Here is a 60948-nt window from a genome sequence, read left to right on the forward strand (position 1 = left end):
GATTCACATTCAGTTTTATATCACATGGTCAAAGGAAAATAATGTGAATCAGACTGTCCCAATCTTGGAGCATTGCCCACATTATACATCATCATAGTCACATCCTCACTCAGCAATCTAAAGTAACGTGCTAGTGTTGACATTAATAAAACAAGCTTTTCAGCTGTGTTTTTTGGGAGGAGGTCCATCTTAAAAAGTAAGAAAAAAGCGTAACATTGCAGGAACATCTTCTTAAAAGGCCCTTCAATGTTTTTTCACTGATCGATTCATTTGTTAGTTCTTTTTTTTTACAAAAAATGCTACCAGAATGTAATGATAAAAAGTAAAGCTCAAACAATACTTTTTACATGAAATTACAGTAACATTGGTACCTGTAATATGCAATTTTGGAAAGTAATAAAGATTGCAAAAGGGATGGACAACATCACCCCCTAAAAAGAAATACATTATGGGGAATATTGTTAGACAGAACTTTTGTATTTTTGAGCATAATAGTGACTACTCAACCAGTCATGAAAACACAGCCGGTGACAACCACCACTCAGAGACAATGATGGTATTGAAGCCCCTCAGGGAACCAATGGAGACAAACTTACTGGAACAGCTTTCCCACACAACACAGCACTCAGATCGCTCTTGTGGTAAGAGGCCAGCCAAAAGGACACATACTCCTGCTTGGGACAAGAGTGATGATCCACCGAGGGAAGAGAAGACACATTTGCCAAGTGAGGCATGATCGTCAGCCACGAGATAAAGCACTCACATAGCCACATATTGATAGCAGCAGCCTCTAGTAGCTCACCAAACAGGGCAAGAAGCTGGCAAAGCGAAGAGGCGAGTTGATGATGCCTTTTCACATAATGGAGGAAACCTGAAGCCAGGGATGGGAAAAATTAATATTCTGGACTATAACTGCCAGAGTACTGTACTCCATTGTCATCCTGGCATAAATATCTGGGGAGTTGTATTGCAAAAATGTATTCCTTCTATATCGTGCCTCCACTCTCCTTTAGCTGTCCTGGTCAGGAACAGACCCGTTGAAAAATAAAAGAAGTGCTGCTCCCAAGCCTCAGCCTTCACTGCAAGTATCACAAAGCAGCTCCGTACCAGAGCATGAAACAGTTACTTTTCTGGATTGCAAGTGCCAGAATCTTCCAGCTACCAGGGCTGTTTGGTCATGCTTCTTCTAAGGAACTGCTGTCCAATAAAGCAAGTCTTTTACACCCTGCTTCTATCCACTTAGCCAGAGCAGCAAAGTGAAGAGAGAGATGCCACAGGGCCTTTGTCTCCTCCCATGTGTCAGCACAAGGACACCCCCCTTTACTCTGCTAGTTTGACAGCAGAGTGTCAAACTAGCAAAGTAATAGAAGTTATAGGTGAGAAATGACTCCAGGGGCTTCAGAGTCCAAGAATGCAAATAGGGCTGCCATCTAGAAAAGAATCCCAGTGGGTAGGCTTGTTGTGCTTTCAAGCTTCTTGATCTGCAGAACTCAGCCAAACTTCCCAGACTGGGAAGTGTAGCAAAAATAAAAAGAGTTGTGGCATCTTAAAAACTAACAGATTTGTTTCAGTGTGTGTTTTCGTGGGTTACAATCTACTCCCCACCCACACATAATAAATTGTAATCTGCAAAAACTTACAGTGAAATAAGTCCATTGGCCTTTAAGGGTCTGCATCTTTTTTTTATTTTATTTTTGCTGTATGTGCTGAGACAAGTTAACGTAACCACCTCAGCTATTGAAAACAGACTGGGAAGACAACCAGTAGTACTTTCTAGCATCTGCAGAGCAAGCTAACGTGTAATATGCAATGAGAGCAGTTCTTTTAAAAAAAACAACCCTGGCAGTCCTATAAGCTGAGTCTTGAGGAATGATACCATATTTCCACGAAAATAAGACAGGGTCTTATATTAGTTTTTGCTCCAAAAATGCATTAGGGCTTTGTAGGGATACCAAAGCACTGGCACACCATGTGGAGGTAGAACCATCACCCCTGATTCATGAGCCACCCTGCATGGAGTAAGCGCGTGATCGCCACTTTACTCTAAGTGATCGTTAACAGCACTGCACCAAAACGTAACCAATCCTAGTCTTACACCTATCCTAAATTGATTATAAATAAACCTCTCCCACTATCGGGAGGCCAGAACAATTCCTTCCTCCATGCTTGTCTCTGCGTCTTTCTTCATCCCTTGACAAAGGGATCCCCACAGGGCTTATTTTCAGGGGATGTTTTTTTTTCATGTACAACAATATACATTTATTAAAATACAGTCATGTCATCTTGCTGCACAATGCTGCACAATGGTAGACGGCGAGGTTTCGCTTAACTGGGGCTTATTTTTGGGGTAGGCCTTATATTACGAGCATCCTGAAAAATCATACTACGGCTTATTTTCAGGTTAGGTCTTATTTTCGGGGAAACAGGGTAGGAGCCGCAAGTCCTGCAATGAATTTCTCATCAGACAGTGGGATGCCAGCATCTGTATTGTTGGTCAATGGCCATACCGGGGGGATATGGAAGTTACAGTCTACTTACGTAACTGTTCCAAACTCTCTGAGTCACTGTGGATATTTAGGTGAGGATCCTGCTCAGAACATAGTCATGGTGTAAAAGACTGCTGCCTGAATTTCTGCCAGTGCCAGAAATGCACTCGGTGAACCTCCCTCCCTTCTTAAGTAGTAGGATAAGGGTAGCTTTATTCAAACTCAATTTTGACAGGTGCCACGCCCCCTTTTGGGACCCTGGACCGGAAGGGGAGGGACTTCCGGCGCCTAGGCTGGACCCAGGCCCCTTCCGGCGGAAGGGGTGGTCCGAACGGTGACGTCAGGGGTTGTGGGGGTCCCCATGGGCCTATAGGGGTCTTTCCCTAGAGTCCGGGGTCCCCCGTGACCCTAGGGGTGCCTGAGGATTGGACCCCGAGGGGTTGTGCCACCCCACGACCCCGTAGGCCAATGGGGAGCGGTTGGAGGTCCTTGGCTAGAAAAGGGGTGGTCGTAGACCATGTCTCGGCTTGCCCCAGCCCCCTGCGTGACGTCAGGGATTTCGGGGGGCCCGTGAGCCTATAGGAGCCTTTTCCTAGAGGCAGGGGTCCCCCGTGACCCTGGGGTGGCCTGAGGATTGGTCCCCGAGGTTGCGTGCCACCCCACGACCCCGTAGACCAATGGGGAGCGGTTGGAGGGCCTTGGCTGGAAAAGGGGTGGTCGTAGGACATGCCCCGGCTTGTCCCTAGGCCCTGCAAGGGTGGGAAAGCCCCGGGGAGTTTGCTGAGAGGCTATAAAAACGTGGTTCGGGGACACTTCTGCGCGCTCTGTCAGCTCTTTGCAAAGGTCCTGCGGTTTTGTAGACATGGCGGAGAAGGAGAACAAAGCTCCGGAGCCCGTCCATAAGCCAGAGGAGCAAAAGGTCACGGCCTGCATGACCCTTTCCAAACCCCGAAAGCGTTACATGAGTTCAGATTCCGACAGTGAAAACGGCCCTCCAGGAGCATTAAAACGGCTTGAAGAACCTGACGGACAGTGTCATCCTAGGAAAACATCATGTTATAATGAGAAAACTTCTGAAACGCAGGTAGGTAACCCCTGGGGTAAGGTGTTGATAGAGGAGCGCTATAGATGTTTATTACGTGTGCTAAAAACCCCTTTTTGAATTTTTTTTTTTTAGGAGATGCGGTACTTCCAAGCCGGAGGCTATTCTCTGAAAAAACACAAGGACATGCAGGCCCTTACAAGGGCCTGTCTCTTCGCAATGCTAAAAGACGCTTTGTCTGAACATCTGATTCAAAGGTGCTATGGATGCCAGGAAGATCTGTGTGGGCAACAAGCGCACCCGTGCATAGGTTGGAACGATGCTGACTATTCCAAGATGTTGAACGAGATATGTTCGAAACTTTGCTATAAAAAAGTTATCCTTGTTATCACCATGACAGCTTTCCAAACTAAGAAGCTCTGCATGACAAATCGAACCTTGATCTACATACACAAGATTATTAAAAGCTTAACAGCTTCTGACGAGTCATATAACTTTTTAAAAAGACTATTGAGGTCGACAGATGAACAATATCTAGACATTGTTAAACGAACACTACAACAAGTATACGATTGTCATTTTTACTGTTGTCCAAACATGCGTGATTGAATAAAAACAAAAACAAAAAATGTATAATTTTTGTAATATACTGATTTGTTTTTAATAAAGAGCATTTATTGTACCATACATTGATCATATTAGTGCTAATGGCTGAGCAGGATGCACGGGAAAAATTACTGCACAATATCTATTACACACCCTCAGCAGCGGGGAGTTTTGGAGGTCTCAAGCCTCTCTTTAGGGAGGCCAAAAAACAGGTCAAAACCTTGAAGCTCGGAGATGTTTCACGATGGCTGTCTGATCAGGATGCCTATACGTTGCATAGACCTGCTAGAATTCATTTTAAAAGAAATAAGACCGTGGTTTCCAAAGTAGATGCTCAATGGCAGGCAGATTTGGTTGATATGCAACAATATGCCCGGCACAACAATGGTTACAAGTATATTCTGGTCTGTATAGACATTCTGTCTAAGTACGGCTGGGTAAAAGCGCTCAAAGGTAAAACAGGCAAAGAAGTGGCCAGCGCCTTTGAAGCCGTTTTCAAACAAGACGGGAGAAAACCTGACAAAATACAGACGGATCGTGGCGGTGAATTTCTAAACAAACCTGTAACCGGTTTATTCAAGAAATATGGAATACTGCATTTTGTCACCAATAATGAGGTCAAAGCGGGGGTTGTTGAGAGGTTTAACAGAACATTAAAAACAAAAATGTGGAGGTATTTCACGGCTAAAAACACCTACAGGTATGTGGATGTATTGCAGCAACTCCTTAAAAGTTACAATCATAGCATTCATAGAACTATTAAATGTAGGCCTGTAGATGTGAATCATCATAATGACCTGTTGGTCTGGAAAAGAGTCTATGAGCCCTCTGTTGGAACCAAAAAAGAAGTTTCAAAACTCAGAAAAGGGGACCTTGTGAGGGTTTCTAAAAGCAAAGGCGTATTTGATAAGGGGTATGAGCAGAATTTCACCACCGAGATATTTATCGTAGATCGTGTTGTCAAAGGTAAAGAGAGGCCTGTATACCATCTGACGGATTATGATGGGGATGCCATAATCGGTACTTTCTATCCTGAAGAATTGCAGAAGATCAATGACCGGGAAGATCGACTGTACAGAATTGAAAAGATTTTGGACACAAAAGGCCGTGGTCGAAGAAAACTCCACTTAGTGAAGTGGTTAGGTTGGCCTAGCAAGTTTAACAGCTGGGTGTCTGCCTCAGAGATTTCTAAGGTTGTTTAGGCGCTGAGAAGCAAAATGGGGGATCATGGTTTTTACATCACACTCCCAAGTAATGCCTGTAAGAAGGTTTTTCCTCAAAATACAAACGCCAGTTATACGACAATGTTGCCCAAACCCTTAGATTTGATCGGTGTTTGGGAAGTTGGTCTAGCAGAGATACAGTATCCTCGGAGTTGGTACACACTCCTTAAAAATACACCGTTTTCAATTTTTGAGGGGACAAAGAAATGGACCTTTCATTTACACAGGGGCTATTACAAGGACATTCCTGATCTTCTGAAGAACATGAATGATACGATAAAACAAGCTATAGACCTACAAGAAACGTGGTTGACCTACGACACCGTCATGGGCAAAGTTAGATTCACAGGCCCTGAAAATTACTTATTCTCGGCGGGGACGGAGTTAGCCCACATTTTGGGGGTCCCTCCGTATGTGGCTGTCAGGAAAATACCGCATGCTGCAGACATTAACGGCGGGTTCAGCTCCTTGTACGTCTATACAGATATCATCGAGCACCAAATCGTGGGAGACCACTCTGTACCTCTGTTACGCTGTATCCCCGTCAAGGGAGAAACCTACGAATGTGTTACAATTACTTACGACAAGCCGCATTACGTGCTGATGAGCAAGAACCACATCAACACAATAACCATTGAAATAAAGACGGACCAGAACCAACCCGTGCCATTCACTCTGGGGAAAGTTGTTGTGCGGTTGCATATTCGCCCCCGAAAGGGTTGTGTTTAGAAAGAGAACAGCAGAACGTTAAAATGGTGGTGCTGAAAGACTACGGAGATGTCAATGTTTATAGGGCGTACTATAAGGCCCAGGCAGGGCGGGGCATCCCTGGCTTTCACGGATCTGTAAACATGTACGGGGCGGGGCTGGGCGGCATTTTTCGTGGATTGTTCCGAAAGGCTGTTCCCCTCTTGAGGAGAGGCTTTGAGTTCATTAAGCCGCACCTTAAGACCGCCGTGCATAATATCGCCGGAGACGTCGTGGGTCATGTTATGAAAAAAGTGAGACCCCAAGAAGGCTCAGGACTCACATACCTGAAAAGAAGGGGTGGAGTTAAGCGAAAAGCGGGTCATCTACGCCTAGGTCCTCCTAAACGGTTAAACAGCGGATTACCACCCAAAAAACGTCAGAAGCTTGAGAGCAAGAAGAAGAAAGCAAGCCGTAAGATTAGGGGTCTGAAGCGCGTCCGCGGAGACATCTTTTAAAATGGCTTTCATTCACAGCTCCTCCGAAGAGTGTGCCAAATCTGAATTGGATATTTTTCAACTATCGCCTACACAAACCAGCGTGGAAAGCTGTATGTATATAGAAGTCCCCCCTCTAGCGGCCATAACCCCCAACGGTCAAATAGAATTTTATGTAACAGGCAACAGTGAAGATTATCTCGATTTAAACAATACCTTGCTCTACGTGGTGTGTAAGATCACAAAAGCAAATGGGACAAACATCGCCGCGGATGCTAAAGTGGGTTTTGTAAATTATCCCATTGCAGCGCTCTTTAGCCAACTGGACGTCACCCTTGGGGACCGGCTCATCAGTCAGAGTAACAACTGCTACCCCTATAGGGCCATGATAGAGCTGCTTATGAATTACGGCTCCGACTGCATGAGTACCCAATTCGCGGCAGGCGGGTTTTATAGAGATGGTTATACAGCCATGGAACAAACCACCGTAGCCAACAACACTGGAAACTGGGGCTTTAGAATGAGAGCAGAACACACAGGGACCAGCAAGAAATGGAATCTGATGGGGCCGTTGCATAATGAGCTATTTTTTCAGGAGAAAATGTTACTGAACGGTGTAGATGTGAAAATCAAACTTACCCGTAGCAAGGATACGTTCTGCCTGATGAGTGGTGATGATGGAGAGAGGTACAAAGTGGATATTTTAAACGCCTCTCTGTTTGTCAAAAGGGTGAAAGTGTCCCCGGGGGTTCGCATAGGACACGCAGAGGCCCTTCTTGCATCTAATGCAAAATACCCCGTTGAACGCGTGGGAATGAAAGTGTTCAGTATACCGGCAGGAAGCCTTGTGTGCAATCAAGAAAACCTTTTTCTGGGACAGTTGCCGAAACAGCTCGTCATTACTTTTGTTGACAATGATGCTTTCAGCGGAGCCTATGACAAAAACCCTTTCAATTTCCAACATTTCAATGTTAATTTTATCGCCTTGTACGTTGATGGGGTGCAAGTTCCAGCAAAGCCCCTCCAGCCGGATTATGCAAACGGCCTTTATGTCCGAGAGTACATGCAGTTGGTACAAACCTCCGGAAAAGCCATGAAGGACCAAGACATTTTCATCACCCCTAACGAATTTGGACACGGATACACCCTATATGCCTTTGATCTGACACCGGATCATGGCTGCTCGGAACATTATTCTCTGATCAAGACTGGAAATCTTCGAGCAGAGATCCGCTTTGCCCAACCCCTAGCGGCAACTATTAACATGCTCTTATACGGGGTATTTGACAACGTGATTGAAATCAACCATAGCAGAAACGTCCTCTTTGATTATATGTGAACATGAACACGCTGCAGCTATTAAGCGTATTACAACGAGATAAGACCTTTCTAGATGTCTACCCCTGCGACCTTTTACCAAGGGCCCTTGTTACCAAAAGACCTACCGGAATAGTGGTGAACACACACCCCCACACGATGCCTGGGGAACACTGGCTGGCCCTCTATCTACCCGTTAATGGTCCTGGAGAGTTTTTTGACTCATACGGCATAGACCCGGACAACCCGCGGATACCTGAAACAATTACAGCTTTTTTATGGCGTCAGGGCAATGAAATAATATTCCAGAAGAGACAGCTACAACACCCTTCGGCAGTGACCTGCGGCTATCACTGTGTGTTCTTTTTACAGAACAGAACAAAAGGCCTGAAGTTTGATCAAATTTTAAAGTTGTACTCGGATGATACTACCAAAAATGACCGCATGGTTGTAGAGTTTGTCAAGAACAGGAAAATTCAAAGAGCACCCCCCGCATGCCACCCGTTTCATCATATTCAAGCCTGCGGACCCCTGTGTAAAACATAAAAAATGTAAGCTGTGCATAAATAAAATAAAAGACAAACGTTAAATGTTTTATCTGTCATGGTTTTTATTAATGTATTTTATAAAGTGAGCCATTCAGGCTTCTTGACCACGGGTCTCACAGGGGTTGTTGGAAGCTCCTTGACGCGCAGCCATTCCGGTCTCTTGAACTGTTTCTTGGGTCGGACAACAGCGGATGTGGCAGGCGGGGAGGAAGAAGACGGCGGTGCTGTTTTCAGCGCTTCTAATTGTTCTCTAACGGCTGAATTTCCCGCGATAGATGTGGGGATGTTCAGTTCGGCCAGAGCTTTAAGAAAAACGTCCCACCCCTTGGGTTTTCTCTTACCAGAAAGGGTTGTAGACTGGGTGATGCCTCTGACCAGGTCCAGAATATTAGAGCCAGGTAAGAGCTCCCCCCGGTACCGGAAGGCCCCTTTGTCATCCCATGAAGAGATGTCTTGATGTCGCCTTAATTTACTTAGCAAAATCTCTGCATTTTTCTTGTAACGGTAGGGCAGACTGTCTAACACCTCTTGAATAACCTCGGGTAGGGCCTCTTGAGGGACCGGTGACGAGGGGGGAGGAGCGGCGGGCTGGGGGGGCGGTTGCATTGTTTTTTCCATATCCTCCTGCCTGGTCAGCGTTAAAAACCTCTGTAGAACGCCATTGTAAAGCTTAGCTTTTTCATACTCTGACAAGTCTGACCTTAAGAGAATCTCTCTCATCTCAGAATCCAAGCGTCTGACCGTGGTGGCCCTGATGTTTTCTGGTACACCCCTCAGCTCTTGTAGCTGAGCACTGGGGACCAGATACATCTTTTCAGCATAATCCATTACTTATTAGTTAAAAGACTGGTTATTAGAGGGACAGCGATACCCAATAAGGGTCCCAGGAAACCTCCAGACTGCTTCACCAGGTATTTTTTCCGCCGTAGGGGTACCCTCTTGTTACTCAAGGTTTTAATTAGTGTTCGTTTCTTCTTTAAAACACGTACCTGATTAGGCGTTAGAGCTATCTTTCCTTTTAAAGTATTCAGAGCAATCTCTGAAATGGCAGTGACCAGATCATCCGAAGCAGCACATAAAATGGCTTTTCTCTGCCGCAGGGGGGCCTTAATAAGGAGCTTCAAAAGTGGCAGGTTTCTCCTTATACGTTCAGACATGTTATCCGACTGCTGAATCGGCTTCAATGAAGAAAAGGGTTTCAAAGCAGCCGTCTTTTGTTGCCTGTAGCAGATTTCTTCAAGGTATACACAGCAGGCCAGTCCGGTGGGAAAAGGCCTGTTCTCAGTCTGTAAGGTTCAGGGGTATTGGCGTTTAAATCTACCAACAGATAACCGTGAGGAGGAGTTGTGGCATCTGCAAAAGCTTCCATGAAGAACTGTACATTTCGCGGATACATCTGACGGGCTAGTGTGGCAATTTGCTGCTTATCCCTGGGGTTTTTAAAGAGGACTAAAAACTTTGCGTTCAGACTAATGGATCGGGCAGATTTTCCCTGGGAAAAAATGTTCTGAGTAATTAAAAAAACACTTACGTTCCTGTGATGCACATATTGTGTAAATAACTTTTCCACTTCCTTATTATCAGAGGCAGACTGCATCAAATCGTCTAAAATCAAGAAGTTTATTTTAGTGGGGGGTAACAGAACATCATCATCAAACTTTTCCGGCAAGCCTTCTACAAAACGAATACAGGGATATTTACAGAGAAGAGTCTTATATACAGGTTGCCAGCATCCATAACACCAGATAATATTTTCAGGCATGTCAGAAAATACATTGCGCGCGTTGTCAAGCATATTCTTAATAAAAAATGTTTTTCCACAACCACTGGGTCCTGCTAGGATAGCTGAAAAAGGATGAACCCACAACGTATTTAGTTCAGTAGCCATAAGGTAGGGTTTTAAAGTCTTCGACAATCACTCTTTTGTCATAAACCACCTTTTGAGTTTTCCTTAAAAGCTTTGTATGAATCAACCACTGCCGCTTATCCCTGACAATGCCTGGCTGCTCTACCACTATTTCACGGAGCGAACCATCTCGGTTGTCAGAAGCGTACGTAAAAACCAAATCCTTGAGACTGTCAAAATTAATTTTTTCAGAGTTAGTCACATTCAGTGTGATCCCTTTGACCTTCATGCACGCACTACCGTCACAGATTTTATACCCGTACGTTTTTGGTCCTCCGGACACAAATTCTGTAATATGCATGCCTTCAGGAACCTCACTCGTGAGGTCCCCCAGGTAGTCCCCTAAGGAGGGTTTCCATTCACCCTCCCGTTGTACAAAAATAACAGAGTCAGTATCGTGATAAAGAACTCTATCCTGCAGTTTGTCAAGCAGGTTGTAAAGCTCAAGACGTGCATAAGCTGTGGTAAAGCAGGCTATGAATTCATTTTTCCTACCCTTGGTGGTTAATCTGTCAGTCGCATGTTTCCATGACACACAGACAGCATCATCCGCCAAAAATTCAAACATGGACACTTTGTAAGACTCTGAAAATAAGAGGTTGAAATATTCATCCGGATCTCTGACCACCTGAGTGTTAGGCAGATTCGTTCTCTGACCAAACTTACCCCACAGAGAGTTTAGAAACAGCTTGGCAATCTGTCTTTTTGCGGGGTTTACAGCAATTTTATCTTTACGTAGGGTTATACCCTCTTTCTGTTCATAATCAGCAATATATTTGTTTTTATCTGCCTCGCTGACACACCACGAGGGATAGCCTGATGCCTCCTGTTTGTGGCGAAGGTGCAGCTTCATGTAATCTGAAAACAGTTCATCCGATCTGTTTTCAAAATGCCATACCTCAAAGATTTTCACAACCTTGTACCCCTTATTTATGGCTACATTCAGTTCTATAGTACACCAGGTCCCCGTCAAAGCTCTCTCCTCATCGGTATGTTCACAAGGGGTTCTCTGGCTGCTTTCTGCACAGGCGGCACACAGCACAAACATAAGTTTTCCACCAATCCTGGCTGGCAAAACTGGAAAAAAGAGGCCTCTAGGTGGTGAGATTTTTGCCTTTACGATACCAAAGTAGGCAGTCACAGGCTCAAAATTCTCATATATGATTTTGGGGTGCCCCAGAGGGTACTCTTTAGTTTTGTTGACATAGGGGTAAAGGCTGGTAAAATCATAGTAAAGAATTTGCTCTCCCGGTTTAGCTCTGTAGTACAAACGGATCGCGTTTGTACGACCCCCAAAGAGAGCATCCCTAGGTGCTAAGGGATCTGGAAAATCAGCTGAAGCGAGGTAATTTTTGACATCGTTGTCGTTTCTCACCATCTCTTTCCATTCATGCTCCCAAATTGATCTGACTTCAAAACCCTTGCTTCTCAAAACGGCTGTCCTTTCCTGTGTAGCATTGAAAAGAGCCCCATAGGTTTTTCCTAACAGAGGATTCCAATCCTCAGAATGGTAACAGAGGGCACAGCCGTGGAAAAAACATCCCAGGAACTCTAAACATATGCCCCTGCCGTTAAGAACCATATAACCATCTACATAAAGAGAATCGATACAAATTTCTCCACCATTCAAGGCGTGCTGTACCCTGGTTTTTTCTTTATGGGCAATATAAGACAGCCACTGTATCGATGCAGATGAATAGCGTTTGCACTGGCGGTGATAGTTGTCTGGATGTGGGATTGCTATTTTATTTTTCTCCAGAAATTTGAACTTGTACATGCTAAGACACACGCCAGCTAGGGTGGGGTATTGAAGAGGGTCTATGGCAAACCATTCATATTCCCCGTCGTACCCTTTCACCCTCTTCTTTGTCAGGGTCATAATTTCATGGCGATACTTTGTGCAGGCCTGTACCAGGATGTTAACATCCTGCTGGCAGTAGGCAGCCAATTCTCGCTGCAGGTTGAAGGTTTTTGTCTTATTCTCCTCATGCCACTTTAAGAAAGCCTTCTGCTCAGAAGGCATCATGTGTTGCACTCCATAAGCTTCGGGTGGTGGTAGGGGACCCTCATACTGTTCATTTTCAGGGGTGTTGAAGTAATGAGGGAAATAACCCTTAGACTCCTGCCTGAGGCCTAGGCATTTGGGTAATTTTGATAACCCCATTGGTAAATGACATAGAGAATCCAGGAATTTTATATCAAGAGCCGGCACGGCTATTGTTATAAGTTTTCCACCTTGAGTAATAAGTTCTACCTCTAGTTTTTCTTTGACTAGCTGATTGAGAATGAAATATCCATCATAACCTTTTGAATTATGGGCTATAAACGTTGTGCCCTCAAAAACCCTCCCTTCTGTGAAAGTCCGAATAAAAGCCTCGATGCATGACTCGCCCCTAAACTCCCAGGATTTCCCATAAGGCCATGTCTTTTTCTCCTCAGCTTTTTTCTTAGTTTTCCCAGAGCCAGTCTCGCTACATGAACCGTCGTCCTCATCATATTGTTCACTATCCTCCACCCCCTCTTCCTCAGCATCCTGTTCAAGGATCTCCTTTATCCAATCGGGCATACTGCTTTTCACAGCAGCATCTTTTTTAAAATGCCGCACAGTCTCACCCCAAAAGGCTCGGGCATAACAGTAATTGGGGATGTGTAACCCCGTGTCTTGTCTTGATTCTATATCATAAAATATATAATGGGTTGAGATCTTTGGCTCTTTAAGTGGGCGCATGAAACAGAAGTGGTTTACCTCTTCTCCCCTAGGAGCCCAGCAGATATTACATACCCTGCCTATACAGTCCTTTGTGAAATGCTCTGCATTTTGAAAACGACCGCAGTCCTCACAAAACTTTCTATAAGTACAGGGTACCTTGTTCTCTGCCGCCAGCTTGGTGTGTAATTCTAAGCATTCTCTCGACCTGCATTTCATTTTGCAACACTTACACTTCTTCATGATGTTCACATTAGAAGCGCAATCTTTTCTTAGACAGAGTCTACAGAAAAATATACAGTCATGAATATGAGAGTACAATTTGTGGCAATATTGACAGTAATTACGAGCCCCAAAGAGTCCCTTTATATTAAGAACTCCATAAAAGTGATTATCATGGAGAAGCAACGTATACGTTTGTGTATACTTGTGTCCTTGTGGTTTAAACAAGCCCCAGCCTTTGTCGCCATAGTGTGCAATCTGGATATTGACCTGTAAGTGGTCCTCAAAAAGAGGGATGTCAGACAAAGAAACCTCTTTGTCTACAGGCCAGTGGACTGCCTGATACAATTGCAGAGCTCCATGTGCCAACTCTGCATCTGTTGGGACCTCTTTAGACATTACACGAACTAAGCTTGCTCCAAAGCATAGTTTACTGTTTACATCAGTGAAATCGATTAGATGTTTCCTTTTCTTATTTATAATTGCACTATAGGGGATAGAGCGTAAGGCTCTTGGGCGGCTGCCCCCCCTAGGAGGTCTCACAATGGTTACAACTAATCGTAAAACACCGTCTAAACAAAGTTCCATATTACTCTGCAAAAGATTTGCTAAGTTGGAGAGAAACTCGTCAGCGTCTAGAGCACCCTTGACCTTTTTCACTGAAAAGAGAGGCCTCTGCATGTTCCCACCCTCAAATCTCAGCTGCACACAATCCCCCGTCTCCAAGCTTTCATTAACATGATCCAGTACCTCTTGAACAGCTAAATGTAATGCTGAAACGGCTTGTGCATAGCTGGTCACATGTTCTAGATTTACGAACCGGAATTCTTGCGCTATGTGTAGGGTGCTATATCTTTCATTTTCCCACTCCCACCTATTTGTGACTTCGGCATACACCGGAGGGGTCTCTGCCTCATGTTCAGGTGTCTGCAGGGCAGCGTCTGGAGATTGCTCCTGAGACAGGGCCCAGCTAGAAGGTAAAGAGCACCCTGGTGGGTATTCCAGCGACTCTCGGCTGTTAACCCCAATCGCCCCAGAGTTCTCTGGTGTCTGCAGGGTAGCGTTTGGAGATTGTTCTTGAGACTGTGTGCAGCTAGAAGGCAAAGATAACCTTTTCCTACGTGCAAGCAGTTTCTTGGCCCCTTGTAACAATTTAACAACTCTATTGTGCCAGTACAGTTTAGCTGTGCTTGGTTTCCTTCTTTTTCTCCCCCTAGACTGACGGCCAGGGTGAGCCCTTCTCATTGTATACTTCCTGTTTGTCTGTTTAACATCAGGATAGCCTAGGCCTGTTTGAATTTTAAAGGACATTGCACAAGAAAAATGATCCATTTTTTTAATAGCATCACAAATGGCATTTATATCAGGGACATCGTCCATAATTTGGTTTAGACTTGCTCTGGCCGCATTAACCACATTGAAAATCATCATAAAATTTTTAAACCAACATTCAACTTTAGAGGTGTATACAGCTAAAGCCTTTCCATCAATTTCAACCATGCCCTCTTTTTTCCTACCCTCCACAGCTTGAGGATTTGCAAGCTTTTTGCTACCATCTCCATTAGTTGACTTGGCCTGGGGACTCCGCTGTCTGCTGCCGTCTGATCTTTCGCCATACTTTGGATCCATTGCAATCTGAGGGGCCGCTGGATTTTGGCCACCATTCCCGTCAGCAACCGGCTTGGGTCCCTTCAAGACCTGTGGGTTTGCGGATTTGATACCGGCCGGTCTTTCATGTATCTTGAGATCTGTCGTCATCTGAGGGATCGCTGGGGTTTTGCCCCTACCCCCGCTGGCAGCTTTGCCCCCCTTCAAGGCTGGGATGTTGGCTGATTTACCAGGAACCGGTCTTTCAGCTTCCTTGTATCTTTTGGGGGGGATCGTCATATTGAGGCCTAGAAAAGAAATAATGGGTCTTGTAAAGGCTGCATTTCAGCGCTCTCTCTCTCTCTGTGTCTCTCTCTCTCTCTCTCTCTAACACCCCACCCACCCACCCACCCACCCCCCCACACACACACACATTTGTTTTAAAGGGAGGACCCCCCCACCCCCACCCCCACCCCACCCGTTAAAAACGCAGGCAGATAAAAAGGTCTTCCCTGAAAATGTACAGAACTTACTCTGATCAACATTTACTCTTTTAAAAGTATAACCACGAAACTGGAACCTGTCCGTCCTTGGAATATTATAGCTGGTTGATGGTACAATAGGATCATTTTGTGCAAAATATTCATCATCCTCATAGCGAAAATATTTCTCTGAAAAAGAAACAGTATTTCTAAATCATTAGGGATTTTAAAAGTAAAAAAGTCCTCCTTAAACCCCCAATATGTTAATGAGCTTACCCAGGGAGGCATCGGATGCTGGGCTATTTTCCTTGGAATTCCCGGCTGTAGAGAACAGAAACATGTTAGGGCATGCCTGATGAACATTTGACATCCCTGTTTTTAAAAACTGCAAGATGGATGCTATTGAATCACAGCTGTATTGTCTGGTTCGAAATTATCTCAAAATTAATTGCAGAGAATCTGAAAATACAGAGGCTAAATCAGAAATGAGCCTTCAATTAAAAAATCTAGACTCTTTGATTCAAATACAATTGGAAGGAGACATAAAAGAATTTTTGGCGAAAATACAGATAAGCAGTCTGCCAGATGTTAATTCTGCAATTTTTTTAACTGGACAATACGTTTTTCAGGATAAAATTAATTATGGAAGAATTTTTACATTTTTATCTTTTGCATCATACATAATCAGATTTTTTCAGAAGAAGATACGGCTTTTGGCAGAGAATGAAATGGATTTTCTATCACGGCATATCATGACATGTATAACTCAGCGACAAGGGAATTTGAAATTCATAACCGTAAGTATTGTTCCTAAATTCAAATTTAATAACAGCTTATAAATATCTATTCTATAAAATCATAAAATGCTTCATATTTCTGTCTCCTGCAGGAAAGAAGTTTAAATACCTTTCTAAGACAAGCTTTGACCACGCCATCAAGATGGTATTATTTATTCAGCTGGCTGCTTGCAATACAAAAAAAAATATTCTCTGCCATGCAGTAAATAAAATATATATTTAAAACTCTACGCAATGTCTATAAGTTTTTTTAAAAGAACAATCTCTTACCCATCTCGGCGTGTTGAGTTATTAATGCTGAAAGCCTAGGGAAAAAAAAAAAGTCACATAATGAATACATATTTTAAAAAGGACAGGTCTATTTTTAAAAAGAATTAAATCTCATAGATGTATAAAGTTACTCACCTATTAGCTTGTCTTGGCAAGGGACAGAGAAGATCGGATAAAAGACAGCTCAAAACTCTAGTTTATATACCGTTTGAAAGGGAAGCAAAAGTTTTTCTGATCACGACTCATGCTGCTTCAGGAAACAACAGCCGATCATGATGTGGATTGAAAGATACACAATTACCGTGAAACAATGGCACCTCATTAACAACCCATTTGAAAGGAAAGGAAGAGAATACACATGCTGTCTTATCTATTCAGCTACCTGCTGAAGGATGTGACTATGTTAATCTACTCAAACAGATGCCTCCAGGCCTTTGCTTATCTAAGCCACAGATGTCCTGTTATTTTACAGGTCAGCAGGATGACCCCTATTCTTTCAGAGTTCAGTTTAGGAGTGGCATTTAGATCCAAAAAAAAGTGATTCTTTGATATTAGAACGCTAATCAGAAAGGGTAAATTAATAAAAGATCAGTGTATGGCGGATTTATGCTCTTTATTAAAAGGATGCTGTACAAATTTTTAGGAGCCTCAATATGTCTTGACAGATTTTCATTGGGAAAAAGAAATGACTTATTTTTTCACCTTACAGCCAAACGGAGTTGCTTCATTGTGATAAATAAAATGTTTTATACTATTCTAAATGTATACAAATACATAAACTGTTGCTGCTGTTTTTGAAATCTCAGTGATCCTGATGTCCACAGATTTTCATTGGGAAACAGAAATGACTTATTTTTTCACCTTACAGCCAAACTGAGTTGCTTCCTTGTGATAAATAAAAATGTTTTATACTATTCTAAAATGTATACAAATACATAAACTGTTGCTGCTGTGACTTTGAGGTTCTATAACGTCTGTTTGCCGATCCAACCGCCTAATATGGCGGGGAGTTCGTTTGGAGTCAAATGCTGTATTTTGAAATTTAGTTTCACATGTATTTTTAAAAAGGGGCAACTTGTTTATCATTTATCATAACTTTTTTTTTTTTCTTTTCTTTTAATTCTTGGTTATAAGATTTTGCGAAAATCCATGATCTTTACAGTCCATTTAAGGGTGAATTTCTGTATACTTCTAATGAAATCATCTGCTTTTTAATTCAAGCATTTTTACATTTGTGGCATAAATTTATTCTGTGACCCCTGCCTGTAAATAGCTGACCTGTGTTTCTGTGTGGTTAGCTGAGGGAAACAGCAGTCTACCCCTGCTGTTTTTCATGATTTACAGTGATTACCCATTATCTCATTGGCACCTAATTTGAAAGGGAACACGACAAAGGGAAGTGTCTACACATCCTAAGATTGTTACTATTTTTATCTACTCAAGCAGATGGGTCTGTATTTTGCAGGCCGTCAGGACTATGTTTTATCTAAGACACAGAGGTCCTGTATTTTTTACAGATCAGCAGGATGACCCCTATTCTTTCAGAGTTCAGTTTAGGAGTGGCATTTAGATCCAAAAAAAAAAAATGTGATATTTTTGATATTAGAACGCTAATCAGAAAGGGTAAATTAATAAAAGAACAGTGTATGGCGGATTTATGCTCTTTATTAAAAGGATGCTGTAACGCATACATTCTTAAATCACAGGGCTTTTAGAAATAATAATCTCAAAGAATTTTGAAAACCCCCAACACACACACACACACACACACACACACACACACACACACACACACACACACAGAGAGAGGTTCTAGGAATCTTCCTTGGGTATAAACACGTGGAAAACTTTTTTACTTTGAATGGTATTAAAGACATTTACTAAAACATGGGTTTTTTTTTACTGCTCAACTTATTGCTCTTCACTATTTCTAGCTTACTTACTAAATCTGCCTTCAAGCGTCTGAAATTTTCATTTGGGAAACAGAAATGACTTATTTTTTCACCTTACAGCCAAACTGAGTTGCTTCCTTGTGATAAATAAAATGTTTTATACTATTCTAAATGTATACAAATACATAAACTGTTGCTGCTGTGACTTTGAGGTTCTATAACGTCTGTTTGCCGATCCAACCGCCTAATATGGCGGGGAGTTCGTTTGGAGTCAAATGCTGTATTTTGAAATTTAGTTTCACATGTATTTTTAAAAAGGGGCAACTTGTTAATCATTTATCATAACTTTTTTTTTTCTTTTCTTTTAATTATTGGTTATAAAATTTTGCGAAAATCCATGATCTTTACAGTCCATTTAAGGGTGATTTTCTGTATACTTCTAATGAAATCATCTGCTTTTTAATTCAAGCATTTTTACATTTGTGGCATAAATTTATTCTGTGACCCCTGCCTGTAAATAGCTGACCTGTGTTTCTGTGTGGTTAGCTGAGGGAAACAGCAGTCTACCCCTGCTGTTTTTCATGATTTACAGTGATTACCCATTATCTCATTGGCACCTAATTTGAAAGGGAACACGACAAAGGGAAGTGTCTACACATCCTAAGATTGTTACTATTTTTATCTACTCAAACAGATGGGTCTGTATTTTGCAGGCCGTCAGAACTATGCTTATCTAAGCCACAGAGGTCCTGTTATTTTACAGGTCAGCAGGATGACCCCTGTTTTTAAAGATTTCAGTTTTTAGGAGGGTATTTAGATCCAAAAAATGTGATATTTTGATATTAGAAAGCTAATCAGAAAGGGAAAATTAATAAAAGAACAGTGTATGGCGGATTTATGCTCTTTATTAAAAGGATGCTGTAACGCATACATTTTTTTTTTAAAAAAATCACAGTGCTTGTATAAATACACAATACATGTTATGAACACAATAAAGTGAGTATTATGATATACAGTAAAGTCCATATTGTAACGCATACATCTAAATCTCAATGTTTGCAGAAAAGCACAATACAGTATATATCTTATTGGTTATTATGTTGTGAGAAATAATAATTTCCCTCCTGAAGCAGAGAAGGACATGACAGTGCATTAGATCTGCATTCTCTGATACCTGAAATCCTAAGAATGCAATAGTTACATCATTTGACTACCCCCGATGAGGGTTTACAATGCATATTTATTAAAAGCATACATCTAAATAACAGAAAATATAGGACAGGCATTTTAGTTTTTACAGAAGGTAGAAACACACAATACAGGCTTTTTAAAGGTTATATATTCATTTAGGATGGTTTCTCTCTTGAAACAATGAACCCTGATGATTCCAGATGAGCCGTGGGACCATAAATGCAATCACACTCAAGGCCATCTTCCAAGATAAATGTCTTATCCTGTGTTTGGGAATGAAACATAATTTCAGTAAGTTTTAAAAGAACTTAAAGCCACATCACTAACATAGCCATAACTACCGGTTTTAACACAACCCCCCCCCCACCCCTTATAACAGAGGTTTAAATGTCCATCTTTTAAAAAGAGAATTGTTCTTACCAGAAAGCTTGCATTTTCTTCAGCACTCTCAAAACCTTCATCAGGAGGCTGTGCCAACACTTGCTGCTCAGGACCATTGCCATGGACCGGTAAATCTCTTTTTATACCTTGTTCATCATATTCCTCATCGCCCCACAACATGGTACAGGCCAGTTTTCTTGTGTTTTTCTGCTTCGGGTTCGCCTTTGCAGAAAAAACAAAAACGTCTTCTGCAGGCTTGACTTCTCTTGTTAACTTTTCTGGGTCTTTGGGTAGGCTATTCTTTAGGCTTGCCGGATTTCCTAATGGACACAAGGGGCTAGAGAACCCCACCGGTCCGTTGTAATAAGCTTTGGGCTGCAGGCGTCTCCTGGTTTTTCCCGCAGGCTTATGGACGGGCTCCGGAGCTTTGTTCTCCTTCTCCGCCATGTCTACAAAACCGCAGGACCTTTGCAAAGAGCTGACAGAGCGCGCAGAAGTGTCCCCGAACCACGTTTTTATAGCCTCTCAGCAAACTCCCCGGGGCTTTCCCACCCTTGCAGGGCCTAGGGACAAGCCGGGGCATGTCCTACGACCACCCCTTTTCCAGCCAAGGCCCTCCAACCGCTCCCCATTGGTCTACGGGGTCGTGGGGTGGCACGCAACCTCGGGGACCAATCCTCAGGCCACCCCAGGGTCACGGGGGACCCCTGCCTCTAGGAAAAGGCTCCTATAGGCTCACGGGCCCCCCGAAATCCCTGACGTCACGCAGGGGGCTGGGGCAAGCCGAGACATGGTCTACGACCACCCCTTTTCTAGCCAAGGACCTCCAACCGCTCCCCATTGGCCTACGGGGTCGTGGGGTGGCACAACCCCTCGGGGTCCAATCCTCAGGCACCCCTAGGGTCACGGGGGACCCCGGACTCTAGGGAAAGACCCCTATAGGCCCATGGGGACCCCCACAACCCCTGACGTCACCGTTCGGACCACCCCTTCCGCCGGAAGGGGCCTGGGTCCAGCCTAGGCGCCGGAAGTCCCTCCCCTTCCGGTCCAGGGTCCCAAAAGGGGGCGTGGCACCTGTCAAAATTGAGTTTGAATAAAGCTACCCTTATCCTACTACTTTCTTATCCCTGTTGACAAGATTAATATCAGGCATTCTGTCTGAAATGGAGGCTCGGTAAAGACCCATTTATCCTCTTTCCCATTAGCAAGACATTCTGTGAGCTCTTTATCAAGGGCTGACACATGGGTCATCAGGGCTGCTCGAGAACTCAGTCAACTATGGGAAAATGGCAACCCATGTCAGACATAGGCTCAGAAAGGTAGCTGTGCTGTTTCCTCTCCTGAGGAAGTAATATACGTAAAACATTATGCCTGTTTTCATTTGTGCTGCCTCTGTATGTGTCCCAAGTCAAGCATCTGTATAGACAACCATTGTGAAAGGGACACAATCCTGGGACCCCTCCTCCCTGAACCAGAGAGAAGAGGACGCAGGCAGCACATGAGCAATCGGATGGTTTTGCCACTTGAGACTGCAGGAATAATACATGTCCTTGTGTATCCCATTTTGAAATCCTGTATTTAAAACTGACTGCACAATAGCATGCCCTCCAACTATCCACGGTTTGTCCTGGATACACTCACTTTCCTGAACCATGCTCTGGGGAAAACAGCATCCTGCTGTCACCCCACTTTCCTAGAAGTCACAACATTTCTCTCCTCTCTTGGAAGGAAATGTACATGCCTATGGCAGCTGGATCAGATATCTAACACAGACAGTACAAATCAAATGCCTAATAAAGTTGTCTCTCCCCTGCCCCATCCCTTCATTCTTAAAGGACAATCAACAACTTAGGAGGATGGTAAGCATTAGAACTGATTTCAGGCAAAGGGGAAAAATGACACATCTGGCATTAAATGTAATCTTTTGAAGGCATTTGCCAATCACACATAGACACAAGTTTCCTCCTATCCACATGCATTTTACGTATCATCTTAAATTAGGGTGGCTTTAAAATAACAATATACTACCCCTTTTGAAAAGAGATGACAGTGCAATTCCTGTATTTTCATTGTCCACATGAGGAAGGCAGTGGGATAGTGAGGGAACTGATAGTAGGGGAACATGTTTCATGGATAGATTACTCTTGCAAGGGGAAGCTCTGTTCAAAAGCAGATGTTGGATGGAGAGGAAAGAGTGAATACAGTGTCATTCTCTCATACATAAAAATAGAGAGCGTGAGAGAGAGCTGTTGCACTGTAGAGCTTTGGCACTTGTTTAGTCTACTGCATAGCGAATAGGAAGGTAATACAGAATTGTATTGATCTTGCAATGGTGTTATAGCAACCACCCTGTTTTGGCTCAGGTAGAAGATTATTGGAATGTACCAATGAGAGCTGTTGGGAGGCGGAGCCAAAGAAACTGAAAGGGAGAGGTGAGTCAGAATCTAGTGGGTTCAGTCAGAGAGAGCTAGAGAAAAAGATAATTTGGGGTTTGAGGCAGAGAGTGTGTGTAAGGAGTGATTAATCACAGTGTGACCTGTATTAAGATAGAAGAGGTTAAAGTAAAATATTTATTTATTTATTTATTTTTATTTTTTATTTATTTATTTAATTTATATGCCGCCCACACTACCCAAAGGTCTCTGGGCGGCTTACAGCATTTAAAATACAATAAAAATATGTACAATTAAAATATATATAAAATTGCCACCAGACCCACAGTTAATATTATTTCAGTTAAAAGCCTTCTGGAACAGGAAGGTTTTGACCTGGCGCCGAAATGTCATCAGTGTCGGCGCCAGACGAATCTCAGTCGGGAGGGCATTCCATAGTCTGGGGGCAGCTGCTGAGAAGGCCCTTTGTCTACAAGCCATCCCTCTTACCTCCTTGAGGGATGGCTCTTTCAAAAGGGCCCCCTGGCTAGATCTTAACTGCCGGGTAGGCTCATATGGAAGGAGGCGGTCCTTCAGGTATCCAGGGCCCAAGCCGTTTAGGGCTTTATATGTCAAAACAAGCACTTTGAATTGGGCCCGGGCAGCAACTGGTAGCCAATGTAACTTGTACAGAATCGGCTTGATATGGTCCCTGGCGGCCACACCACTCACCAGCCGCGCCGCTCGATTCTGAACCAGTTGCAGTCGCCGGACCGTCTTCAAAGGCAGCCCCACGTAAAGCGCATTGCAGTAATCTTGAAGCTTTGGGTAACTTTAAGAATGTGCTTAAGAATTATTCCTGAAACAACTTGTAATCAATAAACCTGTTTCTGTTTAAAAGTTCAGTACTGAATGGACTTCAGTCTTTCATAGGAAATATAGGTTGATAAAGAGATCAACTGGTGGCAGTGTGTTGATCTCTTTATCAACCTATATAATGAACTCTGTGTTTGGTGAAACAAACAGGGGCCACGAGGTAAACATCACAGGTGTATTAGCCAGAATCATCCCATTGTTCTCATGGGTGAGCAGAAATGTAATACTGGATTACCAAATTCCAACCCAACTTTATATTTATTGTGTGTAGGATTTATTTTCTTTGACAGCTTCTTTTAAACTATTCATTACAATGATTGTTACCAACCCAGCACAACTCTTGAGAAAAAAAATATGCCATAGTACTTTATCAAGAATGGTGTTTCTACACCTTTCCTAAGAGAGATGTTAAATTCTTTAGTACAGTGACATCATTCTCTCCTTAAGTCACTGGTCTGCTAGATTGGCACAGAATTGCTCCAACAGCTGTGACAGCATGACAACTTATGAATCTAGAAAAAAATCATGTGAGCACGATGGTCTACCAATAGATCGCTATCAGACAGCAAGGGGTGGGGGCAGACGAAATTGGAGATGTTGCGATGATGTGTGAAACAGATTTGTTAAGATTCCACTCGCTATTGAGTTAATATTCTAGAACAGAAGTCTGGGATTCCAACCTAGAGCTGGGATTCAAATCTTTAACTCTCATTTTCAATTCTACTATGGTTTCCCATTTGTATAGGCCATGCAGTACCATGGTGCCTCGCTAGACGATGATAATCCGTTCCACTGAAATCGCTGTTTAGCAAAATCATTGTATAGCAAAAAGCATTTCCCCATTGGAATGCATTGAAACCTGTTTAATGCATTCCAATGGGGAAGAATCGTCATTGTCTAGCGAAGATCGGCCATAGAAAAGTCACTTTGCGAATCACCGATCAGCTGTTTAAATCACTGTCTTGCGAAGCTTAAGTCCCGAAAACACCTGTTTGCGAGCGCGGAGGGAGCTGTCAAAATTGTCGTCTAGCGAAAATCAGTTTGCGAAGCAGGGACCAAACATTGTCCAGTGAAATTCCCCCATAGGAATCACTGTTTTGTGAATTGCTATAGTGATCTCAAAACGCCAATGTCTAGCGAAAAAACTGTCATGCAGTGTAACTGTCTAGCAAGGCACCACTGTATAATTATTAGAAAGTTGGACTAGAGCTTGAGAGATCTATGCACAAGGCCCACTGAGCCAACAAATCCCTTGCTCCAGATACTTTCTCTCACTGTAACCTGTCACACAGATTGATTGTGAGGAAAGTGCATAGAAGAGGAGCCACACACACTTTAAGCTCAGAGAAACAAATACTGAATTAAAAAAAATTCAACTAATATATATAAAAAATCATTGGAATCCATAGTCCTATATTTTCAGCTCCTTTTCTAGGAGATAGGACTGAGGTGAAGCCACTTGTTATGCTAAGCTTGCATTTTTCTACCGAGTGATAACACTGCATCTTCCTGTGTGGGGTGGTGGTGATGTGTGAGGTACTATGAGCTAGACTCTGAACAACTAGAAAGGCTGATAATGCATCTACCTGTGGCTGAGTGTTGTACAAATGATCTTGGTTCTAGGCCATAGCGGCATCTCCTACTCCTGTCTTTGTTTTCTACTGAACTACCAGCTACATCTGCTGATGTCATTCTGCATGCAAGTATTCTCATTCTCTGTAAAATCTTGCTTCCTCCCATAGACAGAGAAATGTGAACATCTTGCATGGAGTAATGGGATGCCTGTGTGGTAACACTCTTCCTGCAAGAGGTTTCAAACCCTTCTTATGAAGAGCTTAGGGGCTTTTAACACAGGCATCCCATCTCTCTACCTGGCTAAAATGGCTAAAATATACAAGATGGGTAGCTTTGCAATTAGGAGCAGAGCTGACTTAAGCAGAAAAGGGCATATGACCATTTTATAACATTGTTTTGCAGCTCTGCAAGTTGTGAATTAGCTTCCTCTTGTGATTGGGCACCAGAAGGAAACAATGGAGGTTTTGTTTGCATATTGACTGTGCAAACTGGACATATATCTGGAAGGATAGTAATTTTTGCCTCCTAATTGCAAAGCTGTTTATCTTGTGTCTTTGGCTATGCGATGGCAAATTGTACAAAGTACAGTAAAATGTGGCTATTTGTTTTGTTTGGAGCAATAACATCATTTTGCTACTGCCGTGCATCAGTTGGTGCTTTATTAAGGTATGTTACTTGCAATCAAGAGCATGCCTGGTCACTGCTTCCAGGTATGATTCTGTCTCTCTGTTACTGTGTTGGTTTTATTTCTGCAGTTATTGTCATTCTGACTCTGAGGCTGGTTGAACAAGGGAGTGCAAAGGAGCTATGCTGTTATTAAGCCTGACAGTGCTCAGCCTGCAAACCAGATCCACAGAGCATCTTTGCCCATTCATTACAAACAAATAGTTTCATGGACACTGGGTGTTTTTTTTTAAACCATTAATGCCCAAATTACTTTCCCTGACACAGTTATCTGCTGCAATGAAATGATACAATCCCAAAAACAGGGTTACAGTACTTGGATTACAATAAACACAAGATGTCACTGTTGCATTAGCTCTATAGATCTATTTCAGTTCAAGGCAGATTCGCCTATTCCTGCACAATTGCAAGGGCCACTCTGACAGAGGATTTAGAAGGATGTTGAAAGGACTATTGTATGGTTCCTCAGCAACCAAAGGCAGCCTCTTTTCAAGATTATGTAAATCTGAACAAAAGATACATTACATTTGCCATGGATGAAAATGGCCTCTTTGAAACGGCTGTTCACCCAACCCCACCATAATATTTGGAAGTATTCTTGTAAGAATCTGGGCTATCACAGCACAGCCTGGACAAATTACCTTTTGGAGTACGATTCTCACAATTCACCAGCCTGGGACCATGCTGCCTGGGAGATTGTGGTCCCAAAGTAACTTGCCCAAGCACTCCTCATGGTCATCATACACAATTTCACTAGCCCCCTTTAGAAAGAATTGGCTCATGTCATCTTAGCAACAATGCCACTGATTAGTAATTCTTTTTCACTCCCTATGGAAAAATGCTGAGGCATTACCATAGCTTAAATTGATATTTGCTGTCTCCACTACATTACAATGGATGATACAAATATCATTGTGATTTTCAGATTAAGATTATTTAAGGCAGGGGGTCTCAAACATGCGGCCCGGGGGCCAATGTGCAGCCCACTGGATGATAAGTTTGTGGCCCCTGCCTTGCCTGCTCCCCCCCCCCCCCGAAGCGCCCATGCGTCCTCTGCTGTCAAGAGTCAAAACAAGCCTCGCCTCGCTCGCCGGCTCTCTCCCAAGACAGCTCCTCTTGCACCCTCCATCCGGAACTGCAGCCTGCCAGCCAGTCCGCCTGTCTGCTGGCTGGCAGGCTGCAGTTCTGGATGGAGGGTGCAAGAGGCGCTGTCTTGGGGGAGAGCCAGCAAGCGAGGTGCACTGCCAGCCCTTTTCCCTGAGCACCCGAGCCAAGCCGCCAACAGCAGCTGCCGCCGCTGCCACCACCTCTTCCAGGGAAGTGGCTCTCTGGCTCCCTTTCTCTCTCGGCACCCCCAGCACCAGCCCGGCCAGTGGCCGTCTCAGTGCCCCACAGTGCTTCCTCCTCTTCTTTGTCCTGCTTCAACTGCCTCGGCTCTGGAGGCTGCCTGGGCTCGCCTCGGAAAGTTTGCTCCTCTGTTGTGGTGGGGGTAGCTGCTGCTGCTGAGTGCACCTTTTTTTGAATGGGGGCCCTCAGAGGAAGGTTGCTGGACCTCCATGTGTGTGTGTTTGTGTGCGTGCATGTGCACCTGTGGGGCCCCCCGCCCCATTCTGTTTAATTTCGGGGGTACTGGTGGGGGCTTTTCTTTGGCAAGGTGAATTCTGTGAGGGTTTTTTTTTTAATTTTATGTTGTGCCCTCCTCCCCCTAGCTAGGCGGTTGCCGGCACTCCCTCCCTTCTCCGCTTCTTAGTCCTGCTGCTGCTGCTGCTGCTGGTGAAGAAGGAGGGATGAGGGATCATGCGCCCATCCTCCTCCTCAGAGCCCCAGTCGGGCTAAGGAAACTCCCGGGCAGCTTCCTCGGGCTCTTGCTCCACTTGGCGGAAAATCTGATGCAGCCCAGCCTCAACCAGACTCTGCCTCTGACGGCCCCCAGGTAAATTGAGTTTGAGACCCCTGATCTAAGGCTAAATATTACAATATTTATTTGTCAAATAAAAGCAAAAATGTAACCTGCAGAGTGAGTAATCTGCAAGTGAGTAATTGTCGCTGCTGCCACTTTTACTATTTCACTTGTAGTTGGCTTCAAAAAGAATCTCTTTTGCCTTTGGAAAGTAGAGGCTTTACCAGGCAGGGCAGAATGGGTTGCAGTCTTTCTCTGATAGTATGAACCAGAGAAGTGGTATTGGCCTCTTTTCATTAGGTGAGGAATTCCTTAACCCTGTCATTTGAATGCATGCACAGATAGTGCTTGTAGCGCTATGGGGCGGTATATAAGTCCAATAAATAAATAAATAAATAAATAAATAAATAAATAAATAAATAAATAAATAAATAAATAAATATAAATTCAGTTGAGGCCATGACAGAACAGAACAAAAAAATCTGGCCCGCAGCTGTTCTAAAGGGGCTGGATTCTTCTTTTCTTGCTTCTCTTCCTGCAAACCTCAATGGCACAGAGGCACCACATTACCTCCCTTAAGGAGGTTTGTAGACAAAGGGCCTTTTCGGCAGCTGCCCCCAGACTATGGAATGCCCTCCCGACTGAGATTCGTCTGGCGCCGACGCTGATGACATTTCGGCGCCAGGTGAAAACCTTCCTGTTCCAGAAGGCTTTTAATTTAAATAATATTAGCTGTGGGTCTGATGGCAATTTTAATTGTATTTTAATTGTATTTTAATTATTTTATCTTTTACTGTATTGAATTTTAATTATTGTAAGCCGCCCAGAGACCTCTGGGTAGTGTGGGCAGCATATAAATTGAATAAATAAATAAATAATAAATAAATAAAAGATCCATTTTCCTCCCCTCTTTTGCCAGAATCTTCACCAAAAGTTGTGTCCATTTGTACAGAAAGATCTCCCCTAGTTATCTCCCCAGCCACCACCATCACAAAAAGGGGATAAGGGTGAGTACTGTGTTCTTAATGAGCAAACCACACCTGCCTTACCTTGCTCAGTTTTGTCACTGAAGCACCAGCACAGATTACAAAGCAGCCCACAACCAAATCACACTATTGCTATGGAGATGAGAAGGATTAATAGAGAAACAGCTGGCAAACAGCTGAATGAACACAAGGGACAAACAGCTGAAAGGATGGAGGGGTCTGGACAAAATGAAAGACGTTGCAGGCAGTAAGGGAATCAGTTGCCAGGATGAAGCCATTATCCTATATTCCAGTTATTCTCAAGGCCTTTGCTCTAGCTTAATGATATGTCACTTGTCCAAGTCTTACTTCAATTCTGTGTAGTCAAGGACTGATTCAGAGATCCACTGCAGCAGAGGTTCCCAACCTCTGGTTAACCCAGGTGTTCTTGAACTGCAAGTCCCCAAAAACTCAGCACAGCTGCTAGTGAAGGCTTCTGAGAATTCCAGTCCAAGAACATCTGGGTTATCCAACGTTCGGAACCACTGCACCGGAAGATAAGTCTCTTGCTCTCTACAGAGGATATACTTGATAGCAGACGATGTGACTGCAAGCCCTGGATCCTAAGTGTGGGTCAGGGGGCAGGAGGGGCAAGGTACGGCTTCAGCTCCTGGAAGATAATGAAAAATTAGAAATGGAAACTCATGGATTATTGCTCTCAACTGCTCTCAGCTACAGTTGCTTCTTCTCTGGCTTTTAAGAAAATTCAGTTCAAACTCTCAGAAGTTGGGGACTGTAGACTTTAGCCATCAACCTAAACTGACTGACTGCTCTTCAGCTGGGTGACAGACATACAGAGACAAGAACGACTACAGTGTTGCTGCTTTGTTCAAGGAGCCATAGCACCAATGTTGTAGGAGAGATGAGGAAGGCAATGGGCAAAATCCTCTTGCATAAATTTATGCTTACAGAAGTCAATGACATCATCACCCAGCACCAGTAAGTTACTTTAAATTAACTGAAAGCCTCCTATCCCCCATTTCAGGTTCCAAGGCTCCACGGACCTTCTTTTTGCCCTAAAGAAGCCTTTGGGAGCCTCAGGATGTTGGGGTAGGGAACCTTTAATAGTCAAATATCACTGCTGGTTCGGTGCCACTGGGATTGGAATCGTTGGAAGTGATTCTTCGCTATTAAAAGTCCTCCTCTGAAAATCCCAAGGTTTCCACAGGATTCTTTGGGCCAAAGGAAACCCTAGGGAGACTCAGAACCTGAAATGGAGGGATAGGAATGCTTTCAATTACTTTAAATGAAATTTTACCAGCACCAGATAATGGTGTCATTGTCTTCTGCAGCATAGCTTTTGGTCAATGTTTTGAATTATGGTGTACAGTATTTTTCTTCTGCGAGTCATTTGTCTTCTTATGAGAAGGGCTGGAGTTTCTGACCTGATGTTTCACTCTACTGATAAGCTCTGCTTGATGCCAAATAAAACTGGCATAGCTCTTCAGGTCTACTGAAAACAAAAATGGAGAGCCTCAAGGCTGCTGACCTCAAACGCTGGTTCTACTGAGAGAGATGCAGGTTACGGAAATTAATGAATGTGGTTTCAAACTTTCATTATCTTTCAGCTGTGGAAACCATGAAACCAGACAAATAAGCCAGAAGGCAATTTGACACAGCAGAAGGAGCAAAGGAATGAACTGAGACAATTTCATGCCAAAAAGAGATCCTAGATATAGTCCCTCATTAGAGCTGAAGCAGCTCTGTGCTGAGAAGTGACATGCATTAGACTTTAAAGGAAATCTGGAATCATCAAATAAAGCAAGCTAATTTGCATAATCTCTGCACTCAGATAAATTCATGTGCTCTGACACTCAGCCACTCACATTAGTGAAGAATTTCTGTCATGAGTTATCCTTAATATCTGCCTCAGGTCCCAGCCAATAAGCTTATAAGTAGCTTGTAATAACTAGAACAAGGCCGGCTTGCTGAGCAGTAATTTAATGGAAATCATCGCTTTCTACATCTGTGGCAGGTGAAGATGGTGGGAAACCATCATCTTCAAGAACAGGTAGTTCTTCTGGCATGGGAGGGGGTGGGGATGTAACCCCACCTGGCTGATTTTCCAGAGTGGCAGGAGGTGAAGACATGACTGCTTCATTGTCAGCAGGATGCTCCAGGTTAGGAGACAGTGGCACTAAAGACTCCTGTTCTTGGGAGTCGAGAATGGCAACATTCTCAGGACCATGCTCAATGGCTTCCTCAGGACTATGCTCAGTGGCTTTCTCAGGACCATGCTCAGCGGCTTCCTCAGCACAAGGTGGAAATATAACTGCTTCATTGTAAGGCTGCTCGAGGCTAGGAGGTGGCACAGGAGAATCGTATCCTTGGGAGTCCTGAAGGGCAACATCTCCAGAAAGGATTGGGGTTTCTTTTTCCTGGTCGATCTGTTCATCTTTTGCAATAAAAAAGGCAATCATCTTCCAGCGACGGCGAAAGCGATAGCAAAAGCTGCATGGGATAAGAGAAAATTTTGAAATCATGTAGGACAGCTAGCACATCTCACCATATATTTCTCTTTCTGGGATTTCCCAGAATCCCATGGACAAATATCTGTCTGTCTGTCTGTCTGTCTGTCTGTCTGTCTGTCTGTCTGTCTGTCTGTCTGTCTGTCTGTCTGTCTGTCTGTCTGTCCTTTATTTTGTTCTTATTGTTTGGTTGTTTAACTTGGGACTGTGACCACATAATAAATGATTTGATTATTTATTGACTTCCCTGCCCCCTGGCTGGAGTGGCCAGAAGAGCAGGAAGGTGGAGCAGTGGCAGCCGGGCTTCATCACAGATTGGCGCACCAAGCAGGACACTGGCCTCATGCACTGTGCCGCAACTTGTAAGTGGACAGGTTGGTTCTGGGCGGCGGGTCTGGGGATCTGGGACACCTGCACCAGGGATATTTATAATCCCATCTCTAATTATAACTACGAGCAAGAATGAGTCTTTACATTTAAAAATAATGATTTAGATCAAGTCTTATTGACTAATGATTTAAATAACTGTATTTAAATTGACTTGATTTATACCAAATCCACCTTGCTCCATACTGGATTAATGACCAGTAAACCCTTATAAATCTTTGGCTTACTAAACTTTACTACAGAAGTGAGATTAAAGAGGAACAACAATAACCCAGAACTCACAGCACAATGAGACAAAGGCAACCAAGTGGCAGTAAGACAAGTGCCATCATCAGTACAGGAAATCGGCGTGATAAAGAGGCTGCATGAAAAAGCACATGGATCATTCAGGAGCTTTGGCTCTCCATTTTATAGGACATGGCATTCACAGCCAAGTCATTCATCCAGCTGTAGCAACTACCTCTCCTAGTTTCAAGAACACACTGTTAAGTGGGGAGACTCAAGTACCACAGAAGAAAGACAAAGGGAGTTATCCAGATAGTATATATGAATTTTGGTGACAGCAGGCACCAAATCCACACACACTTATAACTATTAACCCAGTACATACTTCCTTGGTTGGGATTTGAGAGTAAGCAATGGTTCCTTGGTATGTCAGACTCATCCACTATACCTCATAACCATTCTCAGAGGTGGTGAAATGCTGGTTAAGACCTCTTCCTCTGGTTTGTGCAACTGACATCATAAGAAAAACAAGAGGCTTAGGTCCAAAGTTAATACAACAGAAATGCAACTTTAAGTGCATTTTTAAGGGCATGTAACATGCAAATTTTAAAAAAATTAAACAGTTTGGCGCTGATATGATCCCTTCTTTGAAGCTTATATTTATATTGTCAGGAAATCCTCCATTGGTGTAGCAAAGAAATTTCCTTCCCCCCCTCCTCCATTGCCCATAAACCCAACTACTGTGCCCCACAAGCTGGTGCTATTTTCATGCATTTATTTAGACTTCTTCAAACCTACACATTAAATTCAACACCACATGTCTTATCCCATCTAGTCTGGACCTCAAAATCTGCCAGCCCAAGAATTCCTATCAGGGACTTCAGAGGAGACTCTGAAGAAATAAGACCTGGTGCTTTGCAACAACAGCTCTCCAGACTAACACGTACCTCTTGAACTCATGCACTCTCCAGCTCTTCTGGCACCAGGATGTTCAGTAGGCCAGTTATGCTGGCACATTATACAGACAGATGTCCCATAGTGCAGGCTATAGGTCCCAGTTGGACAAAGAACACAGCCATCAACTGCAGCCTCACTATATGTTCCAGGAGGGCACAAGGCTGTCACACAAAATAGCAAATAAAGACAAAAAGGGTGTGGTAGAGTGAAAAGAGCAGAGTCTGGGATGTAGAAAGGGCACAGATTTCATTCCTCCAACAAGCTAAGCTGAGGGATGTGAGGATAGCATTCAACGTTGATCACTTATGATACAAGACCCATCCTGACCTCCTCAAAGAAGTTGTGGCCCATTTTTGACTCATGAGAAACACTAGCAACACGAAGTGGTTATTGGCTGGATCGTGGAGTTCTGAATGGAATCTGAAGTTGGACGATGCTATAGCTGACACAGGTGTGGAAAAGATTCTAGGGCATGAGTGAGTAAAGTGGGGGGGGGGGTTTCCTTCAAATCTAGTTGGACTGCAACGGCTGGCATTCATCCCAGTTATCTACACTGGCTAGAATTAACAGGAAGCACAATCCAACAAAATCTAGAGGGCTCCACTTTCCCTCTCCCTTCTCTAAGAAAAAAGACAAGGGAGGGAAATAACCAAAAGGGGCAGGTCTGGTGAGAAGCCTTCTAGAGGAGTAAACAGAAATCCCCTTCTATGGGGCCAAAGGCGGTGTTTATGGGGGACGAGGCAGCATCTCATGGATCACCTGCTCCACTCACTACAGCAGTCGGGACAGCGTTCCTCTAGTTCCTGTGTCTGTCCGTAACCGCTCTGGCATTTTCCACCCTCTAGGAAGTTGAAAAAGGTGTTGATAAAGGAGGCACGGGAGCCAAGGGTTTTTCCCAGGTGGAAATGTTTGTTCTCTTCAAAGAAATCAGTCAATGCATCCTTGGCCTGTGGGGAGATGGGCAGGGTGGTCAGAACAGAGAAGTAAGAAGAACCAAAAAATAAATAAAAAAAAATCCAGGGGCCAAACAGGATGATATGTGAAATGTATAATCACACTGTGTGCTCATATGTTTTGAAAAGGTAAAGAAAAACAAGAAGCACAGGAAAAACATAGGATAATTGCTTGATCACAGAATCATGCAAAGGCCATTTAAAAGTGAGTTAATAAAGTGTAGCAATTCTATTGTTAACACCATGTTAATATATCGTCTTCCCTAGTTGTTTCATAACCATGAAATTTCTGCTCCACAGTGAACACTGAAAGCCTTTTAGATCACTTACTGCTGAGTGCTGGCATATACGTTCAAAAAGCATCCAAAGTGGCAGACAGGGTGGGTGAGAGCAGTGAAGAGAGTTCAATACAGAAGCCATGCAGCCTCTATTACAGAGGAAACAGCTATACCATGCGAAGTAGATTCATAGCCTAGGAAAGTTACTGTTTTCAGACTACCAAATCTCAGAATCCATCAGCAAACATGGCATTAATCATGCTTGCTGAGGGAGTCTGAAACCTGTACTCCCAAAACACAAGTTTCTCAAAGTGTAGAAACAATGCTTGCGCATTAACCTTCTTCCAGTGCAACTGATCCAAAAGATAAAAGACCTGGTTGCTCTTAGCCTCATGAAGGACAGCTCCCCAGGAAGCATGCAGAGCAAACATGTATACCAGGTATAAATCCTTGCAAACCATTCCTGGAAGGGCAGAGATTATGTCTGATGGCTCACTTTCTGTAGATTGGTCTGGACCGCTGAGTGATAACATTCAAATTCTAGCTGATCAATCTTGGGGGAGCAGGATTCATCCCAGCCCTTGATGAAGGGAGACACTAGGAAACAAAGAAAATAAACAAATACATTACTGTCCTTATAATGAGTCCTAACCAGTAGGTTCATTCTTCCAGCAAAGCATACATGGTCCAAACTCCTGGCATCTTTCTCTTCTTACTCACTTTCGTTTATGAATGCAATATGAAATTTGTGTTTGCTCCATTTAGTAAAGCTTTTCTGTCCAGATCATGACAACATTCCAAAGCAACTGCTGTTGCTGAAGAAATGACCTTCCCACCATCCAAAGAAATATCCTTTTATCCAAAAACTGTCATTCTGGAATATTTAGGAAAGACACATGCAAGGAGAAGACCTTTGATGAATTCAGTAGGCAGCCATAGATTGTAAAATCTGACTTTCTCCACCTATCTCCACAACTCTAAATTTCATTTCTACCCCAAACTGTGATTGAACCTAACCCTCTTTGCCATTCTCTTTAATATTGCTGTATTTCTGGGTTCTGACCTTTTAGTGCTACCTGAAGGTTGAACGCATCTAAAGGCTTGTTCAAGGTTGGGAAGCAGGTGGTATCTCCAACGAGGATCTCAGTGTGGAGGCGAGACACCACTTGATTCAGCTGCTCATGCAAGTTTCTCAAGAACCCACGAGTCAAATCCTCATCACAAGAGCTGCTCTCAAATACCAGTAGGATCTCCAGCTCTCCACGTATGTGATAGCCTGGGAAAATTAAAAAAAAGGTTGAGAGGAATTATAACATAACTCTCTTTACAAACAGGTGGGCAACATTGTAGAAATCACATACTCTCCATCTGCAGTTTCCACACTGGTTCACGGGTATGGTTAGAGTGGAACTCCCAGAATCTATAGCTCGGGACCTCACACATTAGCTAGGACCTCAGAAAGATGAAGTCCAGCAACGCATACTCCCACAAGCAACACCTGGGGACTAATGTTTGGGAGCCATTGTGCATCATGTCCACCACCAATGAGTCAAAAGATTATGATGACCTGGTTCCTATGAAATACAATGATTCTCAATAAAGTAATGCTATAACTAGACACATTTGACTATAGGCTCAAGCCACAGCTAAAAGGGTTTTTCTTATTTCTCCCTACACATGTTTCTTCCATAGCTTCTACTACTCCTAGCCAGATTATGTATGGATCACAATCTTGTCCTCTTCCTTGTCACTCACACAGTCAAAATGTCCAGCTTCCTATTCTTTTTCCATCTTTCAAGACAACCGGAATATACTCACCCACCACTGTGTGGTAGAAAGTCTTGGTGTGGAGTTGACCTTGTTTAATATAGGAGATGGAGCACTCATACAGTCCACTATCCTCAGGGCGAAACATATGTAGAGTCAGGGTAGCATCACCAGGGAGAGCATGGATTTCTGGAAGAAGAGGGTAGAGTCATACAGTCTGAAGAGGGAAAAATTCCATCCCACCCAGTCAAAAATCACAGACTAGACACATGCATTAGAACAGAAAAGAATATTCCTTTTAATACTCTCTCTGGAAGTTCAACCTTCCTAGCTTTAGGCTTATTAGTCTCTGCCCAACCTTTTGCTCAGTTTGTGCAGTGTCTTCCTCCTTTGGTGCTGTGAACATCCACATAATATCTTTTCTTGGGGCTCAGGTTTACATGCTTAATTTTACAAAAACTGTGCACAAATAGCATGAACTTACAGTTAACCTAGTCAATTATGATAATTTGCAACTATTACAACAAAATCCTGTGTTAAAAATGGAAGGTTTCTTATATATTACTTCAATTATTTTTTATTAACAAGGATGATCAAGAGATTCTGAGAAGACCTGTGTCACAGTTAACATAAAAGAATAGGGAGATACAAGACAGCTAAAATCAAGGAAACATTTTTCAGAACATCTTGAATACCTATAGGGGGCACAAATTTCTGGAAGAAGAGAGTAGAGTCAAAAAATGCCACAAAATCTTAACAGAAACTGTATAGGTCTTTGAAGTTCACATTTGCCTAGGATGCAAAAAAATAACTAGGTATAGCACCGAAGCTGACCACTCTGAAGAGACACTGGCAAACCTAGCACCCCCATAAATATACCCCCACAAACCCTTTTATCAGGAATAAACAAAATACTAGAAAGGTGTTCAGGTTTCATAATCCTTGTCATCCAGCCTGATGGTGAGTTTTGGAGAGGCCAAAAGCTTGCATAGTTATGTGTCATTCTGGTTGGTCCTAACAAAGATGTTGCCCTACTGTGGATACAAGATACAGTATTCTTTTCTTATTCGACTAGCACAACTATCTTTAGTTTTAATATGTACATAGTGGCAGGGGCTTTTTCCTCTTCTCTTAATCACATACAGTATCTGTTTCTGACATCTACAGAGAAATCTCGATCCTCAAGCAAAAATGTCTAACCTCCATTATCCAGGCTCCAGTTGTAGCTGGGATTCATACCAAATACAACGTCAGTTTTTGAAGGCTTGCAAGGGAGAGTGATTTCCTTGGCACCAATATGAACATAAATGGGATCTGGAAGAATCAACAGTAACAAGTCAATTACAAAGAAAGGGAATGTGGCCTTGGCTGTGAGGGGAATAGAGATGTGATTTTTAGCTGGAGTCTGCAGTTACAGGGACATTTACCGAACATCTTTCAGTTGGCTAAGCTCATGTGCTCAAAAAAGCAAAACTGCTACCAAAGCTTCTATCTATGTGGGACAGATGTTACTTTGCAGTCTTTTCCCTCCTTTGGGGAGAGGAGTTGTAGCCACCTCAAATTCTTTTAAGGAGAAAGGCAAGGTAAATAAATATTTTTAAATAAAAATAAATGAATTAATATATCAGTGGAAAGCACTTACTTTCATTTAATAAAAATCCCATGCCATTAGGTCAGTTCTGACTTATGGTGATTCCTTTCAGGATTTTCCAGGTAGAAAATAGTCAGAAGTGGTTTATCATTCCCTCCTTCTGGGGGCACCCTGGGACTGTGCAGCTTGCCCAAGGCCACACAGTTTGGCTTCACTCAGAGGAGGCACAGTGGGGAATCCAACTCCCAACCTCTAACTGCATAGGCAGATACCTAAACCACTGAAATTTAGAAGATTCCAAATTCAGTCCTACATCTTATTACGGATAGGTTAACAGCTGTAAAAGATCCCCTCTTGATGATACCCTACAGCAGTGATGGTGAACCTTTTTGAGCCCGAGTGCCCAAACTGCTAAAAAACAAAACAAAAAACCAGCAGGCTGTGGGCGACAGCGGATACGGGAGAAGTGGCGGCGGAAGAGGGAATCCCGGGCACAGAGGTGAGTCCAGACCCCACTCCGGATCTGCCTCCAGTTGTGCCTAACCCCACCATACCTATAGCTCAGCCAGCCCACTGCCACCAGCACCAGCTGCTGGCCTGCTGCCTGTTGGGGTGCTAGCACTGTGGCTGCAGCTGCTGCCTCAGGTTTGGCTGGTGGGGGTAGTAATCCAGCAACTTATGGCTCATGTGCCCACAGAGAGGGCTCTGCATGCCAGCTGTGGCACACGTGCCATAGGTTTGCCATCACTGCCCTAGAACAAGGCTGGGTAATGCTAGAGGCCATTTTCACTTCTCCTTGCATCTCAGACGATCACACCAACTGATTTTTCATTTACAGTATTTTTTTAAAAAAAGCTTATTTCTCACTTGAAACAGTCAGGGTGGCTGATAACATCTTGCAATTGTCCTTATGTCCCCTTGAGTGTTGCTGACAAAGTGCAGTTGGACTACTTTAACACAAAGTATGTATTTTTACAGGAAGTATTGGGAGACCTTGGGAGTTGCAAGAAAGGTCTGGTGGTCACACTTTCTCACCCCTACCCTAGAAAAACAATACTAATTAGAAATACAAATAAGGCATCTTCCTGTGCTGCTAATGGGAGTAGACCTTTTATTCTTAGATGCAAGGGAGAAATAGTCCATAGTAACATAAGAACTCTTGCCAGCTAAAATGGACAACACTCGTTCTCCAACTTTCAAACAGCCACCACCCTCTTTCAGATTAATTTAATGAACCATTATAGCCACTCTCAAGGAAGCAGGACTCCCTATCTTCTATTTTGGGGTGTTGGAAACCAAGAGGAGGCAAACTGCTCTGTAAAATAGTTGATGGGGCATGACTATCACAATACAGAGGTGACTTGGAAACTTTCTTGTTTGAGAATAGGAGTCATCCAGATCTTATGAAGTTAAGCTGTAGAGATGGGAACCAGAATAAAGTTGCACAATTATTAACTTACAGCCACTGAAAAGACATGAAACAAGGTCACGTTGGATAGAACACAGCTGATTCTAAGCAGATATGATATTCTCATCTGCTGAACTGAACGTATCTTTAGTATCTTACCCATTGCTTCAGGAGGTGATGGCTCTCCCACATTTTCCAATCCTGAAGAAGTGCCATTATCAGAGTGGTGTGTATCAGGGGGAATCTCTCCACAGCCTGAAAAAATGTTAAGATATCAGTAAGCTACTATCGCTGAATAATTGCTATATTATCCAGGCTACTGAACCTGAGGGTTCCTAAAACTGCATTAAGATTCTGAAGTCCAGCATACAGACTCCATATATCTACAAAACAAGTTATCATTAAGAAAACTGGAATTTTCCAATCAAACACTGGGTGATATGGCTGCAAATAGTTTTAACTTAAATGGAAACAAATTAACATGTATTTGAGAGTGCTAACTTGATTCTCATCTCTTATCCCCTACTTTTACCATTCTTCACCAGAAAAATATGATTATGAATATGACCAAGTATTTTGGCAGCACTGCAAAACACTGAATCTTAGTGTTCTGGGTTAGAATTGCTATTATGTAGTAATTTAGATGTATTTAAATGTATTTACTATGGATATTTTAAATTCCAATATATACATTTCCAGGCCAAGTTAAAAAAAATTTCTCTGTGTAAGCTATTTCAGAGTATGGTTTATGGAATACAGTAATGTGTTTATTTAATATGTAAATGACATGTTGTCATTCTCACTACAGTATTCCCGCCAACTTTCATGTAGTGTGCCACTGTCCCATCATCCTATGTTACTTTTTTGTTCTTAAGTTGTATAGGTGAACTTAACAAACCTGAGGTCTGGAGCTTAGAAAGGATCTACGAGAAGAGTAGCCAACTTAGAGTTTAGAAATGTTGCCTTTTCCCCTTTATTCTTTTTTTGGTTCCCAGAACTCTCCAGCAAGAATGGTCACGATAACTAGGGGATTCTATGAGTTGTAGTCAAAATGAGAATTTTTGCACAATCTGTTCAAACCATTCTGAGTCTGAAATGATTATTTCTGTTCGGAATCAAATAGTTTTTAACATCTACATTTCAAGCTGAAACCCAATAGGTGAAGTACTTTTCACCATCATGCCAGCTCAGAAATGGGAAGATTGTCACTTTCTAGTTTTTGCCTGTTAAGTTACTGGCCCTTATTTCACCCACTGCTCTGCTTGCATATGCAAAGCACTATGTGCTCCACATCCTTGTGCAGAGGCTTAACGTCAAAGGAACGGGAACCACTCTAAACAACCGGGTGCCTCGCCATTACGCTTCTCCCTACCGGGCCTATCGCAGAACAACAAGGCTAGGATCCCCAAAATAACTGCGACCGCCGGGCAACACATGTAGCCAGAACGAAGGGCAATCTGTCCCACGCCAGAGGGCAGGCCCGCGCGTCCCTTTTCCTGTCACCATGGCAACGAAGATCCGGGCGCCTAACAATAAAATTCTTAACACGAAACACTCGGTTGCCACGCTACTCGGAGCCCTTTTTGACGTCACCGCAATCAAAAACCCAACCCCGCCCTTCCTAGAGCTCGACCACGAAGCATTTCCAGGCTTTTTTCCGTCTTAGCCTGTATTGGACTTCGGCAGATTGCGCTAGATGTCTACGTCATCAGTGTGCGACACGCAGGGGAAGAGTCGTTTATGTATTGCTTTTCGCCATTAAACGCTGGAAGGAGGAAAGGGTGGTTTGCTTTAAAAGTGTGGTCGGGGGATAAGCAGAGAGACACTGAGTTACAGCGTGTCCCTATGGAAGAAAGGTTTGGCCTGCAAGGGGGTTAGAGAAAGGTTCCCTGCTGAACTACAGTTACAAGCAGGAGATTTTTCCGGCGTTCCTTCTTCAGTTCTATTCTTATAAGTTGCTTGTTGTTCTTCCGTTGCAATATTATGAAGCCGCCATTGAGGCAGCGTTCAGCTCCTGCTCCCTGTGACCTGGGCTTCGTAAACCGGGTTTGGACAGATCGAGAAAAACGACGCCTTCTCCAGGGCTTGAGAGCTCAAGCTCGGGTTTCGGGACCACTACGACCAGAACTGCTGAAAAAGTATCTACCTTGGAGAGAAGAAGCCGAGGTGGGTCCGGTATGGTCTCGTGACGGAGAACAGGACTCTTAAGATGGGTGGGCTAAGGACTTCACCACCACCAGCAGTAGATCGTCAAAAGAGTAGCTGATACGCCGGGCTTGGCTTGGCCACAGCATGAGTTTGAAGGCGAATGTGAGGTGGCCTTCAGAGCCTTGCAGCAAAACGCCTGTGAGGATAGATGAACAGAGTCCTGCGGTCTGTGGAATTTCGAGGGGATTTGCATCTTGCACATAGGGGACTGGATGCAGATTGATCCTTCCAGCAGAAGGATATGGGTCATAAGCTCATGAGGTTTTTGCCCTTTGTGTGTACCTGTTGGTATCCGGAACAATTGGCTTCCATAAGCCTATGTTGGACCATAAGAAAAATGTCCAGATCTATTACCATTATTAAAACCAGCCAACAGGCATTGAGTGTTCATATTCTCTCAGGCAGAACTTTTTATAAAACTGGGTGTTTAGTTTGGGCACAGGTGAGACAGGATAGAACACCAGTTTGCTAAATAGCCATAAAGTCTGCATTAGGCTCAGGACTGCAGGCTTAGATGAAATAGGCTCACCAAGGAGCTCTGCAGATTTCGGGCTACAGCTAGGGATCTTGGGACAAAGAAATAAGAGCCACACTCCATATTTGAAAACATAAATATGGAGTGTTTTCTAGCTGTGTTTTCTAGCCTTGTTGGGTGATTGGACATTATCTTTATTCCCTATAAGTGACAGAAATAAATGGGGCAATCCTTATAAATATTGCTCTGACTTCAGCTTCACTCTTACCCAAGTGTTTGTATTGGCAGAATGATGTTCTCTGAACGTAAGCTGCCACCTTTCCTAAAGCATCCCCATGTATGATCTCCATATGTGTTGATATTGCAGATTGTGGAATTTGTGGACCTGCTAAAAGAGCGTGTGGCAAGGGAAGCAGTCAAGGCACAGTACCGGTATCGCCAGTGTAAACAGAAGGATGCTCCACTTCCAGCACCTATTGAGGTATGAGTAGAATCAAAATATAATTAAGAATATATGTCATAGGGTAGGCTAAAAGATACTTACATTTCTGAAATTTCTTGTTCATAGGTATGGACTGAATTAGCTGAGAAATTGACAGGTCGTCTTGAAGATGCTGTGACAGCTGCTTTTTCCCAGGTAATAATGGTGTATGTTCTGTTGTACGATTATTGTTCTCGTGAGTACAGTAATTTGCAAGATCACTGTACATCTTGGTAAGACAGAGTGTTTGTGAAACAGGTACAGTGGGGTCTTGACTTGAGAACTTAATCCGTATTGGAAGGCAGTTCTCAAGTCAAAAAGTTCTCAGGTCAAATCTGCATTTCCCATAGGAATGCATTGAAAACCATTTTATCCGTATCTGCTCTTTTCCGTCCATAGAAACTAATGGGAAGCTGCTATTCCGCCTTCGACCACTATAGGGGGATATTTTGTTTCTTTTTTTCTTAGGTCAAGAAAGGTTCAGGGAAGGCAGGGAAAATACAGTCCAGGCAGTACAGTACCAGGCAGTCTGAAGACTGTCTCCCAATCCACTCTCTAAACGCTGGGAGGAGTGAGGAAGCAGACAGGCACCCTTTTCACTGGCCAACAGTTAACTGAAAGTTCAAATTTTGCACTTTCCCTGCCTCCCACGTGGTTTTTTTTTCAGTTTTTAACTCAAATCTAAGTATGTAAGTCAAGTCAATATTTTCCTATGAGAGTGGTTCTTAAGTCAAAATGTTCTTAACTCGAGCCGTTCTTAAGTCAAGACCCCACTGTAACTGTTACTACCTCTGCTTGCTATCTTGTCCTTGCAGACCAAGGAACTCAGCTCTGTTAGGCAGAGACAAAGTAAGTGAACTTTACCTCCTAGAGAATCCCTGACTACTTAGAATTTACAGCAATGAATAAGCTTCTTTTCTAGTGGAAATTGTTTGCTGTTGTCTTTACTGTGTGTCGTCTTCCACTCATTAGGTTTTGACAATTGCATCTGCTGAACCACTCTCTCTGCTCCATTCTTTGCCCCCGAAGCCAGTAGAGGTGAAAAACAGCCGGTGTTCATCACCAACTCTTCAAAGCAAAAATAGGAAATCAAGTGAAGAATCCCAGGAAGCACAGATATCATCAAATGCAGAAAAACCAAGCTCTGTAGAAAATAATGGATTTCATGTGGACTTTGAAAAGATCTACAAATACCTCTCGGTGATCTCACGTGGACTTAAAGCACCAGAACTTCCGCCAGGTGGTAAGTCAAAACTTCAGGTTGGATGGTGCAAATGAAAATACATTAAGACATATATGTGGGATATGTATGATTTCGGTTATCTGTGTGTTTTAAGGCAGACCTAGGTACCACATGCAAGGGGGTAGGCCTTGTGGCCTTTGTCCCACCTCATTGTATATAAGATTCACTACTATCCATGGCTTCAGGCATTTGTGGTAGATTGTAAAATGGATCATCTGTGAATACAAGGGTCCTGATGTAATGGTTAGCTATCTTACTGCACTCCATAAGATTATGAGAGGTGGATAGATTCGTTTGGCTCTTGAGCTTTGGCAATCATATTCTTCTATATAAAGTATCAAAAGAAAGCAGACTCTATACCCTTCCCCAGAAAAAAACTCATTTTCAAATTATGCCTTCTCCCGCTACCTTGGGATAATGGGCACAGATAAAGCTTGTCCTTCAAATTCCAAAATCCAGAATCTTTTCTTGTACTGAAGAGACTTTGAGCTGGTCATGATTTCAAGGAAATCCATTGAAATCAATGGAAGTTAAAGAGTCTGCTTTAAGCTGGGGTCTGACTATGGAACATTGAAGTATTTTACTCTTCCTTGTAAGAGACAACTGAGTTAACAGTCTACAGGAAAAAAATCCTAAAATGACATACCTGATAAAATCCAATACAAGCAGTACAAACACAGAAAGGAAAAGATGTGATATGGCATGCACACATGCACCTGTGTTAATACTAGATCTGAGAAATATTCCTTGGTAAATAAAGTAGCAGTAGCTGATTGTTTTAAGGTAGTAAACAGGTTAAAAATAAAACTATTCTACTTGATAAAGTAAGGTTTCACATTGGAAGCCATTTCAAGCCTTAGTTAAGGTGTTATTAAAAGTTAAATGATTTAGCTGTTGGGGGGCTAAATAGAAACTATGCTACTTTTTCTGCCATGCCTGTTGTAGAAAACATTAGGATAGGGCAAAATCTGAGAAACTGACAAGCAGGTAACAAAATACTATATTTTGCCATGTTAGTGACATTCTCTCTCTCTCTCTCCCATTATGCTTTCATCAGAATCGGCCGTGCTTCTAGACTTGTTACTGTCACTACCAGAAGAGCTGGGCTATCTAGACTTTAAACAACTCAAGAGCCATATGAACAAACGCTATAGGGAGTTACGTGCCCGCTACACAAGTGAGAAGAGCAGAACACAAGCAGAAGCTAGCCAGCCTGAAAATAGCAAAGAGCTACAGGATACATGTCTCCACATGGACCCAGCCACCAGCTGTCTTCAGCAGCAGGAAGGTGGTAGTTCTGTTGCCTGTTCCAAAGACGAGGCCACAGCCCCATCAGCTGTAGACTGGAAGACTTTGGGTATATGTCCTTTGAATTCATTCACATTCCCCTTGGATATTTTGGCAAGGAAGAAAGAGGGGTTGGACTGAGCCAACTGGAATCTATTGCTGCCATATGCTTGCAGTGAACTTTATATTTCAGAACATTCGAGGGACTGTATCTCAGATCAAGAAAGGTTTTAAATAGTTATAGTGGCAAGGCACCATAGCTCTCATAGCAACTGTGTTGTGCTTATGTAGCTTGACCTGCTCTTTACACCCTAATTTCACATTTCTAATTGAACTTCTGACCTTTTGTAATGGTTCTTTAATAATTTTGAGAATGTTTTACCAGCTGCTATTTTGATGTTAATCTCACCCCTGGAGAGTCCCTCCCTGTGCCTTGAGTAGCTGACATCTTGTATGTCTTGAATCACAGATGATTGTCACTATAGTCAGTTGAATAAGTGGTGGTAGAAACTATTCGGATTTACAGTGCAATTGAAATGGTTTCCCATGCTATTAAAAATTTTGGATGATGGGGTTTGTGAAATGTAGTACTCCATTTTATAGTACCTACTAAATACCTTCTAATAAATGTAGTTGCGGAAATATCAAATACTTAAGTACCAATCTGAGTTAACATTGTTTTAAAGATATTTTATTCCCATTCTTAAAAGTACCTTAAAACGACTTCACCACCAAATTTATGTTTCGCAACAGATCTTGCTTCCCTCATTAACATGGTATTGGAGGTGCAGAGACTAGATCAATTATCTTGCTTGCCCACGACTTTCTTATAAGACACTTGTGTTGATTGTGCTACCATCAGTTCTATAAATCTGTGACACACACACAGTTCTGCAAACTAATATGCCTTTTTTGGAATTATATTTGCAGACATTAACCAAAATCCTGTTCCTTATGCCAGCCAGCAGAAGTTCAGTGGTATTGAGCTCAGTAGTGAATTGCCACTAGTTGGAAAGTTGGCAGATGTATTTTCTCTTACAAGAGACGCAGACATCAACCTCAACCTGTGGCAATTAACTGCTGAAATGTACAGCTTGTGTTCAGTTGGATCCTGGCCGTTTTGAAGTTCATTCTGTAGCTGTGAGAGCAGCAAGTAGCTTACCTTTGTCATCCATGCGTTTCTTAAATAAAGTGCTGTTCAATGCTTTACACAAGGCACTAGTTCTTTTCTACTGTGCTTGATTTTTATCTGGCTACAGTCAGAATTTCTCTATAAAGTATAAAGCAGAAATAGTACAAGATCTTGGCAGCTCTCATTGCAAGATCAGACATGCCTGGGTTGCACACAATAGATAGCTGGCAAAATACCACTTTTGTGATTCTTGTTATGCACAAAGTATTCTACAATAGGATTTAGCCAGGTGAAATTTTTCATGTATGTATAATGTTTTCATGTATGTATAATGTTAAATCAAGCATAGACATACAAAAATGGATAGTCTGCTATGAGAGTTTCAAGTTGTTCCAACTCACTTTGCATTATGATGGATGGTTTGTTAGATTGTGGAAAATCATATCCTATGTATTTTGTAAAGAAGAGAGCAAGCCTAGGACTAGCATGCTGCGTTTCAGAACTTAAAATTTACCCATGGAACTGTAGAACAAGTTGTTTTTCAAACGATTGCACTGTTCAATAAAGGGACAAAGAACCATAAAATGGTGCACTAGATTTCTGGTTGGCATGCTTCAGGTAGCTTCTCTGTTTTCTTTATCTTCTTGAAGATACGAATGTAGAGAACTCTGTAGAGCAGAAGAAACTAGTTATGCAGAGTAAATTATTTTTATTTTTATTTATTTATATATCAGATGCTGTATAAATTTCTTAGGGAAAGAAGACTTTCAGTCATTTAGAAAAAAACTTTACTAAGATCTACTATTACATTCTTAGTTCTTTGCTTATTTCCTGCAGTATACTGTACTCATCCTTAGAAGAGACTTAAGTACAGTATATGAAAGGCAAAGGTATATTGGGTATGTTACAAACTACAGACTTGAGCCTGTGGTTCCTTCTGGTGAGAGAGGATGGACGTTTACTATCTGCACTGTAGACCTTTGTTCTGTTCACTGTAATGCCCATCCTCTCTTTCAACTTGTATAGGACTATAATGGTTGAAAAAAAATAACAGGATTACCTGGGTTAGAAATTTGTCTCTCCTCAGTTGCCGGTAGAACTGTAACACATATGGATTGGCTCTTACTACCTTGGGGTCAAAGTCCAGAACACGAAGACCAGCAAAGCTACGTGCCCGAGAAAGAGCTACATAAGCCTGGCCATATTCAAAGACCCGAGCCAGGGAGATCTCAGCACAGTCAAGAGACATACCCTAGTAAAGGGGAGGGGGAGAGAAGGAGTAAATCTGTAAGGAAGCAAGCACCCAGATGAACTGGTAGAACACATATGGTAAAGTATCTAGATGCTCTACCATTTGGTAAGAAAGTTCAAATACACTTTATTCCTGGCACAACATTTGAAGATGGCTTATCCTTAAGCTTATTGCATCCTCTGCCCTTTGCAGCTGTTGAATATCAGAGAGCTTATATTCTTATTTTTCCTGAGAGAAGTGTGTGTCTAGGATAGGTTAATAAACCACAGGATTATATAAAAAACAGTAGCTTAAATCGGTACTAGACATGGGGACATACTATAAGAATCAGGATATTCGTTAAATACCCCTGATTTGTCAGATATTCGTTGCTTCGTATTCTTGGAGTCCAGAGACCCCCAATGAATATTTATTTATTTTATTTATATCCCGCCTATCTGGTCAAATGACCACTCTAGGAATATGAACCAAAAAATATAAGCCTTTTATATTTGTCCCTTCGTTCCCTATCTGCTTATGCCCCTGCAGATCAGCTGTTCCTTGGGGGCTTAAGCAGAGAAGAGTTTTCCCTTCGGGTGGCTTACTAAAGCCTGCCAGAAGAGAATCCCACCCCCAGGGCTGGGGGGTGACTTGGTTCCCCTTTCCTCCTCTTCCTATGCCCACATGGCATAAGAGAAGGAGGGAAGGGATCAAAGTGGAATCAAAGGGATTCCCCCAGCCCACGGCTGCGGGATGGCTTTGATCACCGTGAGAGAAAGGGATCAAAGTGATCCCCCACCCACTGCGGGATGGCTTTGATCCCTGCTTTCCCTCCTCTTGTTATGGCTGTGGGGCATAGCAAGAGAAGGGAAAGCCAAAAAAAAAAAAGACCCAATGAATGACAAATTGATTCGTTGTCCATCAGGTCACTGGGGGGCAATTCATGGTTTATGGGTTGTCAAGTTTGATGAGCCACAAACCAAGACGAAGCGCCATTTTGGTGCTCCATCCCCATCTCTAATCTGTACATAAAATCACTTTGCAGTTTCTTTTGCACTAGGTAAGGGTAAAGATTCCCCTTGACATTTAGTCAGTCGTGTCCGACTGTAGGGGATGGTGCTCATCCCCATTTCGAAGCTGTAAAGCCAGAGTTTGTCCGAAGACAGTTTCCATTGTCATGTGGCCAGCGCAACTAGACCTGGAATGCTGTTTACCTTCCCACCGAGGTGGTCCCTATATATCTACTTGCAGTTTGCATGTTTTCAAACTGCTAGGTTGGCGAGGAGCTGGGAGAAAGCGATGGGCACTCATTCCGTAGTGTGGATTCGATCTTACGACTGCTGGTCTTCTGACTCTGCAGCACAGAGGCTTCTGCGGTTTAGCCCACAGCGCCACCATGTCCCACTTCTTTTGCACTATTGATTTCTAAATCATTATAAAGAGCAACAGCAATAACCTGGATTCCTTCTAATCCCTGCGGCAATGCAGATCTTGAGACTGTATCATCCTAGGACAGCACTAATTTCAATACGTGAGCAAAAGTAGTCAAACATACTGCTTGGAGAGATCCTGCTTCTGTTCAGCAATGAGCCACTAGTACTGCCATAGGTTTCCTGCAAATATCAGATGATGTATCACTAACCTGGCTCTTGTGGATTGAGATGGCCCAGGCAAGTTTTAGGGGCAGCTGCTGGCGAGTCAAATGTGTTCCTGCTGGTCCCTTTAAAACCCATCTTTCAACCTGAACAACATTAGTGACGCCACACATAAATCTGACTTTTGGCAGTTCTGTAGGAGAAAAGAAAAGCGGAAGATTCCTATGGCTAGTATTAAGAGCAAAAGCCAAGCATTAAAGGGAAATGACCCCACAATTGGAAGTATTGGGAGATGCTGCAGGGTAGCCCCAAGCTCCTCCACTTGGAGATAAGAATGCAATTCATCTGCAGTTCAGTAACAACTTGACAGAGGAAAAACTGGGCAACCAGAAAATTTAAAGATTTCTATTTAAAAGTTGTAGCAAAGGGTAGAGGTGTCTGCAATAAAACTTTTTCAAAGGAACAACTCAGAGGCTAGCAGCTTCTAAGTGTGCACTGCAAAAGACAACCTTTTTCTTTGGTCTCGAATCCTATCACAACACCACGGGCGCCATTAACCAGCCCTCGGGACACGTCAAGATTCTTGGTAAGCATCACCTAAGGAAAGAAGGGGAAAGTTAGGAGGGTTTTTTTTCCTTGTCGAGCACCCACAGCAGACTCTGAAACTGCCACTGAAGACAAGGGTCACAGAATCATAGGATAATTGACTTGGAAGTGGTCCCACTTGCTACCTCCAGGGTAGGGGAAGCTGCGTGGTTTAAGTGCTTAAACATTTGGAGGTTGTTACGGGAGCCATGGATTCTCTGTACCATTCAGGGAGTCTGCGCTGTCAGAGGTTGCCAAAAAAAGAAAGACACAGAACAATATCCCATTCTGCAGACTGGGCAGTTTAAGGGTCCATGCAAATAGTAAACTGTTTCTATGCACTCAACTGATCTCAGATCTCATACAAAAGGGTCTTCCAGTAGCAGTGCAATTCAGTTCCTTGCCAAGCGGCTATAAGCTGGGGATGGAGAACCTTCATCTCTCCAGATGTTTTGGCCTTCAGCTCCCAAAGTAAAAGCATGGCCAATCATGGGAAAGGATTGTGGGAACTTTTGGCTAGTTTCCTTATTCCTGAAGTAAGTAGAGTTAAACAGCCACACATTTATCAGGTACATATGACCCAGTATTAATAGAGTAGCAGGAATAACTTCTGCATGTTCAGTGCACACCTCAGACTCAGCATGGAGCATATAAATTAAATAAATAAATAAATAAATAAATAAATAAATAAATAAATAAATAAATAAATAAATAAATAAATAAACAAACAAACAAACAAACAAACAAACAAACAAACAAACTACCCAGATCTGCAGTCTAAGGTTTTAAACTGCTATTAGCAATTACCTATTGGTACAGTTACAGCTATCAGGATGATTATACAAGAGTCACTTGTAGTAAAAGCCAGTCATTATACTAATATTCCACTTGCCTGCTCTTATACATTTCAGTCAATATGTGGTTTTTTTAAACTCTTACTGTACTCATAACACCAGATCAGAAGGGTAGGGATCTTTTCTTCTGAAAGATCCTATTGAGAGGAGGAAGAGAAATAAAGGACTATGGTGCTGGCATGAGAAATTCAGAAGATAAGTTCAGAACCTCCTCAACTGAAGCCAGATCCTGCTGCCCACTCAAGCTTAAGCGGTGTTCAAAGATGTTTGCTCACCTGTGCACCTTGCTTGAGCTCAATAACACTGCTTACAGGACACTGGGCATCAATCATTTTCACCAGTAAAGGGTCACTATCCACTGCCTTGAAGGATCTTTGCTCTCCTGAAAAGGACAAGCTTAGAAGAAGTTGCAACCCCTTTATTCCAGTCATGACTGTCCAGATTATGTTGGGCTTCAACTACAGCTCTAGGGATAGTGAAGAATCTGGGAGTTAGATGCCATCAACATCTCAAAGCTCAGTTTTCTACATCTGCTTTCATTAACTAGTGTCACTGGAAAGTACAGCTTCCCAACCCTCTCTCCCAATCAGTATGCTATCCGTAAGAGATTCGGTCCTACAGCTCTGGGTAACACAAGCTCCAAGTATTAGAAATAATAAGCTCTGCATGGCGATCCTAAAATGCAAACCCATAATCTTTCAGTTTCAAATGAAGGTGTTATCTCATATAATCCCTGTTCTTGTCACAACTGAGGCTTTAGGGCAGCAGCAGCAAAGCAAATCCTTCCTCCCCTTTGCTTCTCCCTATACCACTAGCAAAACATGATTAAAACAAAAACAGGGAAACTGGTAGAGATGGCAATCCCTGCTCTAGTCTAAATGGGCCTCCCATAGTGTTGTTTTCTTCAGAAAGAAAATGGCATGAAACACTTGCTAGTTTTGGCACCCACCCTTTGTTGCTGATGGATGAGTCGGACGCTCCACCCTCCATCTTTGCAAATCTGCTAAAGGGAAAAGCTACTCCTCCCTCCCTCGTTCTCACCAGATAACTCCTGCAACTGTCTGGCATTTGTAAGCTCCACGTCATCCTTGTGGGTGCACAGCCGGGTAGCCAGGATTCCATCTCTCTCTACTCTGTGGGTAGCTGTTAGGGTCAACTGCCTGGTGACCTCCTCTGTGCATCTGGCAGACAGCCACAGGGAAATCCAAAATAAATGAAAATACGCAGTGATCTTGAATATTTGGTAAGACATGAATTTTTCTACCTTGCATAGCTCAACATGGTTAGCAAATATATCTTACTGGCTACATATAATGTACTATTTTATTTCACACAACACTAAGATCATAACCATCATCAAAACCCAAGAGCCAGCTCATACTGGGCTAATCAGCAGCAGCAAGAACAGGGAACTGCCATTGCAGCAATTCTAGAAAACGCCAAACCCATATAGATATGGGACAGAGTATTTTTAAATTCCCTTCCTTATTGAAGAAATTCATAGCACAAACTGGCCTTCCCCTAACCTGCAACCCAAATGAGTTGTATCACAATTCCCATCATGCCCATACAGCTACTGCAAACCACCACAGAGCTTGGCCCTAAGTAGTTATGTATACACTCACAAACTATTATAATGCATAATTATGTTACATTGTGGTTGTAATTTAATGAGCACTAATTTTGTTCCTGCTCTGGTGTAACTACATTTTTTTACTTGTATAGTTAGGAGGTGATGGATTCTGCCTCGTGCTCTGTTGGGGGCGTATTGGCAAGACTGCACTGCAGAGGAGGAGTAGCATTCAGATGCATATCTCAAGTAACCTAAATGGGCAAAATCCTAGTACCAAAAAGTACATAATGGTAGTCATTCAGGTGGTTTTCACATGTCCTGAGCTGTTGCAACTATGGGAATATGAGAAGCAGGATGGACAGCCCAAGAAACAGGTAACATCATTTACATGATTCACCTTACATGCATGCATAAGACAGTAGTATTCTGTCCAATGTAACTGCTTTGCTATTTTTGATAAATAGGAAAAGGAAATGCAATAGAATTTATTATTTATTTATTTATTTACAATATTTTTTAGCCGCACCATTGCCAGTGGCTTGTTGACAGAAAGGTTCTGGAAGCTGGATTATAAGTTTTGATGGTTCCACCATCAAAGGCCCTAGGCCTCAACTGCTGGTAGTGTCATACATTCAAAGGAATTCATGGGGCAGTTCAGTCATGTTCAAACTTGGCAGAAGCAACTTATACCAGCATTCAGTGTAAAACCAGGAAAAAGGAGAATGTAGGCACAATGTATGTAGGTATTTTCAGCTCAAGAAGTTAAACCTGTCTGTCCATCCCCTCCTGCAGTCAGTGATGCTACTGAAGAAGGAAATAACATCTTACCTGCCCAGACGGACCATATTCAGAAGAGAAATGAACTCCCTGTCAGTTTGTCTCCGCACCTCTGTCAGCTCCATGTTCAAGTGGACACACTTCCGCCAACACTTTGCCTGTGAAAGAGCACTCTTGATTCAAATTCCAGTCCAGCGAGTGGCAGAGCACATCACGAAAAGAAGAAGCAGCATACCTGGAAGCAGAACTTAGGCTGTTCAGTAGCTTTGCTGACTGGAGGCAATTGTAAGAAATCACCGCAGATGATGAGCTGGATTCCTCCAAATGGCTCTTCACATTTCTTAACAGCTCTACCAAGAAGGCAGAAGAACAGAGTCACTCTGAGTTTGCTGTGCCCATCCTGATCCAGGAGAAGCAAACTTGAGACCTGATCAAGCCCTTCCCACAACAGCTGAACAAATTCATCCCCTCTTCTAGAGACCAGATATTCTTACTTCGTAACACCTCCTATCTCAGTAGAAGTCCAGTGACATTAAAAATAAATTAATTAATCTAGAACAGAGGAAGCTGCCTTGTACTGCCTTTGGTCAGCCTAGTCCAGCATTTTTAACTTCATCTGGAAGCAGTTATCAGGGTTCAGGCAGAATTCTCTAACCCTATTGGGCAATCCCTTGTTTTTCTTGTTGGTCACCCATCCAGACACTAATCAGGCTTGATGCTGCTTAGCTTCCAAAATCACATAATATTTGGCATGTCCCTTGGATTATAGACATTAGCATGTGATTCTTATGGAATCTAAATGTAAGACACTAGGGTAATGTTGCATACCAGAAACCAAGGAGTTTTGGCAAGTTGTCCTATATTTGGAGTAGAGATATGCAGTCCTAAAGCCAGATGTCTCAACTCATTCATACACTGATAGGACAGCCATTCTATGAATCCCCATCCCTCTGTTAATATAAGAAAACAGCAACTCATGTTGCAAGATAGCCATAAGCATTGCTGAGATAATGAACTAAATAATTCTCTCTAGAGACATTCTGAAAACCTCTGATGTATTGCTTTGTTAGGAATATCCTTTAGCTTTTGCTCAAGCCACAAAGCACCCACATTTCTTACAAATTTTGCATAATGTCTAGTTCCACAAAGACAAGGAAAGGACTGAGTCCTCTCTTGGATTCAACATTAGCGCCCTGTTTTTTAGCAACCAAAATAGGAGCAACTGCATCGGTTTGCATGCAAGATGAGCTACCCCTAGCTGGCCACAAGTTCTCCTTCCTGCAACCACATTATGCTCAAGGTGTGTTCTGAGAACCATGGCAGGTCATGAAGAGAGAAGCACAGAAACCAGGCCAATGAGCATGAAGTCAGCTGCCTGGAGGACAGAAAAGGCAAATGTTGGACAACGGCTGTGGTGGTGCCAAGACCAGACATGGGACTGAACAGCACTCCTGACTATAGGTATAGATTGAGGGTTGTTTCCTACAGGACCTATCAATCAAACACTTTGGTAAAAGTGCTCTTTCTCTCTGTTCTGCTCCTTTCTCCCCACAAAAAAAAGTAAAGTGCAGAAAATGTTTAGGTGGAACTTTAAAATGAAAGACTTGCTATTCTGCCCTCTTGATACCCCAAGGTCTTGTCCCACAGGATTCATATGAGTGCAGGAACATCCCCAGAAAATAATGCTCCAACACACCTGGCCACTGCCTCCAGTTTATCAAAAAATTCACCCTCAACCATAGAGATCTCATCAATGATCAGATGGCGGCAGTTCAGCCATTGCTGCCGAACCCCAGGCCTCTGAGCCAGCTCAATGCACTGAGGTAAGGGGGCCTTTCCTGAGCCGATGCCTGCAAAGGAAAAACAGAGGATGCATGTCAGGGACACTTTTGCACTTCGCTTCTTCAACCTGCCTGCCTTCCCTCCTAAACTTCAAGTACCTGCAAAGGCGTGAAGGGTGGTGCCACCAATCTGACACGCTGCCACTCCTGTGCTGGCTGTGGCCCATGTGCTGTTTGGAGGCAGTGACGCCACAATCTTTTTTAGCAGGAAGGATTTTCCAGTTCCTTTGGAAAGAAGAGTTATCTTTAGACAAAACACAATCTGGGTGGGCTACGGTCTACACAAACTGAAGTTAAATGAACACTGTGAGTCTTTAAGGTGCCGAAAGCTCTTTGTTGTTTTTGCTGCCACAAACTCACAAGGCTACCACACAGCTTCTCATAAGATCAGAACGTTTCAAACAGTATCATGCAGAATTTGATGTGGGTGCAGTGGCATTTACATTGCACTTTCAAGCCAAATGAATTGGATTTAAATCTGATTTAACTTTGGGACACTAAACTCAAGGTACGGGTGAGAAAGATAACACACTCCTTGACTATCTCACATACCTCAAAACCCCTATTAGGGTCTCCCTAGGTCAGCAGTAACAACAAACTAACCTCTGAGTAAAGAAACTTGGGATTGTACTGCATATTAACAACAAAGACCAGTGTTCACAGTCTATCCAAATCACCAAAACAGAGAGATCAATAGCAAGATCCTATCTTCTCAGGGGTGTTGTCCCTACTAAGGCTGCATAAAGGACAAGAAGGGCTGTTGATGACCTTGACTCTCCAACATGGCTCAAGTCGTAGGAGAAAACTGTTATTCTCAGTGTGCCAGATGAAGCCATTTCTGTTTCTCTCCTGTGGGGGCCCACTCATTCACACTTCTCCTTGAGCCATTTCCACTCACCAGCACTTCCTGTGAAGAAGACATTCTTCCCGCTCATTACAGCACTCAGCACCATCAACTGCTCCTGGGAGAGTGTTGCTCGTGAGCTCAGTGACCAAGACTTCTTTGGCTGCTGCCTTTCTGTTACCTGGAAGGAAGTTCCAAGCTGTGAATCAAACACACTCCCCAAGGTATGGGTCTTACTCTCAAACTTCACTGAACCTGAAAGGCTTCTGAAAGAACCTCCCCAATCACTTGTGCATAGCTAACCAGAAGGGGGGGGGAATGTCTCTCTGTCCTGAATTATGATGGCTTGAGTCCCATTTTGCCCAAAGCAACCTATATTTAGAGAGCATGAATATTATATTTACTTTAACTAACAGTCTCAAACATTTATGAAGGAAACAGCTATCTAGAGGAGATGCTAAGATGAAATCAACCCACTCCCCCAGATAGGTAAAGGTAAAGGTTCCCCTTGACAATTTTTGTCCAGTCGTGTTCGACTCTAGAGGGCAATGCTCATCCCCGTTTCCAAGCCATAGAGCCAGCATTTTGTCCGAAGGCAATCTTCCGTGGGTCACATGGCCAGTGCAACTTAGACACAGACCGCTGCTACCTTCCCACCAAAGTGGTCCCTTTTAATCTACTCGCATTTTCATGCTTTCGAACTGCTAGGTTGGCGGGAGCTGGGACAAGCGACGACTGCTGACTTCTTCGCATGGATTCGACCCTACGACTGCTGCAGCACAGGCTTCTGTGGTTTAGCCCGCAGCGCCACCACGTCCCTATGATAGGGCTGCCCTTATTATTTTCCCAAGCTTCTGTGTATTTAGTAGCAGTCTGAGCCATAGGCATTGTTGCTTGTTAATGTCTATCTCCATAACTGGGCAATGAAGCCTTCTTACATCAAGCAATTCATCCCAAAGAGTGGAAAAGTTTATTTTTTTGACTACAACTCCACAAATCTTCATGACAGCATGAACACCAGAAGGCTTCTGAAATTTGCCGTCCAAAAGCTACTTTTTCCAAGCACTCATTCCATCTGTCTTTGCCAGTGCTTCGTATCCTCATGAGACTATCCTGGAATCTTGCTCTGAATGGAGCTGAATGTAATTCTGACTGATGGTAGCCTCTCCATGGATTCCTCAAAGCATGGCCAATCTGCAGTCTGAGACAATTCTTGCTGGATCAGACGAAGGACATCTACAATCCAGATAATGTTCCTACACTGACCATATACATATCTGGTCAATAAATAATTGCACCCCTAAATCAGTGGAGGTAGCTCCCCAAGAATATTACAGCTTATGTCAACCTGTATTTTTTTAACCAATACAAGTAAAAACATAATTAACGGGGAATTTATATAGGCTACCATGTCTTCTGAGCCATTAGTACGGTAGCAAACACTGCCTCCTTTCTTTCCTCCTTACATTCTCTTCCTAGATGCATGTTCAGCACTAGGAAGATCATGGTTTAATATGCTTCCATGCCTTCATTTTTCTTCTCTTGTTTTGCTTGTATTGTTAAATTGTTTAAACCCATTTTAGATTGTTTTTAAATATTTGAAACGTGTTGGGTTCTTTTAAGATTATTTTATTGATTGTAGAGCACCCCTGGAAGAAGGAAATGGTAAACAATTTATGACTATTTTATAACTAGGAAACCCTAGAAAGGGTCTCTGTAAATCGGAATTTACTTGGCAGCACTTAATTATTGTTATATCATTAATCTGCTGAAAATGGGTTAAAATAGTTCAGTTAATAAATAATAAATAAATAAAATTTTGGTCAGATTCAGAAATGATACAAGAACAGCCATCTGACAGTCATGCCCTGAAGAAGAGCATGCAGAGGGGGGTGGAGCCAAATGTTGGGAGTTCAAATTTCCACTATGTCTCCAAAGAGAAGAGCTAAACTGTGTAGTCATGGGCAAAAGCTGTACAGTCCCAGGATGCCCCCAGAGAAAGGGAATGGTAAAATACTCCTGAATATTGTCTACTTAGAAACCTTGGAAAAGGTTGCCAAAAGTCAGAATCAACCTGATGGCACATAATAATTATTACCACAGCAGTACATACAACCGCCAAACTAATTCTAGCAGTTTTCATCACTGTGTAAGGAGTAGGTCTTTTGTAACTTTCATGGATCTCTATCCTTTTTCCAAAAGGAAAATATATTACAAAGAATCGATCGCAACAGGAGAAGTGGGAGGCCACCCGGCGTTACAGTCCCAAGAACTTCGCCCCTGCGAGCCCAAGGTCCTTAAGCACGGACCTGACCAGCAGGCTGAACCCCAGAATGAGTGAGGGCTGAGCGTTCAAGACCCTGCCGGCTTACCTGATTCCCATCGACGGAGCCGCTCCGAGCCCGCTTCCGAGGCGCCGCACCTCGTCGGGTCTCGCCTTTCACCGGGCTGGCGGCGACCTCAGCCAGAGCGGGCCGGGCGCGTGCCTGCTGCCAGTCCCGGGCTTGCACCGGGCTCACGGTGTCGAACGTGCGCGGCAGGCCGGAGAGGAGCCTCGTCCGCTCGGAGACCGGCTTGATCCCCTCCGGGGCGGCTCCGAATTTGATGCGCAGCGTCTGGACGAAGCGGCGCAACCGGTCGGGAGGGCAGTTGGAGAAGAGCAGCTGCACATGGGTAGGGCCCGCTGGACCCAGCCGGATGGAGCTCTTCCCTTCCTTGACGAAACGTGTGAACACTCGCACCTCACCTGGTCGCAAGGGGAAGTTTTGGGGACGCCCGGCTCGGCTAGCATCCGCCACTTGCAACACCAGCGCCCGAAACTCGTCCCGGCCCAGCGTCACCAAGGCATCGCGGAGTAGCCGCCGCTTCGGGGCTCCTGCAGCTGCGCCCAAGTGCTCAATTGCGACCGTGCAGCGAACCTGCCCGTCGGCTTCGGAGCCTGGTTGCATTCGGACCAGCGCAGAAATGTGGGACGAGACCGGCTAGAATTGGTAGTCGGTGCAGAAATGGACGCTCTAAATATCGGAGTTTTAAAAAGCACCGGCTCTGTGGTTTCTGCACCTTGATTCTTGCATCTGACGTTCCACGCTTAGGATCTACCGCACGCGGATTCAAACCTTCAGCTCCGGTCCCAACAGCCAATCGGCGTTTCGGGAGCTTTAACTTCTCGGCCAATAAAAAGACATGGGGGGCGGGGTCAGAATCGCCGGTATATCCAGGCTTTTGCTTGTGACGTTCTCGCCCTTCATTTGCGGCTGCTTCTGGAGCCCCTCCCACCAGAAGTTGGGCGCATTCGGTTGCTAGGAGACCAAAGGGGCGGGTGGGGGAACGCCACCCGCGGAAGCAAAAGGGACGGCGGGGCTGTTCTGGGTTTCTTCTCATTGTTCTCCAGAAACCAACATATGGCAGGGACCAAAGGGGCCCCTAGGGAACCTTTGGATCCGGTAAGCTGGAACAAGATCTTCACCGAGACGATCCAGAAGGAACTGCGGTGCCAGCGCTTACATACGAAGTACGCAGTGAACCCACTCCTGAAGGGTACGCCGGGGCAGGAGTACCACAGGGTTGTGCGGTGCGGATCGCCGGGAGGGAACTGGGGTGGATGCAGGGACCGTAGGGACATGAATCTCAAGGTCACCCCAAGTCATTTGGCTGCCTGAGACAAAAGGCAACCTAGATCCCCCCTCCCCTTTTGCAGCCAGGGATATCCCCCCCCCAAATTCCACATACGGACATCTATCATCCATTGCCGCCAACATTCTTCACTGCGCGCCAGAGGGATAGAGGGAGGTGGAGTGCAGAGTAAGTACTATGACTTATACAGCTCTTTTCTCTAGGGGAGGAAAACAGCAGATAGCTCAAGATCAAAGCTGCTGATGAACTGCTACTACTATTCCCTTATCAAGCTTTGCCTTTTGGGGTGGCCCCTTTGGCTCCCTAACAAAAGGACTGGTCCAATGGTTGCATCAAGTTGAAACTTGCAGATCCAGACTGCAGGAATCCTGTGGTGTTTACATCTGTTTGTGGCAAGACCCATATAACAGTAATCAATCTCAAAGTATGCCTTATTGCCCAGCTGGGAATATGAGCTGCAATCCTACACAGTATAAAGTATGCCTAAATCTGCTTAAGAGCAGATTGCATGGAGTCCAATCGCCAGCTTCAAAGAGAACTGCCAGCTTCAAAGAGAATTTAGCTAGGCACCACAAGAGAGAGCCCACTGCTTTCACCGTATTCTCTGTGTTAAACAGTAAACCAACATTTCAGTCAAGGACAGTAACTGCAAAGATAAAAACATCTGTTCCATCACAGAACACAGTTGTCTTTGGTGCAACTATTGAAGAGGAGTAGCCTTCTGGAAACTGACAATACAGTATAGACCAGTGATAGCAAACCTATGACACGCGTGCCACAGCTGACACACAGAGCCCTCTGTGGGCACACAAGACATAAATCGTCATAGAGAAATACTTACCTGTCCTCCAATCCCGGATTTTGGCACTCCCTTCTGCTGGTGTAGTGGTCCAGCAGAGGGGTGCAATGGCGACCCTTACCGGTCTAGCCCAATAGGGGATTGGAGGACCAGTAAGTATTTATTTGTTAATACCGCCCATGGGGGGGAACCATAAGCATTTACCCCTTGCAGTGCAGGAGCAGTTGTTTTTTCTAAACTAAAACCTCAGCATTCAGGTTTTATTTATTTATATTTATTTATTTATTTATTTGATTTATATCCTGCCCATCTGGTCTGGTCGACCACTCTGGGCGGCTTACAACGAGGGGTATACAATGAACCATAAGATTTTACAAACCAACTGTGATACATGCAATAATAGAACAAAATAAATGAGAAAAGAAAAGAAAATTAAGTATTGGTTTTAATTGCAGTATTGGCACTTTGAAATTAAGCTGATTTTGTGTTGCAGTTTGGGCACTCGGGCTCAAAAAGGTTCACCATCACTGGTATAGAACATACAGAATTTCAATTCCACTCACTTGTTTTTGCCCAAATGCCAGTTTTTCCCTCAAAAACAATACACAGGTTTTGAAAAATGTCAAATTTGTGCTCTCCACCTCCATATTATGCATGTTTTATCAACAATATATCTTTGTTATTCTGGAGAAAGGGGAGGCTAAGGAAGGAAAGGGGAACTTTCCAGCTTTGTTAAGGAGGACAAGGGAGAAAAGCCTGAGCTTAAGTTCCTTTGGTGAATTTGCATTGTTGTGCTTTTGCCTTCAGTTCATGCCCCAGCTGGAAAGCCTATGTCTTGGCATGATAACCTAGAGGAGCCCGAAGATGGTAAGAAGCTCCTACCTTTCAACATTTTTAAGTAAGCGAACAAATCTGAATGTATCTAGATGTACACAACTCTAATAGATAGAACTCTCAATATCCCTGTTTTAATCCAACAGCTACTTTTCTGAAGCTTATTCATCATGCTGCACTTGAACCAAACAAAAAATACACAGAACCACAGACAGAAAGTCAAGAAATAGGATGGTGTACCACACCGTTGGTGAGTGGAGTTTCAAGACATTTCCAGGAGATAAATGTGGAAGAATTATTTCATGAGAACTAAGCTGACATCCTACACATTCTAGGTTTTACAAAGAGGTCAAACCATCGAGACACTATAGCTGCAAGGAAAGGTTTTAACATTTGTTGGTACTTCAAGGTAGATTCTCAAAAAACAGATGTTTCAGGAAGGCAGGGTGCAAGGAAAATTTCAGTGAAGTACAGTTGCTTGTTTTGTGCCAGATGTTATTCTGATGGCATCATACTTTCCTTCACAGATCAGTACCAACCGCAATGACAACAGGCTATACTTCCCAAGTCGGACTACCGAAATCAGCAGATATATGGCTGCTGCATGGCGTCTAAAGGAAATGTCTAGAGACAAGAAATAAGAACACAGAAACGTTCTAGTTTCCTGGAAGGACCATAGACACCAATTTAGGATCACTAACCTGATTGTTATAGGGCACCAACTAAATTACAGGCAAGAAAGATCCCTGTGCTTTCAATAAATCTATCCTTAAGTTTCATCTGCCGCCACCCCTGCTGTCTGCCTGTTTATTTTATATAATACAAGTCTGTTTTAATCAGATACCAACAGAAAGACACTATTAACCAGCCAGGTTAATTTTTGGGTAATGGGAAAGTAACTCACCTTAAATTCTATTTGAATTCAAAGCTTTGCATTAATATTTAGAAAGAAATTTGAACTTAAACTTATTTCATCAATTTAACTTGGGACTTAAAGATCCTCACTTATGTTATCACACCACATGGGAAAAGACCGATACAGTGGTGCCTCGCATAGCGACGATAATCCGTGCAGCAAAAATCGCTGTAAAGTGATTTCGTCACTATGCGAGTTTTAAAAGCCCATAGGAATGCATTGAAACCCCTTCAATGCGTTCCTATGGGCTTCAGACTCACCAAAGGCAGAAGAATGCGACCAGCAGATTGCAGACAGACTCCCTCCTTTCTCGTCTAAATAATTCATCCATCA

General features: G+C 43.2%; 5 protein-coding genes and 2 long non-coding RNA genes across 10 annotated transcripts; 3 read left to right on the forward strand and 4 right to left on the reverse strand.

The window, feature by feature from the left end:
- Nucleotides 1-10008: 10008 nt before the first annotated feature.
- On the reverse strand, nt 10009-16948 carry LOC144589023 (uncharacterized). 2 transcript variants are annotated; one of them, XM_078392779.1, is made up of 5 exons: nt 16513-16948; nt 16378-16412; nt 15587-15631; nt 15362-15499; nt 10009-15136 (listed from the first exon to the last, which is right to left on the reverse strand). In XM_078392779.1, exons 2-5 carry the CDS (start codon nt 16379-16381, stop codon nt 10284-10286), a joined length of 5040 nt encoding a protein of 1679 aa, XP_078248905.1. In that variant the 5' UTR covers nt 16382-16412; nt 16513-16948; the 3' UTR covers nt 10009-10283. The 2 variants fall into 2 exon arrangements, with proteins under 2 accessions (XP_078248905.1, XP_078248904.1); XM_078392778.1 differs by having other exon boundaries at nt 16378-16948.
- On the forward strand, nt 16021-18126 carry LOC144589025 (uncharacterized). The gene is made up of 2 exons (XR_013544861.1): nt 16021-16107; nt 16200-18126. It is a non-coding gene; the product is annotated as an uncharacterized LOC144589025 (long non-coding RNA).
- Nucleotides 16973-20943, reverse strand: LOC144589024 (uncharacterized). Its single transcript, XR_013544860.1, has 3 exons — nt 19881-20943; nt 17239-19723; nt 16973-17079 (listed from the first exon to the last, which is right to left on the reverse strand). It is a non-coding gene; the product is annotated as an uncharacterized LOC144589024 (long non-coding RNA).
- A 9255-nt stretch (nt 20944-30198) lies between these two features.
- LOC110073718 (zona pellucida-binding protein 2) lies at nt 30199-39818 on the reverse strand. Of its 3 annotated transcripts, none has more exons than XM_020783197.3 (10): nt 39680-39818; nt 38467-38562; nt 36509-36622; nt 35360-35497; nt 34605-34817; nt 34038-34138; nt 33083-33257; nt 32301-32471; nt 31411-31489; nt 30199-30724 (listed from the first exon to the last, which is right to left on the reverse strand). In XM_020783197.3, exons 1-10 carry the CDS (start codon nt 39741-39743, stop codon nt 30214-30216), a joined length of 1662 nt encoding a protein of 553 aa, XP_020638856.3. In that variant the 5' UTR covers nt 39744-39818; the 3' UTR covers nt 30199-30213. The 3 variants fall into 3 exon arrangements, with proteins under 3 accessions (XP_020638856.3, XP_020638857.3, XP_078248906.1); XM_020783198.3 differs by lacking the exon at nt 39680-39818 and adding an exon at nt 39206-39336; XM_078392780.1 differs by lacking the exon at nt 31411-31489 and having other exon boundaries at nt 30547-30724.
- A 74-nt stretch (nt 39819-39892) lies between these two features.
- Nucleotides 39893-45718, forward strand: SNAPC2 (small nuclear RNA activating complex polypeptide 2). The gene is made up of 5 exons (XM_020783201.3): nt 39893-40473; nt 41358-41471; nt 41559-41627; nt 42444-42714; nt 43772-45718. Exons 1-5 carry the CDS (start codon nt 40291-40293, stop codon nt 44140-44142), a joined length of 1008 nt encoding a protein of 335 aa, XP_020638860.3. The 5' UTR covers nt 39893-40290; the 3' UTR covers nt 44143-45718.
- On the reverse strand, nt 45668-57523 carry PIF1 (PIF1 5'-to-3' DNA helicase). The gene is made up of 12 exons (XM_020783195.3): nt 56806-57523; nt 54488-54614; nt 53689-53814; nt 53445-53598; nt 51984-52098; nt 51800-51906; nt 50440-50579; nt 49674-49780; nt 48469-48556; nt 48007-48152; nt 46194-46385; nt 45668-45801 (listed from the first exon to the last, which is right to left on the reverse strand). Exons 1-12 carry the CDS (start codon nt 57379-57381, stop codon nt 45748-45750), a joined length of 1932 nt encoding a protein of 643 aa, XP_020638854.3. The 5' UTR covers nt 57382-57523; the 3' UTR covers nt 45668-45747.
- Nucleotides 57524-57705: 182 nt separating this feature from the next.
- Nucleotides 57706-60488, forward strand: CFAP144 (cilia and flagella associated protein 144). Its single transcript, XM_020783202.3, has 4 exons — nt 57706-57970; nt 59673-59732; nt 59846-59949; nt 60227-60488. The coding sequence occupies exons 1-4, from the start codon at nt 57835-57837 to the stop codon at nt 60338-60340; spliced, it is 414 nt and encodes a 137-aa protein (XP_020638861.2). The 5' UTR covers nt 57706-57834; the 3' UTR covers nt 60341-60488.
- Nucleotides 60489-60948: the final 460 nt, after the last annotated feature.

This window comes from Pogona vitticeps, chromosome 4, assembly GCF_051106095.1.
Source record: "Pogona vitticeps strain Pit_001003342236 chromosome 4, PviZW2.1, whole genome shotgun sequence".
Lineage (NCBI taxonomy): Eukaryota > Metazoa > Chordata > Lepidosauria > Squamata > Agamidae > Pogona > Pogona vitticeps.

Excerpts from the sequence above, each read along its gene's own strand:
- PIF1 (XM_020783195.3), bottom strand. The coding sequence starts at position 57,381 with ATGCAACCAGGCTCCGAAGCCGACGGGCAGGTTCGCTGCACGGTCGCA. Across the intron at positions 54,615-56,805 it reads GCTCCGTCGATGGGAATCAG|GTAACAGAAAGGCAGCAGCC; the intron begins GTAAGCCGGCAG and ends ACTTCCTTCCAG. Across the intron at positions 49,781-50,439 it reads ACAGTTGCAGGAGTTATCTG|GAGAGCAAAGATCCTTCAAG; the intron begins GTGAGAACGAGG and ends TGTCCTTTTCAG.
- SNAPC2 (XM_020783201.3), top strand. The coding sequence starts at position 40,291 with ATGAAGCCGCCATTGAGGCAGCGTTCAGCTCCTGCTCCCTGTGACCTG. Across the intron at positions 40,474-41,357 it reads CTTGGAGAGAAGAAGCCGAG|ATTGTGGAATTTGTGGACCT; the intron begins GTGGGTCCGGTA and ends TTGATATTGCAG. Across the intron at positions 41,472-41,558 it reads CACTTCCAGCACCTATTGAG|GTATGGACTGAATTAGCTGA; the intron begins GTATGAGTAGAA and ends TCTTGTTCATAG.
- CFAP144 (XM_020783202.3), top strand. The coding sequence starts at position 57,835 with ATGGCAGGGACCAAAGGGGCCCCTAGGGAACCTTTGGATCCGGTAAGC. Across the intron at positions 59,733-59,845 it reads CCTAGAGGAGCCCGAAGATG|CTACTTTTCTGAAGCTTATT; the intron begins GTAAGAAGCTCC and ends TTAATCCAACAG. Across the intron at positions 59,950-60,226 it reads GATGGTGTACCACACCGTTG|ATCAGTACCAACCGCAATGA; the intron begins GTGAGTGGAGTT and ends TTTCCTTCACAG.
- LOC144589023 (XM_078392778.1), bottom strand. The coding sequence starts at position 16,447 with ATGTATTCATTATGTGACTTTTTTTTTTTCCCTAGGCTTTCAGCATTA. Across the intron at positions 15,632-16,377 it reads AACTCAACACGCCGAGATGG|CCGGGAATTCCAAGGAAAAT; the intron begins GTAAGAGATTGT and ends TGTTCTCTACAG. Across the intron at positions 15,137-15,361 it reads AAGAGTAAATGTTGATCAGA|GCCTCAATATGACGATCCCC; the intron begins GTAAGTTCTGTA and ends TTTCTTTTCTAG.
- LOC110073718 (XM_020783197.3), bottom strand. The coding sequence starts at position 39,743 with ATGTGTTGCCCGGCGGTCGCAGTTATTTTGGGGATCCTAGCCTTGTTG. Across the intron at positions 33,258-34,037 it reads TCCAGACCAATCTACAGAAA|GCCAAGGATGCATTGACTGA; the intron begins GTGAGCCATCAG and ends ATCTCCCCACAG. Across the intron at positions 30,725-31,410 it reads TGCCTTTGTCTCATTGTGCT|CTTTTGCTATCGCTTTCGCC; the intron begins GTGAGTTCTGGG and ends TATCCCATGCAG.